Below are 72,089 nucleotides of genomic sequence, written 5' to 3'. Positions count from 1 at the left end.
GCAGTCATTATTATCTTACATTTCATGCCTCGGTACACGAAAATATGAATAATAATCAATCGAGATTTATCTTGAACCATTACAATTTTACTATTGTAGCAACGCAGTAGCCGACGTTTTTTCCCCATTGTTATTCTTGTTTTCTATTTAAACATCGATCTTTTTCTGCTACAGAAATACCAGGATGTGCATGCAGTGTAGAATTCCACACGCTGTTTATTCTTTTAAGGTTAAGACAGCTGTATTAAGAGTTTCTTTGATGCTGTAATTTAATATTTTTGCTGGGATTTTAAGATAATTTGGTACATAGCATCGATCCAGTATTTCTTTAGATTACTAATGCAGAACTAGTCCTCAGACTCGGGATACTATTTACTCTGTTTATTGATATTCATCAGTTCCTGCTTGCACAAAATGAGTACCAATATTTCAATGCAATACCACGTTTAGATGTATTAAAAGCGCTACTTTTATATTTACTTTTTCATTATATCTTAACGTCATTGAACACTAATAAGGTGTAGTTCTAAATATTTGTAGTTTAACTGTTTTTTTCCTTAGTTTGCTGTCTTAAAGGATATTGAAAATAGCGTGGTATTCGAATAAATGCTCCTAAACTATTATTTAACAACATTCGGTTGAAGACTGTGCATGTATTTTGTTCTGGTTAGCTACATTAATTTATCATTGTTTGTGGTTTACCAACAATAAAACTCTATATAATTTGCTTTTTGTCACCAAGATCCTCACGTATATATCTATAAATAGAACTTTCTAAATTCAACCACGTGATCTACCATAGGGCAAGAAATCACCCATCTTTGTAATTGGATCGCTAAAGAACACATTTTATAAACTAAAGGAACGTTTTAGGTATTCAAGATTGACTGTTGCATCTTTCAGAATTTTGAATTCCCATCTCCTTTTCATCACCATCAGAATGCAACACTGTACATTTTATATGTGTTTATTAAACATTGGAAAAGATGTACTGTGTATTTCATAAAGCGTTTGGGGAAGCCTTTGATAATTGATTGGCATCATTTCAATATATATTTTACATTCTTGATTTATTGGACCCAGATACTTCCTGTAATGTAAATTATTCCCACCACATTGTAATTTTAGAGCCAGGAAAAAAGATTCAAAGATTTTTGTGGCTTTCGGCTAATTGCATCGCACTTGTCTTAATTTTTTTTTTCTTAAGATATTAATTTATACCGTACACAGGTTGTAGATATCCAATGTAGTTTATATATTTCCCTCTAAAATACGCCTCTAATAAAACATTTTTTAAAGTAAATGTTGAAATAATTTTATTTTCTCACATCCATTCCAAGTCAACATAAGAGAAAGAATTGGAAATCGTGATCTCTCTATGCGTGTTATGTATATTCAATTGAGTTATCAGACTTTTTTTTCGTCATTTGTTGCTTTTAAAAAAAAAAAAAGGTTTTGTTGAGGTTTTAAGTTGCTATGGATACAAGATCAGGTGTTTGTTGATTGAATATTTGAATCCTCCACAGCATAGATCAAGGCAGCGAAAGAGGGGATGATGTTATATGTACGATCGCACCCTGTTAAAAAAAATGAAAATGTGTTATTTTTCAAACAAAAAATAAATTCATTATTCATCTTTTTTAAAGTAATGCTGTCAGATTTTGTATAATTTTACAAAATAGTTGAGAAAATGAATTCCAGAATGCACCAGAACCTATCAAAAAGGTACCGGTACTCATTTATAAGAATATTTTTAGTCTAGAGGGCTACTCCTCTGTCATATAGTTCCATGTATTATTTTGACTGAAACAACAGGAAACTCCTAAAAAAGGCTTAATCCTCTGTAATATCAAAAACAATACACAATTATACGCGTTATTGTGAAAAACTGCTATTCTTAATGACAAATAATTTTCCCACATAGAATGCTTCCATTTGTAATATGCTTGTGGTTTTCTTTATTTATTGCCACCGCTCATAAATGTTCACCAACAAGAACATTTAATTTCCTCCTTATTTTTGGCAAGATATAAAGAATAATTCTTCACGCATGAGTGAGTAAAAGTGCCCAAAGTAATTGCCCCTTGACCTAGTGATACTTAAGGCGACACTTTTGAATTCACACAAAACAATCCGAATGCTTCAACTGTCTTCTCAGATTCAGAATAAAGAAACCCGATATTGGCAACAATTATTCATGCAAGAGTGATTGTCCCATACCATTCGGGAGGATAGAGGGCGTTGTATGACTTCGTTTGAATGACACCTCATTCGAACCAATCAAACCTCAAAGAATCCTTCGGTATCATTTTTGAAAAAGTAACATTTTTTAAACAAAATTATTGTGATAAATAACGCATCATTTTGGCTTTGACTTCTATACATGTGCTTTGAGAACAAGTAATGAGCATAAGTTATGCTCTACGTAGGTAAAGTGTTCCGATTAATTTAAGGACAGAAACGTTAATACTTCGTGTGATACATTATTATTTCCATGCTGGTGATTCGACATGCATGGCTACACACTCGGAACAAATTAACGTTGTGTCTTATTGCGCCTGTCATTTAAGAAGTAATAAAACCCTTACGAATAACAGATAGTTCTAACTAACATCTGACATTTCATCGGTTCACAGCACATGAATAATTGTATTGTAGGAGCCCTCAACACACTGCAAATTAAAAGATTTTAGGAAACAACCGCTTGACGCCTGCAAGAAATCGATTGAACTTGTGCCATAATTAAACGCCATTGTTGATGATGTTGTATTTGCAAGGCCAAAATAATAATAAAAAAAGAATTTTTTTTTTTTAAAAATCCAACATGACCATCCAGATTGAGGAAAGCGGGTATGGATAGGATGTTTTATAATAACATGAACAGTGATGGATTCACATCGATGCAGTCTTTCCTTTGACGAAAATTGTCTTACTGAAATGTACAGTTTCAAAACAGATTGATATGGGTTGATTTGCATGACAATCTCTACAGTGTTCATCGAAATACATATTAATACAAGAATCGACAACTTTGAAAATAATATTCCCATTTTCATCCTTCTTATAAGCTAAACCAGATTCGTTCTCTTTCTGTGGTTACTTTGATCAGGGAAATGAAACCTAGATTAATTGTCCACGCCAGCGAAAAGCAAATGGACAAACGACACAGAAATACCTAGGGAAATCAGGTTAGCCATGCATTTATAATGCTATTTTATTAGTTGATGATATCTGTAGAAGTGCGTGTATTGTCGGGGATTCCAGATCTCTGCTGGTTGAAGCAAAATGAATATTTAATCATCAAGAATTCTAATCGATCACGTTCGGGACGGGTCAAGTCTTTGTTCTCAGTTGCACGAACTTCTCGAGAAACCAGTGTCTGAGTTAACAAGATTTCAGATCCTTATGTTATCCTCTCCTATCCAATCCAACCCCAGGGCGTTCTGGTTTATTTTTAGACAGTATACGAAATCCATTTGATTTCAACTTGAATACTTTTGCTACAACCGGCATTAATATGTTTGGGCGTGTAATTCTATGAAAGAAATCGACAAATTTAGTTGCTTCGGGCTTTCTCAATCTTAAAAATAGTTTTCACCTCTATTTGGAGTGTGAATAATTGAGGAGAGAAGAAACAAGATACATTTATTGACGGGGTTCCACGGCACTTTTTTTTTTTTTGTCAGTGGACCCGTGAAGCAAACTGTCTGCCTGAGGTCAAAGCACTTTGATTCGAGAATACAGGTAATAAATGTTTTGTTTTTACCACCTTTTACGTAAATATCGAATACCAGCGAATGTAAATTAGATATAGCTCGTCGACTCATGTCTGATGATCTCGCCGAAGCCGAAGATTAACGAACGCAAAGTAAATGTGATCAGGGACCTATATACTAACGGGATAGGCAACTCCTTCAGCGCCATGTTTATTTACCCAAAACCCTGATGTGATGACATAGCGGTCGAACATCTAACCCGAACGGCCAATTTTTTTAGACCACTCAGTAAATACAATGGAAATGTTAAACATTTCATAAAAGGGTTCCAAAGCATCTATGGTTTTTAGCTCACCTGAGCTGAAAGCTCAAGTGAGCTTTTCTGATCACCCGTTGTCCGTCGTCCGTCCGTCTGTCCGTCCGTCTGTAAACTTTTCACATTTTCAACTTCTTCTCAAGAACCACTGGGCCAATTTTAACCAAACTTGGTACAAAGTATCCTTGGGGGAAGGGGAGTTTAAATTGTTAAAATAAAGGGCCAAGTCCCCTTAGAAGGGGAGATAATCAAGAAAAGACAAAAATAGGGTGGGGTCATAAAAAAATCTTCTTCTCAAGAACCACTGGGCCAGAAAAGCTGAAACTTATATGGAAGCATCCTGGGATAGTGTAGATTCTAAATTGTTAAAATCATGACCCCCGGGGGTAGGGCGGGGCCACAATAGGGAATCCAAATTTTACATTGAAATATATAGGAAAAATCTTGAAAAATCTTCTTCTCAAGAACCACTGGGCCAGAAAAGCTGAAACTTATATGGAAGCATCCTGGGATAGTGTAGATTCTAAATTGTTAAAATCATGACCCCCGGGGGTAGGGCGGGGCCACAATAGGGAATCCAAGTTTTACATTGAAATATATAGGAAAAATCTTGAAAAATCTTCTTCTCAAGAACCACTGAGCCAGAAAAGCTTAAACTTATGTGGAAGCATCCTGGGGTAGTGTAGATTCTAATTTGTTAAAATCATGACCCCCGGGGGTAGGGCGGGGCCACAATAGGAAATACAAGTTTTACATTGAAATATATAGGAGAAATCTTTAAAAATCTTCTTCTCAAGAACCATTGAGCCAGAAAAGCTGAAACTTATGTGGAAGCATCCTGGGGTAGTGTAGATTCTAAATTGTTAAAATCATGACCCCCGGGGGTAGGGTGGGGCCACAATAGGGAATCCAAGTTTTACATTGAAATATATAGGAAAAATCTTGAAAAATCTTCTTCTTAAGAACCACTGAGCCAGAAAAGCTGAAACTTATGTGGAAGCATCCTGGGATAGTGTAGATTCTAAATTGTTCAAATCATGACCCCCGGGGGTAGGGCGGGGCCACAATAGGGAATCCAAGTTTTACATTGAAATATATAGGAAAAATCTTGAAAAATCTTCTTCTTAAGAACCACTGAGCCAGAAAAGCTGAAACTTATGTGGAAGCATCCTGGGATAGTGTAGATTCTAAATTGTTAAAATCATGACCCCCGGGGGTAGGGCGGGGCCACAATAGGGAATACAAGTTTTACATTGAAATATATAGGCAAGAGCTACTGAGCCAGAAAAGCTGAAACTTATGTGGAAGCATCCTCAAGTAATGTACACTCTAAATTGTTCAAATCATGACCCCGGGGATGGGGGGGCACAATAGGGAATCCCAAGTTTCACATTGAAATATACAGGAAAAATCTTTAAAAATCTTCTCAAGAACCACTGGACCAGAAAAACTGAAACTTATGTGGAAGCATCCTGGGGTAGTGTAGATTCTAAATTGTTCAAATCATGGCCCCTGGGGGTAGGGCGGGGCCACAATAGGTATTACAATGGGGGAAGTCTGGTAATGAACAGCATGGCCAAAGTTACTCAGGTGAGCGATGTGGCCCATGGGCCTCTTGTTTAATTTTTTCTAATCTCCTGCTGTTCACCATCGGAATAAAGTTGTGCTCATGAGTAATGTATTCAGCAAGATCGTCAAAAACTGACTACAAAGTATGAAACCATCGGGAGAATGTGGTCACGGTATTGGAGCAAATTTAAAGTAAACATATACATCATAAACTGTTCTATCAATAACAGATTTGAAGACGATTGTAATAGTGTGAATAGAACCAGGCACCGTGACAAGATAAGATTAAAACATCTTATAACAACATTAAAATACTAGACAACCGCGAACACCACAGGCTGATAACATGACAGACTAAAGAGGGGACGCTTCAATAAACCAAACAAAGCCCCTAGTTGTAAAATATACATGGCTAATGCGTGAAACGAAGCGGCAAAAGTGGACCGCCTTGTCAAATGCATAATTATCGGAGGCGGATCTTGAGTTCTGAAGAGGCCAGTACATGTATGCTACAACTGCATGTTTAATCATGGCGTGCGTCATAATCGGTTTTTTGACTTGCATATTTTGTAAATACATATGGTATTAAAAAAAATAATAAACCCCAAAACACTTCCTCCTTTTTAGGGTCAATAAACACTACATAGCTTTTCTATGACAAATGTGGGAAACAATTTTAAAAGCATTTTGGATTAGATCAAGGACCCTTGCCTACACGTGGTTTACCAAGCAAGTCATTAAACTGTTAAACGACAGGTTGGTCCCCAGTCTTACAAACTCACCGTCAGAAAAAATGTTATTGGACGGTGAAGCTATTGATGGTGACATTTGTTGAGGTGACTCTCTGCCCAGTATCAATAACGGGTCAATTATTCTCTTTTATAGCAAGGCAATTTTTTTCCCCTTAAGTCTCAAACTTGAACTGTGGAAAAAAATTGACATTTAAATCGGGTGGAATGGTCATTTGAAGGAATGAAAATTGTGTACCGTATTCCTAATAAATGTGTAAAACTCTCTCTCTCTCTCTTTAAGACACATGACACAAATTAGCCCAATTTAGAGAGACCGATAAAGATTGTTGTCAAAAGCACGGCCCTGAAAAAGAATATGAATTCTCTAGTTCTTAACATACGCTGAACATGGGGCAGGTGACAAAGCGCTGCAATCCAATGATCATTAATCAAGCCATTTAGATTTTATATTGTCAACGTGCGTGGGATTAAACCCGTCCTTCCAACATTAACATCATAAGGATGCTGCACTGAGCCAGATCCGGTCTGCAGGAAATCAATGACGACCAGTACTTTTACACAATGCCTTTCGGTGGGAGGAGAAACAAGCAAGTAATTTGATTGGTCAATTCAAATACGACAAAAGATCCACAAACAATACGACAAAGATTGGCCTCAGTGAATCGATTTCAACATTAGAACAATTTTATGATGGTTGGTAGAACATTTATGTTTATTCATTTGCGCCTGACTAGGTGATCACAGTGGAATCCATCTATTATTAAAAGCCAGAAGTTAGCGGCAATCTTGGCTTCAAGGGAAACCCCTTTCGAGATGGATGAGCATTTCCAAAAGAACACAGTGGCCTGATGGGGCTGTCTTTACAATGGCTCTTCAATAAAATGAAGCATTATTGCAACCCAAGATTCAAATGAATAGTTCTGATTAGAAACTCTGGTTAAAAAAAGTAAACTTTGTTGCAAAGTAAACATGTCTTCAAATGATGGTCAGTTGTTGGTTTACATTATTTATACTACATGTATAGTTTGAGGAAAACAGAGTTTTAATATATTTACATTAAATGTAATGAAATACAGGTGTAATATATCAAGAAAGTTTTTATACGTTTGCGAGTCTAAATGTGGTTTCTTATCGTCAAACCCATATTTGGAGAGTAGTTGAGATAAATGTTGCCTCTGCGTGACTTCCCTCCATCAGAACATTGGAGAGTTATAGCAGTTGCAGTGTACACCTCGCATGACATCAGTCCTCCATTACCACCGGAAGCTCTTACCGACTCCTGATCAATATGGATCGGTCAGGGATCATTTCTGCCGGGTGTAACATATTTGACTGTAATGGTGATTATGAAGCATACACTGTCATCAGGTCATCAACAGGGTGGCTAGTCGCCATTGCTAGAAAAATCAATATGTAGAAAAATTAATTTTACGCACATGTTAATTTGTCAGCGGGTTTCATATTAATTTTATTAATTTGTCAGTTGGTAACGTTTCACTATAAGTAATACATATACAAATCATCGAACTTACTATTTAAAAAAATCACTAGGTGTACAATGAAAAACAGAGATATAATCATTAATACATTTTTTTTCTTGAAGGCAAATCGTATGATATATACATAATTATCATGCATTTAAAAGCAGATTCTTGTTCAATCACATCCTGGAAATCTGATCCGAAAAAATAATTTCACGCATGGATGCATCGGCACGTGGACAAAGTTTGAATGATGTTCTATGCATAAACCAGTGGCACGGAAAATGGCAATTACGGTGTGATAAGAAAAAAAAAATCAATCGGACGAAATTCTGATGGTCGTCTGCTCAACCCTTTCTAGTGTAAGGGATTTAGCAAATAGCGGAAACATGGACCTACAATTCTGCTCAATGCAATATTGGCTTTTGGTTTTAGCTTGAGTACTCGGTACATTTGATGTCTCGTAGTAATGGTTCATCAATCTGAAGGTTTAATGAACGGTTGAGGCACTCTCCGAGGATGCAGCTATTGATTTCAGAGCAGAATGCATACAAAATGCATATTTATTTGGAGAAAATGACATGGAAGATTGTATTTTATGCATTTATTTAACCTCAGCTGCCAAGAACAAGGACTTTTTAACCGTTTGCTGAACGTTCCGGAAGACAATGTCTAATATTGAAAACAGCTTAATCACTTCCGTCGATGAAACACCGGGTATTTTCCCTTAAATCTCAGCCATGAATTGTGCATTGGATAAAGTGATTTACAGACTTCTTTGGACACCCTTTTAAAATTTTTCGACACCTTAAATTCAATCTCTCTCAGGTTGGAGGTCAGATCGATGGAAGTAGCCTAGTTTAAGTTACTTGGATTCCCATATAAACTTGTAAATATACTAGTTTCCCTATACATTTCACATATGGTCTGGCATATTAAAAACTTTCTGTAACACTTGAGTTTTAGCTTGCTAAAAATTGTTTTAGTAGCAAAAGTCTGTTTGTTAATAGTATTTTCATTTCGTTTTTGATTTATATATTTAGATTCATTTGTACATACTACATCAAATCAATTTTGTACATGAATGTCATGCATAACCTATGTAAGATAATTATATTGACCTTTGGTTCCAGTGTAGTTTAATTTTTTAACATTATTTTGTGTAATTAATTGTTATAAAGGAGAGGACGTTCTAAGTTTTAAGAACTTGTGTCCGATCCTTTTGTTGTAATATCTAAACAATATGTTCAAATCATTTTCATTTCTTTTCTTTTTACCTTGTATCTCTATTTTCACAAGGTCCGCTACAGCTCTTACCATGACGTCATTAACACTTTTGATAAGATTTTTACTGATAATCCGTTATCTCCCAGATCGTATATCGTCTGATACAGAGTCTCTACCTCTCAAAAACCGCCTGGACCGTTGTTCACAAATGCACGGCTCACTTTTGACATATATCCTGCTTCCCCCAGTATTTTCAGGGTTTATTATAGCTGCAATAATGTAGCCCTTTCTGATTTTTTTTTTCTAGGAGAGGGCTACAACTCCTTAGGATCTCCATAATGGTGCAAGTGCGGGAGTGATTCACTACCGCACAGATTTCGGCTCAAATTATCAGTAAGTGGGTATTTTATTAACATATCTTACCTGAACTCATAAAATGTAGTTATGCAAGACATGAATTGATCCAAAAATATCCAGAACAATCCGTATATCGGTTATTTTTCGTGTATGTCAACATCACAACTTGAATTTATCCGCCATGTTTACTGACCTTGATCAATTTTATTTTGGGACAACCAATGAGAATTCGGGATCTAGGGGAGTGGATCTTTTAGGATTTCCCTTATTTTAAGCATAAATATTACTGTTTATGAAAAAAATATCACATGGAATGCTTTCATTTATCGAAGTTTAGCGATATCATACAACACAATCATTTATCAACACCAACATTTGCTTTATCAAATGAATATAAAATTCAAGCGCAAGTCTCAGTACATCACGCGAGAACTGTCATGGCTGCTGAGGAGAGCGACTGGTAAACACGCAGATTTATTTTACTTGGTTTTTGCGTATAAAGGGCTATGATGTTGATAGTGAATAAAAATTCCATCTTATTGGAAGTAAGTTGTATGTAAAAACAATTTATTTTGCCTGCAGTCGCCCGTATCTAAAAAATATATTTGCACCATTACGGAGATGCAGTGGAATTGTAGCCCTCTCCTGAAAATTTCAGATTTAAAAAAAAATCAGAGAGGGCTACATTATTGCAGCTAGGTTTATTATAGATCAACAAATTATTGCGACACCTTATTTTCGCGAAATGGGTATTTGGTATTTATAACTATAAGTAAGACAACATTTTCACAAATTTTGGGTATTGTTTTATATAATTTATACTACTAAAAATATACGAGATTGAGATTTTCGCGAGCAGACCGTCTCGCTAAATAACCGAAAATAAAGTTCTCGCAAATAAAAAATTATTTACAGTATTTTGGAGATTTCTTGAGTGCAACACAAAATTGTATTGCTAGTCGCTGCTCCGTGACGTTTTATGATGTTATCTTTTTTTTCTTCCCAATTTGGCTTTCTCAGTGAGACTACCTATCTTCTGAAATTGATTTCTTTCCAACGAAACAAATATTAAGTCACAATTTGGAATATGAAATGATATAACAATTCTTACTAAGAACGGTTTAATTTTTTTTTCCTTTTGTGCCATTTTACAGGTACTATCAGGTTCATTTATTGTAAATTACTTCAGTAATTTTGACCTGCTCCGTGGTCTTGTTTTGCCATTTTTAAATTTTTGAATACATTTGAAAAATATCGTAAAATATTTGAGATTTTAAATTCAAACCATTCGAATTTATTGTTTAAATGATAATTATGTCTTCCAAATTTGAATCTAATATGACGTTAAATAAAAAAGTTATGACAGAAGTCCGCGAACTCGTTGGAAATTCCATTGCAAGACGATTGTTCCCCTTGCAGCCAGGTTTAAATATTTTAAAATCCAGTGATGGACATATTTCCTTTCAAAATAGGTCGTAATAATGGAACTTTTACAAAATTCAGCTCAATTTCTGTAGACATATAGAAAAACCATGATCTTAACAAAGGCAATAATTCTGTTTATGGGCCACAACTAAAATTCGATCTGTAACTCATCATTACACTACATTCAATCTAATATCAGCTGGCATCCCAGAAAAAAAAAAATCGCAAAGTCGTGGTACTCCGGCATCGCAAAGGGTCAAACTTTGTCCAGACTATTCAGTATTCGGGAGTATGTATACCGGCTACCCGTAAAGCCTGTAAATTATTGATTTGTGCATTTTTTATGTGTTGTTTCATTTTGTGTTTATGAGCCCAAGGGAAAGAAACCCTGAAGTATACGGCACAGAATGATGTGACAGAACATATCCCTTGTGTGTGTCTGTGTGTGTGTGTGTGGGGGGGGGGGGGGTATGGTTACACGTTCACTATATTTCTATAAACATGTTTTAAAAGATTTTATATTTTATCCGTGAAAATATTTATCCCTGCTATATTTCAAAGGATGTTCAAACAGTGTGATTATGATAAAATAAAATTTGCGGATCTTGCAGACCTTGGAGTCATATAATGGATGAAAGATGTTGTCCTGGTAATGAACTTCTCCAGCCCTGCAGCAAGTGACTGAAAAGCTCTTCGGTCTTCTCACGAGATTGATTGCTTTCCCACTTCTAAACTCTTACAAACACAAACCACGTCACCCCTACTTCTGCCTTGTTACTTTGCTGTGATTATCGCTTCAAGTACTCTTTTAGATGCGCAAGTCAACAATGTAGGCTCTTTAGTCGCGGAGGTAAAAATGGTCCTAATTGCCTCCAGTCATCCGCCATCACGGTTTAATTCGAAATGGCGGCCGATTATTAATACTTGAACTATTTCAAGAATAATCGTGACATTGGAACTCATTTAATTGGTTTTAAGGATAAAGTGTAAATGACCAACAGAGACATTGAGGATCCATTTGACAAATGTACATCTAAACTATTCACTTGCCGTACAAATTTTAATCAGTCATTGAAAAAAGAAATCATCCGATCATTTCTTCATTTGCGAATTCTATGTTCGCCGATATCAGCCACAAAGACATGCATGCAACTATTTAACATAAAAGTTGTGATATTGTACATTTGAATTTTAAAACAACAGCTCATTACAGACTTATTCCACTTGGCCAGCATCAGACAACGGCCATTTGTATACAATTGTTTTACTCTGGTACCATTACAAAGGATGACTGCACTTAACGCCTGTTTAGGGGTCTTTTTCGGTTGCTTCTGTTGCTTTTATATCTAAACCTCATTTCACTTTTCTATGTTTATGAAAGAATCCTGTCAATTTGGAACCAAATTTAAATCTTAAAATGATTTTAGACTGATACAATAAAATGATTCAATGATTTTTTTGTCCTTACTGCTTTCCAAATATAGTGAATTTACATTTGCCTGCCCTTGATTGAACATTAGGTATGCATGAAAGGTGGAGCTAACATTGTAAGAATGGGTCTAAAATTAGACTAGATTTATAACAATGAAATTGTTCGGAAAAAAGAACGTGACCACTCTTTCCAATCTCCCTCTCCACTCTGTATGGCACAAATACACTTCTGACAAAGGTTTCAAAACGAAATTAACAATTTGAGCACGTCAATGTCATTAAAGCAGATTTTATATCAATGCCAGATGACTTAACGTGTTCGAACACAATGTCCTTGTTAGCACAAAACATGCTACCTTACAAGTCACGTGACGGAATTTAGTATTCACAAAGTTATCTGAGGTAAGAAATCACGTGGTGAATTATAATATTCAACATGTCACAATCCTTGGTTACACAGAGAGCGAATGTAAGAAGAAGCAGTTTTTTTCTCTTTTTAACCATGAGCGCATGTTTGTCTATTAATCTTTTTTTGACACATTATTATTTATGCAAATATACAACTACTCTTAAACGTAGAACAATAGACAAATATGCGCTGACTATGTATAAAGTCAGTAAAAAAGTGGGCGTCCTTATTATCGAACGGAGATTCAAGAAATTGTGATTACCCCTGCCTTTGAAAACAGATTCGAACTTCGTAAATACACACTTTTATTAAACGTAATTGCATAAAGTTGTAGATTGGATGTTGACCATTCTTGCAATGAAAAGAAAAATGCTTGTTTTGAAAGTTTATTTCGTCCCAAATTTCGCATGTCCTTAAGTGCAGTCATCCTTCAAAAAAATTCAAAATGTGTGTTCTGCTGTGAATAGAGTTATAATTCCATTGCTCAGTTATGTTTCTTGTTTTGTGGGTGGATGTTTGTTTTGACAGATTAATCAAAATTAACACATCATTCGATGTACGTTAGAAAATGACAACAAGAAAATCTCGTCTTTTCCATTTTTTATTACCTACATTCAACATTCACTCAGGTGTTTAGCTAACATGACTCATTGTGCAAAAACATTACAGAATTAGTGTATCGTCTAATAGGACATCAGATGGTTCGTGTAAAACAGCCGTTTTAGGTCTAGACTTAATGTAGTTCACATAGAAGAATACCGAACAAGGATTTTACATAGCGTCGGGGTTAGAACACACATTTTACATAAGTTTGTTTCCGGAAATGGCAATTTGCATGCCAAAGTCGGTGTATCGTTGCAACTCGGGGGTTAACGCGAAATGGCGATTTTAGACCTTCAGTTTTGTATTCAAAAAGAAAAATCTTTGTTCTCAGTTGTGTTTCCTCGCTTATTTTGTTAGCAAAAATGTTAGATCAAAAGAATCAATGTGGTGTTAACATACCTTAATTGTACCACGTCAGACAGAAAGTGCATAATTGTATGCCTAAACGGGATTGCATGACATCATCAAAAGGTTGGAGTGTTATGGATTTCAAATCTGTCTGAATTATAGACCAAAATATATTTTCATATCAATAAATCACTTAAAAATTTCATTAATACAGTACTCTAAACAGCACCCACCCTGTAAGTAGTGTTTACTCTTTGTCTTGATTTAAAAAGCATTCTGTTAAGTTTTGGTTGAATTTTACAATTTAAAAATGTACGATTATAATATCACGTGGACCAAAATAATTTTAAAAAATGAGCACTTCATCGACAAATCCTCTATTTCTTTAAGGATGTATTCTTACTGTCAACTGCTCACAATTACCTATATAAATTTGAAAAAAAACATTAAAGTATGTTAACTTTTGAAAATTGACTTGGAGGTAGTTAGCAGAACAAAACTATCATTCACCGTTCATTTCTTGCTGTCATAGGATTTACAGGATTTATTCAGGCATGCGTATTAAAGATATTGAGATAAAAAAGGCAATATCATTCATAAGCAGTGGCAGTTGGCAGTGAGCAGTAAGCATTTGGCTTTCGTATATAGAATTTCACAAGTTAGTGAACATATTTTTGAATTACAATACATTGAAAATATAGCGGTAAACCAAACTTCTTCAGATTTTTTCTAGAGAATGAATGAAAAATTTCTTTCTCTGAAAACTTATGATCTGGAATTAAACTTTTCCTCATATTGTTTTGTAAAGAAAATGTGAAAAGATAACAAGGGATAGTGGGCAAAAAATATTATGCATATTTTAAAGGTTAAAACCAGAGAAGTTCCGAGAAAATGACTCAGCATAATCAGCTGAATACATCCTTAAATTTCTCTGAAATGAATCTCCAATAGCAACGTATGTCCTTTCGCTCATTGCCATTTGATACAGCAAACCTTATATTAAGCGTGTTATTCTTGTTGTTTGCGTGTATGTGGAGGGAAGGGCCTCATGTTGAATTCAATCCTACGTAATATTTTATTATTAAAATCATTTTATATATCACATTCACTTTGTACTTATTTAAAACTTAACATGTCAACGTTGTGGTAGTTAATGGTGGAAAACACGGTGTTCTGAGACCTCGATATAACGTACCGTTCTGAAAGCTTTAAGTGGTAGCAAATGATTGATTGATTATATGTTGTTTTACGTCCCATTCGAGAATTTTTCACTCGTATAGAGACGTCACCATATACCGGTGAAGGGCTTCAAATCTAGATCTTTACTTGGCACTCAGGGCCATTAAGCAGTGAGAGATCTTTCTCGTGCCAACGCCTGCCGTGACACGGGGTTTCGGTTTTTAAGGTCTCATCCGAATGACCCGCAACTTTCACAGCAACTTTCACATCAAAGTGCCGAGCGCTTGGCGAAGGAACAGTTGCTACCTATTTTTTTTTTTTATCGATTTAGGTCAGTCGCGGCCGAGATTCGAACTCACGACCTCCCGATCACGGAGCGAGCGCTATTCCGACTGAGCTACCGTGACGGTTGGTGGCAAATGAAGGGAGGACTGTATTTCCATTTTATCTCAAAACACCTTAATTTGGTAGAAAACTTGTCGAATAAGGAAAGCACATTATCAAACTTTTTTGTTGGTTTAGCCCCCTTTCAATTTTCTTCCGACGCCTATGGAATAAGGAAAGTGTATTTTCAATTGTTCAAACGTTTTGATACAGATAGGCGGGGTTATCTTATCATCATCATCATCTAAAAAAAGATACCTTGCCCAAATATAAGTTTAAATTTCCAATTTAATATTATTTTTCACCATTTGTACGCAAAATATTTCTCTGAAATTTAATGTTCTTATTCAAGGTATATAAAATCGACCCCTTTAACATTTTTTTCAAACATCCAAAAGAAAAGTACGAAAGCCCATCGAGCTCATTTTCGTAGGTAAAAAAATCGCGTTATTACGCGTAACTTTAGCGAATAAACGCGTAACTTTTGCGTTATAATGCTTAATTTTTGCGAGTAAATGACCATGTTCCATTCGAAAAAGGCCGTCACGGTAGCTTAGTAAGAAGAGCGCTCGCTTGGTGATCGGAAGGTCGTGTCTAAGTCGATAAAAAAATAGGTAGCAACTGTTCCTTCGCCAAGCGCTCGGCACTTTGAAGTGAAAGTTGCGGGTCCTTCGGATGAAACCTTAAAACCGAGGCCCCGTGTCACGGTAGGCGTTGGTACGATAAAGAACCCTCGCTGCTCAATGGCCTTGAGTGCCGAGTAAAGGTCTAAATTTGAAGCCCTTCACCAGTATATGGTGACGTCTCTAATATGAGTGAAAAATTCTCGAACGGGACGTAAAACAACACACAATCAATCAATAAATCTATTTGAAAAAAAAGAAAACGTTCATCGACTCGATAAAATAAAAAATATATGTATATAAATGTGACCATTATTTAAATACAATTCAAATTAAAGTGTGTATGAAAAATGTTGCAATTGAGAACGAAGGGACTTCCGGGGGCTTCGAGGGCTGGATCTTCTGAGTCTATAGGTTTCGGCATAGTTCTTTATCTATTAAGGAATATTAATTGTATATACAGTGTTTGGTTTTTAGATTTTATCAATCGCTTTCTTCTTGTTGTTACTTGCATAAACGTTTCCGGCGTTCATGTGTGAATTACATGAAATGTACTGATTTATTACATCATAACCCCCCCCCCCAAAAAAAACAACAAAAAACAGACCATTATTCCTCATTTTTAGCTCTACTGGTCAGAGACCAGAAGAGATTATGCGGTAGTAAGGTGTCCGTCGTCCGTACGTCCGTCTAGCTGTCCGTCCGTCTGTAACAATTTTTCTTCCCCTACAGTTTTGGTCTGATTTCAATATAACAGCACATAAGTAGACTACGCTAAGATACATAATTCTGTGTATCATTTTTTGATTTCAATGAACGGTGTTGACATGGTTACTAAAAATAGAGATTTCTGGGAAATAATTTCAAAACGCTACTCCTCCTACAATTTTGGTCTGATTTCAGTATAACTTGGCATACAAGTAGACTACACTAAGATACATAATTCTGTGTATCGGTTTTTGATTTCAATGATCGGTGTTGCCATGGTTACTAAAAATATAAATTTCTGTGAAAAACTTTCAAAACGCTACTCCTCCTACAGTTTTAACTTGGCACACAAGTAGACTACACTAAGATACATAATTCTGTGTATCGGTTTTTGATTTCGATGAACGGTTTTGCCAGGGTTACTAAAAATAGAAATTTCCTTTAAATACTTAAGTTTCAAAATGCTGCTCCTCCTACAGTTTTGGTCTGATTTCAGTATAACTTGGCACACAAGTAGACTACACTAAGATACATAATTATCTTTGCCAGTTTTGGATTTTGATGAACATTGTTGCCATGGTTACTAAAAAAACAGAAATTTTCTTGAAATACTTTCAAGACGCTACTCCTCCTACACTTTTTGTCTGATTTCAGTATAATTTGGCATACAAGTAGACTACACTAAGATACATAATTGTTGTTGTTGTTTTTTTATTTTATTTTGTTGATTGATATTGCCATGGTTACTTAAATCCAAATTTCTGTAAAATTGTTTTAAAAGGCTACTCCTCCTATAGTTTTAGTCTGATTGCAATATCTCTTGCCACAGAAAGAGACTAAACCAAGGATCATTATTCTATTTATTGCTGTTGCAAAGATTCAAGTGCAAGTGCTACTTTTATCTTCCTTTATAAGTACAATCAGTAGCGCTACAGTCTCGTCAGAGACTTCTGATTACCTTGTTATGTATTCTCTGAGTATGCAAAAATCTGTAGAATTAATTTGCTTGGAAATTCTAAGCGATATTACGTATTGATAAAATTAATCACTTGGCACATTTTCCGTTTACCAAACCAAACACTTCTAAGACTATTGTCATTTTGTAATTTTTGAATTTACCGGGTGGTAGTAAATACAAAAATTACAATATGATAATTTTTGTATTTACTACCACCCGGTAAATTCAAAAATTACAATATAACACTATTCATAGTCTGTGCAACTCAGTTCTATATGCTCAATTTTTCTCGTAATATTAACGAGATAATTTTCTTGTAATTACGAGATAATTTTCTCGTAATTATGAGATCTTTCATCATAATTATGGAATTATGGATCTTTTTCTTCTAGCTACCAGATCTGTTCTCGCTATTACGAGATATTTCTCGTTATAAGGAGATCTTTTCTTTTTTATAATAAGATACATTTCTCGTAATTACGAGATAATTTTTTCGAATAACGAGATAATTTTATCGTAATTATGTGATAGTGGGACGTATTTCTTTCAACTTGATACTAATAGGCTTTTTTTTCAAAAGAGGATAAAATATATGCAAGATTTTATTAGCCATGAAAGGAATTTGTACTTTAAAAAACTTTAAAATAGTTAATACCAATAATGTTTCTTGTCAAAAAATTAAGTCTATCATCAATAATGCCGAGCGTTGCAAGGACTGTGCCGGAAAATTCGGTTATTGTTTAATTTACGTGTAGGTGTAATATGTTTAAAAAATAAAAATTTAAAAAAAAAAGCAATTCACAAATTTTGAATAATTGTTGGTAGTTTGTTGAAATGTTGGAAAAAAAAGATACATGCAAGCACTTTTAATATTTTGAGCAGAGTCTACGAACTTTCTGACTCTTAGAAGTAAGAAGTTTAAAAAAAATCTACACATAATTGGGCATATATGCAGTACAGTACTTTTTCTACAAAAAAAGGAGAATTCTCCAAACACCAATGAGATGTCTTGGGGGAAGGGGGATGTCAGGGTAGATTGATGGAGGGGGGGGGGGAAACCAGCCTTTCAATAAACATTTTCATGCTAATTAAAAGTTAACCAGAAGTCTCTGACGAGACTGTAGCTCTACTGGTTGTACTTATAAAGGAAGATAAAAGTAGCACTTGCACTTGAATCTTTGCAACAGCAATAAATAGAATAATGATCCTTGGTTTAGTCTCTTTTTGTGGCAAAATTTATAGCAATCAGACTAAAACTGTAGGAAGAGTAGCCTTTTAAAACAATTTTACAGAAATTTGGATTTAAGTAACCATGGCGACATCATTCAACAAAATCAAAATACAATAACGACAATTATTTATCTCAGTGTAGTCTACTTGTATGCCAAGTTATACTGAAATCAGACAAAAAATGTAGGAGGAGTAGAGTTTTGAAAGTATTTCACAGAAATTACTATTTTTAGTAACCATGGCAACACTGTTCATCGAAATCCAAAACTGGTAGAGAGAATTATGTATCTAAGTGTAGTCTACTTGTGTGCCAAGTTATACTGAAATCGGACCAAAACTGTAGGAGGAGTAGCATTTTGAAAGTATTTCAAAGATTTTTTTATTTTTAGTAACCATGGCGACATCATTCAACAAAATCAAAATCTGATATACAGAATTATGTTTCTTATTATAGTCTACTTGTGTGCCAAGTTATATTGAAATCAGATCAAAACTGTAGGAGGAGTAGCGTTTTGAAAGTTTTTCAAAGAAATTTCTATTTTTAGTAACCATGACAAAGCCTTGCATTGAAATCAAAATCTGATACACAGAATTATGTATCTTAGTGTAGTTTACTTATGTGCCTAGTTATATTGAAATCAGAGCAAAACTGTAGGAGGAGTAGCGTTTTGATAAATTGTTTACAGACGGACAGACAGATAGACGGACGGACGACGGACACCTTACTATCGCATAAGCTCTGGTCTCTGACCAGTAGAGCTAAAAATTAACATTCAGGGAAAAATTGTGGGCAGGGAGACAGCCCCTCCCCCTCCCAATTCTATGTGCCTGAATGTTATGTTCACCTGAGTGGAAGTCGGGTGCAAGTGACATAACTTTCCAGAACTATTTTTGTCAAATTGAAATTTCTCGATCTATTTTAAGTCCAAATCCTCATGTTCACATGGAAGGTCATGTGCAGGTGAACATAACATAGTATTTTTTACACAATGTTGTATCTCAGCCAATCAGAGAGTAATTAAATTATTCAATCATATAATAAATGGTTTTGTAGATAAATTATCGTAGAAGAGAGTGAAATAAATAGGTTGGTTGTGCATTTTATCACATGTTTACCCCTTAATCCCGTAGATATCACTCATTTGATGTTTTTTTTTTCATATACCACTGCTGTGACGTCACAGTTTTTGCGTGAAAGTGATGAAGTAAATTGATGTGGATTCATAAATAAAAAACAGTGTAAAACATTGATGGTGGCTTATCAAACATGTGATAAAAAGAATCTCCCATGATTTGTGCTTGGATATCATTTTTATCCAACGCGTTGTGTTCATGTTTTTTTTATCCCTCGCCAAGGCTCGGGGATAAAAACACACAACTCGTTGGATAAAAATCGTATCCATCCACAAATCATGGGAGATCCTATATTTATCTGAAAGTGTAATTCTAGGCAGAAGGGTGCTCCATGTAATTAGGAGTTAGGTATACCTTGTGTTATTATCGTACTGTGGGTTAAAAAATTATTACAGGAACAAGTGCCTGTGCCATTTTTGGTCTGCAGACAAATGTGTTGTTGTTGGCAATAATATATGGCTGGCGACAATATGTGCCGTAAACCTCGACATGTACTGTCGGTGGCGACAAAATATGCAAGACAACAATATATATACCGTAGCAACTCAATCACAAAATAACTTCCTCACGATATTGTCACTATTAAGTCGAATTACTGTATAGTTAGCTGCAATAATATATCCCTCTCTATATCTTTTTTTTCAGTTCTAAAAACATCAGATTAAAAATATCGGAAAGGGCTACATTACTGCAGCCAATGTATGATAGTATCCTGTTGAAAATTTGGAATTTACTCAATGGAGTTCAGCAAAATGTCAATCCAGTAAAAATTCAAAATTTACAACATGATAGTAGCAATCCCGCCATGATTTTTTTTTTCAATTAAAATTTGTATATGAACGATTTTAAATTGAAAAAATTCTAGTTGTCATATACAAATTTAAATTGAGAAACTCTAAATTTTTGTAGAGGACACATGTATATTGTTGCAAAATGGTAGGTGAACGACAAAATGTGTAGGGAACGTCGGTATACACATGCAGGACGAGAACAGGTGTTCATATTTGCACCTTGGATTGGTCTGAGTTTATAGTTGGGATAGTTGTATAGATAAAATATTCACCTTCAAAATAAGAAGAAGACAACTTACAATAATGTTGCATACAATGTGAGTACTCGCGTCCAGAGGACAAATCTAGTTATTCCATCCAACCCCGCCTCCACCCCCCAAAAATCGCCAAACCCTATAGCTGTAAAATCCAGACTTTTGTTGGGAGATTAGGGTGTTTTCTACCAAAACTGAAACTATATTTAAAAACTTAATTTTATAGGGAGCATGATCCTATATAAGAGTTATTCTTTATTTCGGGTGAAGGGAGCGGGAATTACAAAATCGTTGTAAGGTATTCAAAGATATATCTGTATGTTCTATAATCTAAGAGAGCGCACCTAATGTGTCCCCTCCCTTCTTGTGGCCGAATTCGCCGAAACGCACAGAACTTCAAATGCCCCAGTATTATTATTTTTCACTCTTGTGACAGTGTTCTTACGTTGTTGTTGTTGTTGGGGGGGGGGGTCTCAAATAGAACCACGGAGACTTTTTTGGATTATAGTGGGAAATTTGATAAATGCAGAATAATTAATAAAATCTGAATCTTCTTTACTGTCTTCGCTAGCCACGAGTTCCGATCTGTTCTTGAAAAAAGAGGGGAGAGGATCGGAGCCAGCAAATATCATTTTGAAAATGACCATAGGCAGGCCTGAAGGAAGTATTTTCATGGGGGGGGGACACAATCTAACAGATTATTCACACGCAAATAAAATTAATTAAATATATATTTAAAAAAATAAATAAATAAATAGAAAGAATAAAAAAGGTCGCCAGGCATTTTTGATGGGAAATAAACAGTAAATTAGCTGTGTGTATTATAGTATGTATTATAATTTAGGGGCACAGCTGTAAATTAGCTTTGTTTTCTATGATAAAGCATATACTGGCGAAATTATTAAGGGGAGGGGGTCGTTCCTACGGGCCTGATTGGTGCACAGTGGTGGCACATTTCTGCCTCCTATATGTGTTTTAGATAAAACTTGTAAAACTTGATTATGTCATGCAACATGCAACTTATATTTATGTTAATGTGTAGGATGCATAAAGAAATAATATACATGTACTTGACAATTTAAGGGGAAAATGAAAGAAACATGCCTCCAAAGTGCACCCAAATTGGGCAGTATAATGGCCTGATCTGTTGAAGTAAAGGCTAGAGAGAGAGAGAGAGAGAGAGAGAGAGAGAGCTCTAACGGGCGCTGTGTCTTTTGATTTTTGACCCGTGTACAATATACCAGTAAGAAATAAAAGTTTAGGAAGTGATGTACCATCATACTGATTATCATTTATAATTTTGGAATGTTAACCAGTATGAGATGCTTGTTAAATGTCAGAACTCGGAGTTTGATACGCTGCACCACAAACAAGCTTGCTTCATTCATTTGAACATTAAACCAAATCATTTGAATGCTTATTCCATTTTATCTCAAAAATCAAATGTCATATTTCTTTCTAGCGAATTCTTGCGAACCTTTTCGTCAGCATGTGTTTAGAAAATTAAAATGTAATGTCTCATTCTTATTAAATAAAAAAAGATAACCGATTGAGAAAATTTAGAGAAACTACCACACTAATGTTAAGAAATAACATAAAATTGTTTATTTGTAAACTGAGTCAACATCTGCTCTAAATTTCCTCGGCTTCACAAGTTTTTATTTTCCTTTTTTTATGATTATAATTTGGATAAAAAAAATTTAATAATATCATTCTCTCGGAATTTATATGAGTGACACCACGTCGCCCCGCCTATACTATCACTATTCACAGATTTCAAATTACTATTCACACAAGCCTTAATGTATGCACACTGTATCATTAGGTATTCACACTTCTTGAATATTTATTAGATTATTTAGTTGATACTTCAATCCTATTGGCCAAAAGTCAAAGAGAGTGTGCATAAATATTAAACCCACGTGGGTTTTGAGCCGATAAACAGCTGTTGATCTGACCAATCAGTTTGCTCCAAATATGGCTAGCTCTACTACAGTCTGCTTTGTTAACCGGCAGTCGAAACGTGTGTATATGTGTGTGGTATTTTACAAGGCGTTCACACGAATCTAAGACGTTCGTTTGTGGATAGTTAACTTTTAATTGCAAGTATTTGTTTATTTGGACATTACTAGAGCATTGTTTATGTCCATTGCACGTGTGTTATGATACATATTGAGTACGGATACTTTTAATTGGCCAAAACATTTCTATTGTGCTATTTTAGGGGATGTAAAAATTGTATAAGGAGTTATTTTCATAGAAAGATCGATGAGTTGATGTAAGGAATATTCGTCCACCGTATCGGGGATGTGACCGTTTATTTTCTCAGGAATTTAAGTTCTTTTATGGTGTGTGAATGTTCTATGGTTTGTCTATTTATACCTGAAGTTTCAAGGAATTTTAAGGTGACTTAAAACCTCGCACACAACTCAAGATGTATCCCAACAGGCACCCGGTAAGTTTCACGTTCTCACGCGCGCCAAAAACATCAACAAAGCTCTCTGTATGTACTAGCTGCCGTGAAACCAAAAATAATTTAACAAACCTTTGTACCGTTAAAGCACGCTTCAGTGCACATTGGTATCTTTTTACGAAACGGGGTCATGTGTGAATTTCTCATGTTAACACACTTGCAGACAACAACACGTGGAGTTTGTTTCTATAAATTCTATGTTGCAGGCTCCACATCAGCCAAGCCAGCCTTTTAAGTTCACGGTGGCAGAGTCATGCGATCGAATCAAAGAAGAATTCAGTTTTCTACAAGCACAATATCACACGTAAGCTGTGCTCTACAAATGTTTTTTTTTCAGTTTCTGATAAAGTCAAATAATTTTCTCGGTTCAAATTTCATTGAATAAATGAATGTAATTATCATATATTGATGAATATTTATTGAATCAAAAAAGAAATAGTGAACAGTGTTTTGAATAATGAGATTGATTTTCTCCCTTTTTTCCTCTTTCACAGTTTAAAAATGGAGTGTGAAAAATTAGCCCAAGAGAAAACAGAAATGCAAAGACACTATGTCATGGTGAGTGAAGATCATTTCAAGCGTGACCAAATGTAATGAACGTATTTACCTGTGATCAACAAGCATGTAATTTACACACACAGGTAACGTGTAGTACGCAAAAGTGGTATGCCATTTACAAGTTTTGTTATCACTTACTTTGAAATTAGAGAATATGGACGAACATGAATACACGTGTTATCCTCATGGCACAAAAACCAAATTTTCAGTTACTTGAAGAAGGGGAATTTCCAATTGTTTACTTGAGCAGAACATTTTGTATTAAAAGCATTTCAATTTTTTGTTATAAAACCACTAAAGTTGACGATCCATGCACCCATCTGAACACAATGGCATAATTACCATACATGTGAAGAGCCCTCATTTTAACTGTAATTCTAGAACTTGTCGCGTTATTTAAAAGTCTACGAGTTCTTATAGATGTTGTAAGCCGAAGTATTTTGTTAATTGATTTTAAAACCTTGCTATTTGATACACCTAATACTTATTTTTCAGCAGTGGCTAGGGCATAAAATAATTGACAAAAATGTTTTTGGAAGACTATAAAGAATTCTTCCTTTGTAAATGATATCATTTATCCATATTTATTGTGTCCAAAGTCCCCTCTTTGCACCCCTACTGAATGGTCACTATATTCCCTCTAAATTTTTATTTAGTCTAGTTTATGCATGGTATGGTTAGTAATCTCTTCTGGACATGAGATTGATCTTTATCACTAATATCAACCCAGTCTCTAATTAACATAATGGACAGACAGGTTATTAATCACCTGTTATGTAACTGGGTGTCAAAATAACCACAGGATTCCATAGGGGATGTACTTTTTCAGTCAGGCATGACTGCCTTGAAATATCCTTTCCTCTCCAGAGGAAAGCAAGCATGTAATGTAATTGTAAGTAATAGTGGGACTAGATAGAAATTTCACCTGCCTGCCACCTTCAGATGTTTATTTATACCTTTGATAAACCCAAGAGCAGTGGGCGTCTAAGAACCCAATATGTGGAGATTAGATATGCTAATTGTGTTCAAAGCTGCCAAATTAATGTGCACATTTTTACTGCAATGAACTAGCAAAAAATATAGATGCAGATTTTGTTTATAGAAATTTTTCTTAATTAAGCACATTTTCACTTTGTTAGCAGGCTAAGTAACAATATGCTTTTTTTCTTTGTTTTCAGTACTATGAAATGTCCTATGGTCTCAATGTTGAAATGCACAAACAGGTAAGTTATATATATCTTATTCACCCCTAACCTTAAATTTCTCCAGCTAGGGTGTGAAGTCTTCTTCAAGGGGAGACAATTTTGTTAATCAATCATGTGTCATGCCTAGCTACTGTGTCACGTAAATTATTGCTGTTTATCAAACTCACCACAAGAATTACCCCCATGTACAGGTGTTACATCAAACATATACGTAGAAAACTTGTTGGAAAGATAAACATAAAATACAAAATTTTAAAGCAAAGGAGCCTTTTTTAGGAGAAGATAGACTTATTTTTAAGCATGGGATGCATCATTGTCGCATTATCATATGACCACAAACCAAGGTATAAATTGACTCATAAGGGGAAGCTTACAACTTGTATTTAAGTGACACACTGAAGTGATAAATATTATCCTGCCAAATTTTTTAAAACATCTTTATTACAACCATTACTGATGGATGGAGAAGATGGAGGTCAATTACTGATGCATCTCTGGCCAGACTTTTAAAGAAAAAAGTATAACCCCACCTTCCATCTCTATCAAGCAAAAATTCAGATGCTGTTATAGGTCTGTCATATACACTTATACACTGAAACATCAACAAAAACATAACATCCTATTTGCTTTTCTAGAACTAATGCTATAGGACATTACTAGCTATAAGAAGTGCCCCCTGTTTGTGGTAATGATTGACAACAGGTGCCCTGTCTTATAAGCCTGTTTGACTTGGCTAGCTTGGTAGACACTACATGTTCATTCAGAAGAGTAAATGCTAACCCAGTCTGATTGGTATGATGGGAGATGTTTAGTAAACAATTCACTGTTGAACTCTGTAATGAGTGGGTTTGGCCATGGTTGTGGCCAGGTGCCAGTTGTGAGGGGGATCAGCTCATGTAGTTTATGTGTCTTACTGATACAGTGTTTGCAGTTTTTACACTTTTTTGGATTTTCACTTTCAAATTCTAACCATGCTAGATGCTTTGTATGTATAGAGACTGAGATTTTTAAATACAGTCAAACCTCTTTATCTTGAACTCAGAACTTTAACTTGAACTCTTTATCTTGGATCGAGAAAAAACTCTGAAATATCAGAGGATTTGAAATATTGAGGTTAAAATACATTGAAAAAAAGAGAAGTGGGAACTTCCAACTCACTTGGACATATCCATGGTATTCGAGATATTGGTGTTTGAGATACTGAAGTTCAACTGTATTAGTTTTGGTGTTAATGGTTGGGTGAGAATCATTGAAAAATACTTGTTGACAGGGGGGAAAAATTGAGATCTGCTTCTGAAGGGTACCAACCAAGAAGACATTTCACATTGTCCCTGTGTAAAGGGTTTCATTGCTGCTCTGTGTTGCTTGTTCTGGAGATGTGTGATCTTTGACAGTCTCTGTCTTCCCAGGCAATTAGTTGACAAACTCAGAAAAAACCCTCTCCTTGGTCTTCAAGACACTGCATAAAAATCAATTTTTTGTTAATTTCACTGTTAATAGCCTTGAGATTGGTGTTTCTCTTCTGTATCTATGGAAACAGTCTATTTTTCATGAGTTTTTTGTTGTTGTAATTTTCAACATGTATTTTTGCACTGGCACGTTAACCTACAAATGATAAATGTCAAAGTCTCTAAAGTCCCACAATTATCAACTAAACATAGACGCTGTTGTGTTAATTGAAAAGTTTTTGTTGTAAATGAACTTTTGGATGCACAGTATTAGTACATAAATTGATAATTTTCAATTATTTGAGCTATTAAGTTGTAACGAAGAATTTCCACAAAGTTTGAATTTATCTTTGACCAAGCTTAAATCATACAAATGGTTTTCATAAAGTGTGTGTTGAGGAGGTAGTTTTTGTCAGTTTCAAAGGGCATGCAGTTAGCACTTTTTGGCAAGTCCTTCGGAACAGCTTGGAAATGGATCGCTGATATATATCTGAATGAAAATCTGTGAATCGGAACGAGACAGATATTGAATTATCAAAGGAATGCAAAACAAGGTTTACTTTTTTGTTTTGTTTTGGTCAATAGCTTTATTTAATGAAACCATAATGGGGAATCGATAATAGTTTATTGCTAATATCTGATGAAGCCTTTTTCTAATATCAACTTGGTATTGTTGACTTGTTTCATATGCAAACACTTGAGATGTTGGAACATGTGAGGGGACCCGATCAATAGGGAATGGAAAACAATCCTAAAGCTTCATGACGGCCCATAAAGTTTGAGGCTGTGACTGTTTACTCGGTCAATATTTACCTAAGGTCTAAAAACCTATTCAAAAATTGTAACCAGCCTTGTGTGATATTGTCCCATTCAAAATATTCATTCCTTCAAAGTGCATGGAATAAAAGCGTTATAAAAAGAGGGGAAACCTTTAGCTGAGAAATGATTTATTGAAATAGCTCAAACTCATTAGACGGAGCAAATTTGCTGATCAGGATGAAAAAAAATCCTAATGGAAACCTCTCTTGTTCAGCACACCTTGAGAGAAATTATCATGTGTATCGATGTGCATCACCAACCATTTGTGAAATACCCAGGTGATTTGACACATAGCATTTAATAATATTATCACATACAGCAGACTCAGATGAATGGCCATGATAAGAATTCATAAAACATTCAGAGAGGTGAACACAAGGCTCATAAAACAGGATTAAAATGACTTCAATTTGACTAAAATTGATTTTTTCCCAACATTAGAATAGCGGTTTATTTTAGCATTTTCTGTATATTGAATCAAAGCCAGGCTGTGATTATCTGAATTTTAAAAATGAAATATTGAATGTGAGATTTTGTTGCACAGGCGTGCACTTCATTTTGTATTGCATAATGCCCATGTGTGACTTAGAGCTTGAGATATAACAGCTGAAATTCCATCCTCAACATCCTTCCCACTACCCCGAACATAAAAAAACCCTCCACACCAGTAAAGAGAGCCAGATCAATCTACCAGTCACCTCTGTCAGTCTATACAAAAGAAAGATTGCATATAGTGTGTATATATAATTTCTACATAATGGAGGATCTTATTGGTTCTTGGTTACCTTTGATTGACACAGAGGGTGGAGCTTGACTGAAATAGATAAACAGCATTACAGTACAATTTCATCATTGTAATTTTTTTCGGAACATTCTTCCAATAAAAAAAAGAAAAACTTTAAAAGGTTCAATGATCTGCTTTATTGCATTGAAAACCAATAGACCTTAGCTTGTGCGTATGAAAGCCAATGCTGCAGGAATGCACAGGAGCACTTTTTTTAGAAGGAGGTTTCATTTGAAATAATGCTGTTCTGTAAAACATCTGTTATTTGGTGTGGTTGATTGGCTTCCAGCACAAGATTTTCTTTGTCAATCCAAAGATTGTAGAGCATGTGTTTTAAAATATAATCAGGGAGAAAATATCCCAACCCTTTCATCATAAATGATTAGCAACCAAATACAACTGAACATGAGGAGTAAGTGGAGCATTTTCACAGCACCATACACAACCATCAAAAAACACAAATTTTAAACAAATTGTTTTGCAACAGATGGTAGATATTTGAACAAATTGGTGTATATCCCTTTACACTGGGAATTCAAGTCCATTGGAGTGTCCTTTTCTACATTGAGAATTTCTAGGTCCGGAAATGAGAAACGGTATGATGAATATTGACAGATTTTGGGCTTGACAGAAAGCCTGATCATTGCTGTGATTTAGTTACGGAGAATATTGAACACTATCTGCATAACAAAAACATATGTTTAATGCATCAAACATATGAAAGGCTTGTATAGAGCAGGATATTGGGAATAATTGTGTTTCAATCTCCTAATTGTAGCTCATCAGAATGCATCTAAGCTCCTCCAAAGCCATATTTTGAATAATGATTATGTATTGTATGAAAGAAATTAAAAAAAAAAATATCCTCCATCCAAAAAAGAGTCTTCACACCTGAACGAGCAGACATTAAGCAAGAGACATCAAAAGGTGTCAACATGCTTGTAAAAATTTGATAACAGCAAGACATGCGATCACATGACTTTGTTTCATGTGACATGAACATCTACTATAGTAACACATTCCAAATTTCATGTTGACATTTGTGATATGGAGGACTTTTTAGTTGTAATCTGTAATAAGTCAAGATTCATTAGAAACAGCTGCCAGTCATTAAGATGACAGGGAAGATACTATCCACAATTTTTAAACATATATTTATCAAATCATTTATTGATTGCTTAAACAACTTTGAAAAGACTGATGTAAAGAGCTGATAAGTCATGAAATGCTACAATATTGAATAAACTCCAATACCTTTATTTTTTAAAACGTATGTTTTAAATTTCTTTTGCATGTTATAATATCAATATTTTCCCTTTTTTTTTCCAGACTGAAATTGCCAAACGATTGAATGCAATATGTGCTCAAGTCATTCCATTTCTCTCTCAGGAGGCAAGTTTTATTAGCAATTCAGTTTCATTAAGCTAATTGCTTCAGCATATTTCATACTAAATGCCACATAAGAAGATATACTGATTACATTGATGTGGTGTTTATTTTTTTTTGTTCTAGCATCAACAGCAGGTTGCAGCTGCAGTCGAGCGTGCGAAACAAGTCACCATGACAGAACTCAACCAGATAATTGGGGTGGGTCAAACTTGAACAGCATCAAATTTTACTATGTGAAAGCATTATATATGTTTTACTTTATTAGATTTAAATGCCATAATGAATATAATTGATATCCTCTAATATATGAGAAATGATAATCAGATGATTAATATTGTCTTGCCTTTTACTACAAGTGTTGGAGTTTGATATCAATTAACACAGCATTGTCTGATGAATCTGTGCAGAGTTCAGTAGTGTACAGTGAAAAGCAATCTGTGTACTGTGGAACTCTCTACATGTTTCATAGTATGATTTAGAAAACCAGAAATATCCATTCTATACTGAATAAGTGTCAAGAACATCAACAATCCTTTATCTGTGTACATTGTGTTGAATTTTTGCCCCAAATCAATGTTTTTTTTATTTAAAAGTTAGATACCGGTAATTTGATAAAAGAAAATTGAAAATATCAATGTTAATTAATCAGAGATTTGTCACATACTAATGACAAAGCCCACTTCCTTCTAGCAACAGATGCAGGCAGGCCAACATCTAGCAGGTCATGGCCATGGAGCACCTCCTTTCCCAATGCCACCTCACCCCCCAGGGCTACAACCCCCACTCCCAGTCTCCAGTGCTGCTAGTCTTTTGGCCCTACAGGGCAGTGGTCTTGGACCCTCACATCTCCTCCAAAAAGAGGACAAAGGTAAATTGAAATGTGATGCATAGAAATGGTACACATGGTGCTTGATATGTAAATGGCAGAAGTATAAAGTATATCCTTGTTGCAGGAGATAATTAGTGTCACGGATCCCTGTCATATCATAGATTACCAGTTATCTGTTATTTCAAACCAGAAGAGGACATTAAAAAAGTATAAATCATTATCAAAGTTAAATTTGTGTGCATTGTTTGTTTTTTTCTTTTTTAAGGAAGAAAGATTTAATGAAAAATTTCTTGACTGAAATTAAAAAAGTTATCTAATACACAAAATAAGATAATGGACTTCAGGGATCTTGTAGGAGAAAAAAAAGCAAGCCCTTGAATTTTTTTTTTTTTTTGTATGGGTATTCAAGTGATGATGCAGGCAGTATTTATGATTGGCAAGTTGAACCATGGTACTTAAAAGAAGGGGAAAAAAATCATTGGAAAATGCAAGTCATAAATTGTATTATTTGGCTCTTGAGATCAGTGAAAGAGATGTATATGTCCTGTAGAGCTTGCAAGATGGAACTAAAGTCCCCTCATTCATATGACTCAAAACCATGTTATTTTCCACAGATCGGGCTTTAGATTAAGGAATATTGTATTGCATGCAATTTTGTTTGATGATCGCTTCTTGGGGTTGGGAGAAAATACTTCAAGATAAGAGGATTTGGTGTCAAAACCCTGGGAGAAATTTGAATTTATAAAGTGAGAAAAGGCCATTATTTGATTTATGTTGCCATCTTCCGGACTCCATGCATTTTCAAAGAAAATTGACAGCTTTCGTTCAGTAAATATGCATTAAAATACCCTGGGGTCAAAGTAATTGTTGTGTTTTTTGTTATAATTAAAGAATTTCTATGGCTTTCAGGCAGAATTAAATATTTATCTGGTATTGATTTTGTTTCCCTATCATTACGACTCAAATTAACTAAATCATTCACGTTGACTCTTTTTGATCGCAGTAGGGGGAAATCGGCAGTGATTGTTCAATGAACCTGTGTCATGGTCCACCAAGTTGCACTGCACGTATTTAGGATCCAAAATGTTTCCCCACAGCAGATTGCTGACGCCATTATATGCACAAAGGCTATTTTCAGAACATTTTCCTTCATTTTCAGTCCTGATATTATTAAATTACTTGCAAAGAAAGAAATTGACATTAAAGTTACATGAGCATTTTTTTTTTGGGGAGGGGGGGGGGGGGTCTTTTTTGCTATGAAAAAAGAAATGTTTAAAATCTGTAAAGCTCTTTTTGTCATGAATTTATCATTAGAATGAAATGGTGTGATCAAGATGATCGGCTTTAATGACATTGTCAGAGTCAATATTGTTTTAGCCCAGACCATGCAGAGTTTGGTATTGATTATGTTTAGGCGATCAATGAGGGTATTTGTGATGATTAATTTGAGTAAATAGGTGAGATATTTATCTAATTCATTCTTTTTTTTTCCTAATTGTAGAGGACAAACACAACGTAAGTATTCTGTTTTTTTGTCACTTTCTCTGTTTACTTTGTTCAATAACTGCATAATGTCATCAAAGGGAGATGGAGTAAAACCATATTTTTCATTTTCTATCTATTGTGGATATAGCAGGGTCTTAATAATGAAAACGTTGATTGATTAATTAATAACTTTATGGTTTCTGGAGTTGACCCAAAGAACTGACACTGAATTGACTTCTCTTAGATGGAGATGTGTTATAAGAGATTTAATTTACTGTGGTAATCAGATCGGAGAAAAGCTGTTACTAATTCCTTAATCAGATGTGTTACACGATTTTGGAATAGGATTAGTTTTAATATTAATCTTTTGATATCTCTGATAAGAGGTTAGGAATTATAATTTTTAATTACTAGAATTTAGAATTAATGGGTAAGTTTTTGCATATTGCAAGTACAAACAGGGTAGATTTCTAGAGTCTATTTTTGACAAAACTTTACTATCCTATAACAATGAAAGGTTTCTCACTGATGTAATACCAATTTTTCTTTTAAATGATATTTTTAGTAAAAGTCAATCATAAATGCAGAACATAGACTAGAATTCATGGGGCGAATTCATATAAACCCTCTGAATATTGGCCATCAGGTTTCATATTTGGCATCACCTTATTTTTTCATCACACTATGAAATGAGATCACTAGGGACCGCCGGATGATCCGTATTGGAAAATTAGTTTCACAGCTACTTAGAAAATATTGCTTTCTCAGCCGCTTAAGGGATTTGAGAGCTGAATTGAAGTGTGATTATAGATTTTATTCCCATTGTCACACAGGGAGGGAATTTCTCTCTGTTATAAGTAATTTGTAGTAGCAAGAGGATGCATGTAGTCTTTGTTCACTTGTCTGAAATCTGAAAATGAAACCATATTTCTCAAATCAGTAATATTGATCATGGTAATTTTATGCTCTTCATTGTTTCCATATAGTAAAATAAAACAATACTTGTACAAGCTGGATTAGGGAAGGAATACATTTAATGATAAATATTAAAATCAGTTTTTTTATTCTGTGAGATTGAACCCCAGCAGAAATCTGAGATAAAATGCTGATCCCTTCCCCAGAGAAATTTTCTCCATATTTGGTCAAGGGATTAGGCCTCCTTTCTTAAATAGGTTTTTATTTGACTAAGCACTTCTGCTAACAGATTTTACAACTTATCATGTGGCTAAGTACACCTCTAAAAAGTGGTACAATATTTACTTGTTTTTGGTCTTGTGTCAGCAGGGTTAAAGCATATTAAGGGTAAGCTGATCACATACCATGCTTCAATGATCTTCAATACCTTAATGCAGGCAGTCAACCATGATCTATCCAAAGCCAATGAAATCGAAAACGCTCAAATGTCCAGTCAGTAATCAACATTTTTACATTCAAGAAAAAAAGGTACAATTTCCTGGATGGAATTTATTTGACTGACTTAATTTTTTGCCAAAAATGGAAGTATTATTTTCTGTGAAGTATAAGTTTATTAAGAGTCATACTTCAGCACAAGTATGATTAATGTAAATAAAGGCAAAGGGTCCCATTTCAGGACTGCCATCAAATCAGACAGTACACAGCTTAATAAATAAATATCAGAAAAAATTCAAAAGAAAGTTTATGATGTGAGAAATGTAAATTTGCTTAGTTCTGTATGCCTTGATAGAATATTAGCTACTTGTTGAAGTTACGCACAGGCCATATTTACTCAAGATGATATTTAGTGTTTGCTTTGGTCTTATGACTGATTATTGGCACACAGTGCCATGTTTCAGTGGGGGCACTGAGTAAATATTCAGCACCCCAAATTATATATTTGTTATTTTCCCTTCTTTCTGTTGACTGACTGAAATGATAAAACATTCCTAACTAGTGGTGTATAGAAATAAAGCCAGATCTCCATAAATTGACTGAATCAATCCAAACTTCTTGTGTACCTTTACTCTGTGTACATTGCGCAAATGGATTGCTTTAGGTTTCAAACAAAACCATGTTGACACAGGCAGTGTTTATCTGGCCAAGCTATTTTGAAATTATTGAAGTCTTGTGGAAATAGGGATATACAAAGGTTACAGTAGCTTAATGAGTTTTGACATCCAAGTTTTTTTTTCAACTAAATTGATCTTTAGTCAGCCACCCCCTCTGTTAGATTTATAAAGAAACATTGTATACTAGTAGCTGTTCAAAAGGTTTCAATTTGTACAAACTTTGGTGAAAAGAAAAGATGATTGAAGTTTGTTGTTATTTGGCCACGACTGCAGGATGTTTTCTCATTGGGTGTTTACTATCAAGTATTCCTGCTGTATTTGGTCGTCTTAGTCTTGTTTACACTTCTTTTACAAGCCTAATATCAAACAATTAACGATTCAATGGGTTCCAGTCTTACAAGCTCCATTTTAACAGTTAAACATTAATGTCAATGTTTCGTTGAGATCTCAAATTTATCAACTTCAGTAAATTCCTGTGTCAACAAGGTTGTCTACGTATTTGCACAGGAAAATTGATATTCCTTGCAGGGAAACTTATATATGTTACCAAAATACACCTTGTCTGTACATGAAGATTGGTAAACTGTGCAAAAATACAAGACTGGAATGAGATTCATCAAATTAAGATCAGTTTAATCCCATTTAAATTTATTTTTGTCATGGTTCTGATACACAGTTTGCATTGGTAACCTTTTATCTTTGCTGAGTAGAGCCCCATGTAAATATATATACCCGTGGGGGGAATAAAAGAGAAAGGACTTTTCTAACAGATTATAGACATTGATTCAAAAGGTTGCAAGCTTTCATTTTTCAAATATTTGCTGAAATAAGACCTGCAAGGTGCAATTAAATATCTTATAAACCGTGGTGTAATCTTAATCAGATGTAAATCGGTACATTTTTTTTATTACTCAGTTAACATTGTAGTGTCATGGAGGTATAAGACATGTCTACTGGACCATGAAATGGGGGAGGCCAATTTTGGAAGATGATTGGAAAGATCTGGTCACTTGTCAGAAAAAATACTTCTTTCTCCAGACGTAGATTAGATTTACACTGCATGAACGAGTTAGTTGTGGTCTGATTACAGTGATAGGCTTTAAGCCAGATTTTATGATCTGCTGTAATTCGTAATTTTATTAAGGATCTCAATTTTTTGGCAAGCCAGTATAAAAATACCCAGTGAAGAATTTGATCCAATGTAACTGGACATTAACTGCAGGTAATCCATAATCTGAACAAAAGATACTAAATCCTCATGGGATCAAAAAGAGATTGGTCTATTTTCTATTGAAACCACTCCCCCCTGAGGTAGATTGATTGGTCTTAAGTGTATGATAAAGGTAAGTAATATATACCCCCTTCAAGGTTCATATTATGAAGAAATAATTCATCAAATACTACATGGGTGACTTGGAGTGTAGGTGATCGGTGTTTAAATGTGAGAAAATTAGTAAAGAGGCTTTGGGACTCCCTATCCATTTTTCTTTCCACATTTCATTGTGTTCTGTGTAGGGGTTCGGGGGAAGGTGGCAGGGATTAAATTCTGTCTGGGAAATCCTATTTAAGCTGTTTTAATTTAATCTACTGAATTAATCTTTCTGATGCAAGTGACTGTAAATGCATCTAATGCTGATAATTTTCTGTGGGGAGAAAAATTTATACATTGGTGACAAAACTGAGTCAATATCATTAATGATTTTGGGATAATATTTTCAATTTTAACTGTCAGATTTTGAGTTGGAAAAATAAGCTGGTAAATCTATAGTAAACATATCAGGAGACATTACATAACTTATGTTTGAATCTCAAAGCTGAAAAGTTCCTATAGATGACTTTAAGATCTAACTCATTATACCCTCTAAGGCATGCCTCCAGTCATTGAACTAAATACATCTGAAAACTAAATGTGTTAACGATTGATGGATATTGTCAGGTTTTACACTGATTTGCCAATATATTGGTGTATCTGGATTGTAAATGCAACCTTGCACAGAGATATCTTTTCAATGATAAAAATAATGATAAAGGAGTGTTCAAAAGCTGCAATTTTTCAATATGATTAAAATATCTGATTTATTGCAGTATGTTTTGATAATTAAATGAACAGAAATGGCTTTTGTCATGGAAACTATGTAAAATCTTGAAGGAATTTTGAAAGATTTTGGTCTGTAAATTCCTGTTTGCCATAGCAACAAAACTCTTTCCAAAAAATATACACCCATAAAGTTAGACACCTGCAACAAATTTTTCAATTATTCACAAAAATTACTGCCATATTTTAGAAGAGTAAATAGTCTGTCTATATCTTATCAATTTGTACTTGACTTATAGTAGACTGTACATATTTGTCAAATCCAAAAGGGGGGCATATTGACCTTGGAATAGAATTGTGTGTAAACACCATTTCATAGCAAAGGACAAGGGCCCTGCTGGACAAATACATATGGAGTATTTGAACACTGGAGTCATAAAAAGGCTTGACAAGCACTTCAGAGTAGTTCAGTTTATAATATTTGTTATTGTATTACAAGAGTCTTGGTGATAAAGAAGTACCTGTCATTGTCTCCCACATAGGGTTTGGGAAAGCTGATAAATTTAAGCTTCCATAGTTATATTTTAGAGCCAGGAAATTATCTTTGTGTCAATTAAAAAAAGCATTATTGTCATTTATAAAACAGAGTAAACAAGTAAAAGGAAGTTTTCAGTGTCTCTGTTGTTTACACTATATGCAATCATTGGGCTTCTGCACCCTGATGCATTGTTGTCTAACACTTCAGTGAAATAAACATTTCTTTATTTGAGGATAAAGTGTTTCAATACAAGTATTGCTAATCAAAATAGACCTAAATTTTGGCATAGGTGGTGACATGCCCTTGCATCTTAAACATTATTACAGGAATTAGAAACACTGGAAGTTCGGAAGTGATATCTTTTTTTGTTTGAACACATTTATGTAAAATACCTTTTCTAAGCCAGTGGGCATCAGGTATATAAGCTTCTCCATCTTGTGTCTGTCTTCATAGACATACACAGTATAAATAACCAATTCTGAGAGCAAATACTGAAAGTAGAGAAAGTAGGGATGTATTATTAATAGGGCACCATGTGATATACAGTTTATCTACATTTAATAAAAATGTTTGTTGAATGTTATGCATTACACAATAATTTTATTTAATTTTAGAGATCTTCTGCCTCTCCCAGTGAAAGGGAAAGAGAAAGGGAGAAGTTTGAACATAAATTTAGTGAAAAGTATAGCAGTCGAAGTAGGACCCCAGAGGTGAACGAATCCAAAAAGAGGAGAGTCGAGGAGAAGGAAAGGGTATGTATTAAAATAGCAACATATAATGATAAAATATAAAGGTACGATGTATGCATCATTAGCAAGATAATTCACGACTCCTATCTTCTAACTGATGTGGATAAAGGTTTTGTCTTAACAACTTAAGCTTTTAGAATATGTTCTGGCTAAAACACTTTTGATTGTTAATGCATGTAATCTAGTGTTCCAAAGAATAAAAAAAAATTAAAGTGAAAATAAATGTGATGGACGTGTGGAATTCTTCAAATATAGAGGTAGTGTGCATAAAGTGCTCTGAATAACGGATGTGGGGCTATATGTAACAAGAAAAAGATAACCACCAAATGCTAAATGGGTTTTAAGTATAATTTCCTGTTGAACATGAGGACCTATTTCCCTGGTACATATGCACGGCTCATTGATAATGAGAGGGTTTGCAACTATCACTTCATGGGCAGAACCTGTCCCTATTCAAGGGGAGCCTTCCTTGCTAACTTTGGAAATTCCTGATCCATTAAAATTTTAGCATGAGACAGTAAGGAAACAAAAAATGTCGAGAGCTTTTCCTTGAATTTGAAACCACTTGACACAAATTGCAAATTTCAGGAATATGATTTTGAAAAAAAAAATTGAAATAGAAATTATTATAAGTTTGATGTAAATTTGGTAATTTTTTGGCCCTAGACAATGTACAAATGTGTCAGAAGAAAATTTCACAGGAAATTAAAAATTTTTATTTTTCATTTTGAAGGACAGTGAAGGTGAAAAGTCTGATCAGGAGCTGGTGGTTGATGTGGGAGAGGTAAGGATAGCCAATAGAATTGATAAAAGTTATCCTGATTCCAGCAAATTATAATATAATGAAAGTGTCCCTCAAAGAAACTCTACATTAATTATCTAAAAGCAAAAAAGATCGTAATTTAAAAAAAAAAGATGGTATGTCTCATTGAATCCTCTGTAAACGAAAGCTCTTTAGATCCACCACTTGTTATTTCTTGATGAAAGAATGTCAAGATTACAGCAACAAATTACAAGGAAGAAAATGTGCACTATCATGTTTAGGAGGAACACAGATTAGACCTAGTATGCAGCTGTTCTTTGTCGAATGTCGATAACTTCCGATCATTCAAGTAGCCTCTTCATTCTTGGATTGGTTTGAACCCCCTCTCTTGTTGCCAGTTCAGGGATATCCGCACTGTTTGTAAAATTGGACAAGATGATTACTCTCTCTGACATCTTATCATAGGTTTTCAGGCTTCGCAGCCCTTTTTTGCTGTGGTTCAAGCTTTGATCAATTATAGATAATGCATCCGCTGGAGGCAATTAGAATAAAAAAAGTATAAAGCAATGAAGTTAAAAAAAAAAGAAGCATGTCATTATATAAAAAAAATTATCTTGATTTTTTGCATAAGTATACATATAGAAAAGTGAGAGTATCTGCTTTGAACTGCACATGCGCTTGACACAAAAGTTTGAATTTGTAACTGTAGATTCCCAAGTAATAAATGACACCAGACATTGTAAATCTTAGGTCTGCTTAGGTTTCACAAGCTCTCTCCTTTTTAGGACAGTGCACCTATGAATGGGGATCTTTCTCCCAGGGAAAAGGCAAAAGATTTAGCCAGCAAGAAGTCGTCAGATGATCGGATCAGTCCCAGGAGTGATGCTTCATCACATGGCAGTTCAACATCTACAAAACATAGAGATGTAAGACTTTGTTTCTCCTCTAATTACTTGCAGTGCCGTGGGCCATAATTATAGGACTGAAAGTGATCTAGCTTGGGAAATCTTACGGTCATTTTCTGTGTTTAATTTATTGCACTAAGGGATAAAATATACTGATTGATTCTTTCTCATATTCTAACACAGTTGATTGCAGCTGAACATGACATTGCTCTTTAATTATTAATTTGGTTCCATCTGATAGATGGATTTATGTAAAATGAGTATATTTCTGTTTTTTTTATTCAGTCAATTCCTAATGAAAAGGCTTCTACCCCTGTGTCAAAGCCAGCAACCCCCACAAGTTCAGGGAACACCACCCCGGGGCCATCAAGTGGAAGTGGTGGGGCCATCAAGCCAGGTGTGAAGTACCCCCTGGCAGGTGAGTGGGAGAGCGCCCCCTGGAGACGAGTTTGTTGATTGATACTAACGCCACCTGTCACTTCCTGTTATGTTTGGTGATGGTGCACTTTGATAAACATGACATCTTGAACTAAAGGGGAAATCCCATGAAACATTGAACTTGCAGAGATAAATTCCTTCAGTTTATTGCCTGTCAGATGCATAATTTGCTTATTTATGAAATAATCTCTGTAAGAGATACTTGAAAAAGTCACTCTGCTTTCGATATTGTTAAACAGTTTAGGTCCACCTAAATACAATACTCTTACATCACAAAATAGGAAACCTTGAGAAAATTTCAAATATTTCTGGTGACAAGTTTCCCTTTTTACACACACACATTGGGTTTTGAGTGTATAATTATCTAATAGTACGAGAGCATACTTAGATGAATGCAAACTAGGGCATTTAATTAGAAAATAAGTAGGGACTCTTAAGTTTACAGTGATTCTCTCTTTAGCAGAAGTGCCTTGTATGTATGGATAAAAATAAAACCACAGTGAAAATTTTCTTCATGATGTCTTGCTCATGTATAACAAAATACCATGTTTGATAGGGAAGTACACAGATACAGGACTGTTATAAATGGCCTAAGCAGTACTTCCTCCGCAGTGAATTGTTTTATTCATCATCTCAAGGGTCTTTTGAATGACTGAAATTTGTTCACAAGTGGGCAAGCCATTGAAGATATAAGTGAGAGAATGAAGTTGTTACATCCCCCCCCAATCTAAAGCAGGCATCAACAAAGTCTAGCTCAGCTCTCTCACTCCAGTCTTGATTTTATCTTTTTACACAAAATGTTTAAATGTTGAAGAATTCTAACCATAAATCATCAGGCAGCATAATTTTCATGTAATCTCATCAGATATTGTAATTGTTAAAAATGTTATGTAATTTAAAATAATGATTTCAACAGACAAGTAATTGATTAAAGATTTATGTTTTAGAAAAAAGATACAAAAGTATGAATCAATGTAACGAAGTGAACATTATTTTCAGGAACATATCCTCCTTTTCTGCCCCCAAATCATGGCATGCCTGCTGATATTTCAACAAATTACAGCAATGGAATTGGGGCCCTTCACAACAATATATCACCTAACAACATTACCTTTAACCACCGAAATCTATTCCAAGGTGATCCCCATGGCAACCCCGCCCATGCAGCTCATATACGACCAGCCCTGGGAAACTCGGCAGGAGGAAAGCCGTAAGTTGACCTCAGTCTTGGCATAAGTTGACCTTAGTCTTGGCATAAGTTGACCTTAGTCTTGGCCTAAGTTGACCTTAGTTTTGGCATTAGTTTACCTTAATCTTGGCCTAAGTTGACATCAGTCTTGGCATAAGTTGACTTTAGTCTTGACATAAGTTGACTTTAATCGTGGCTTTTTTTTTTATGTTTTCTGTGGATCATAATTCGTTGTGGCTGAAACCCAAAGGCTGTGTAATTAAATCTCATAAGGTTACAGAGATTCAAGTTCAAACACTTCATGTTTTATTTAATGAGAACAACTGTTACACATTTTGATTACAGTTCTTAAACGAAGGAAAAAAAGAATTTAAGTGCATTTGAAAATGTGATTAGCAATTAACGTTTTAACTGAAAATGAAGTTTAAAATTTTGCACCTGTACCAAATTAATTAAGTGGATTACAGGAATAAATTCTGAGGGTCAGAGAGCATAAATTTCTATGATGTAATGATGTATAATTTTAGTGCCTACTCGTTCCATGTGAGTGCTGATGGACAGATGCAGCCCGTGCCATTTCCACCGGATGCTCTGATTGGACCTGGAATTCCTCGCCATGCCCGACAAATAAACACACTAAACCATGGGGAAGTTGTATGTGCTGTTACCATAAGTAATCCAACAAGACATGTCTATACTGGGGGAAAGGTAAATATTCCTGATATAGGGATGATAAATCATGATATTACATTATATCACAGCACACAAGAGTAAATGCAGCCTCTTCTTTGCTTTTTCCTGAATTTTGTTTCCTGGGAAATGTGTTCTGATGAAAACGGTGACAACAATAATCATCTCTGTTGTAATAGAGGTCAAGTAGTAATTGACCTTTAGGAGATGAAACTTAAGCTAAAATATTGTGCCCTCTTTTTCTGCACTATCTAAGCATGATTCGAAAAAAAAAATCTCCAAAATTAACCCTAAAATTTTGAATTTAGAATGATGAAATATGAATAAATGTAATACATGTATGTCAAATTAATATGCTTTATTAAAAGATGAATTGAAAGAGATACTTTTTAAATTTTTATTGAATGTAGCAAAACAAAATTTGAACACAATATCTGTTGGAAACTAATTTATTATATAATCACTCGGTGATATGTGATTTATGTATAGGTGATACATGATATATGTATAAGTGGTACATGATATATGTATAGGTGATACATGATATATGTATAGGTGATACATGATATATGTATAAGTGATACATGATATATGTATAGGGATTTCTTATCAGATGTTAAAATTTGTTACAGGGTTGTGTAAAAGTTTGGGACATCAGTCAGCCTGGAAACAAGAGCCCTATTTCTCAGTTGGACTGTCTGGTATGTGAGAGTTAATTATCCCAAAATTAACTACAGATATTAACAATAACAATGAGAAAATTAACACACAGCTTCCTCCCTGAATTTCTTGTTTGTTTGTCTCTCCATAATATGCCAACATACAATACCAATTAGTGAAATCATAGAGAGTGTTAAAGTCAATTAGATTTTCCCTGGTGGTTAATCTAGGTGTTCCTTGGGGATATTAAAGTTTCAGTGTCAGTATCTTTGGCATTCAGTGAGATGACTAGGCAGTGGAATGTTTAGAAGTTCAGGGAAATGTGGAGTATTGACACTCCTTGACATTGTTTCATATGCCTATTTTCTTTCTGCATTTAGGTAAAGGTAAAAGATAGGCAAATAAATGCAGATATCTGCAAAAAGTAATATTTTATCTCACAAGACATGGTAATGAAAAAAAATTGATTTTATTCTCATTGGTAAACAAGAGTTTATTAGCACTTATGTCAGTTAAATTGTGTTTGGTATTTATGATTCATGTGATATTATTTTTATTTTTGTGCTGGTTGTGGTATTTGTTAATAATTGGATTCCATTTTTCTCATTTCTAACATGGTGTGGGATGTACAGAAAATTTGCAATTTCCGTTGTTTTATGAACAGACTCCATTTGTCTGCATGCAAAAATAGAAAAATATTCTGCGACTATAACATTGACGATAGGTTTTTGTGACATATCCCTTTGGTGATTTACATCTTTAAAAGCTGATTGCAGATTACATTTTTTCTATACTTTTAGTGATGTTTGATAACAGGCAGGATCTAAAAAAAGTACCTAGTATTTTATAAAGGCTGAAAATAAATCCTTAAGGAAAAAAATAATTCTCTGCAATACGTCACTGTAGTAAATAGTATACCAAAGACACAGCACTAACTGCCCTCTCTCTAGTCCTATTTACAGGAACATGATTTAATCATTGGCATGATCATGTCTATTACAAAACTCTGTAGAATTTGTCATAATGGTCTGATTCCAATGGAATTTGTCTTACCTCACAAGTATCTAATTTGTACAAGTCAATGTCCTACTGCAGTCAGTCATGATTAAGTTGGAAAAATGAGTTCCTTGGAGTTAACAGGAAAAAACGGGGAATTATTAATAAGAATGTACATTATTTGGGAAATCAGAAGTATACTTTAATAACCATGAATTTTATAAGGTTAAATTTAACCTACCATGAAATCTATGTGAATGCTTCAGCATTATTTTTGTTTAAAGAAGTCTAACAACATAGACATTTTCTAGCTGTCTTGTTGTTAATACAGTGGAACTTGTCTAATCTGAATGTTGTGCATTCCAAAATGTTGTCTACTGTGATGTAGACTTTAAGTCCCCTTTAGTGAATTCAGTTGTTTGAAATGTAGTCTAATCCAAAATGTTGTCTAATCCAGCCAGTTTCTATGGAACCAGTGGTGTCCAGAGTAGACAAGTTTAAATGTACTTAATTAAAAGGATTATTTGAGATATTGATATGTATTTTTTTGTCCTCTTTACAGCAAAGAGATAACTACATCAGATCAATCAAGTTACTCCAGGATGGGAGGACCCTAATTGTGGGAGGAGAAGCAAGCACCCTGTCTATATGGGATTTAGCTGCTGTAAGTATTTAGATGCATTTACTCAAACATTAAATTGAAGAGTAATATATATGCTCTGAAGTTCTGAACCAACTTGGTCCATCATTTCTATGCTTTTTAAATAATAAAAATAGCTTTTAAGCTCTTTCCATAATGTGTCGATATTGTTATGTGCACTTAAAAAAATAGAACACCATTCAATAATAATGTAGTTCATTGCACTAATTTTGTTCCTTGTGCAGAGTATATAAATTTACTAGTGCAGCTTTGTGTATATGACTTTGTCAGTACATGGTACTTGTATTTAGTGTACTATCAGTATGTGTTACTTGTATATGGTGTACTATTCATCAGTATTTGATACTTGTATTTATTGTACAATTCATCAGTATGTGGTACTTGTATGTGGATACTATTCGTCAGTATATGGTACTTGTGTGTAGTATACTATTCATCAATATGTGATACTTGTATTTGATGTACCATTTGAATGTAAATGGTACTTGAATTTAGTGTACTATTCATCAGTATATGGTACTTGTAGATAGTGTACTATTCATCACTCTGTGGTACTTGTATTTAGTGTACAATTTGTCAGTATATAGTACATGTACTTGCAGATAAAGTACTATTCATCACTCTGTGGTATTTGTATTTAGTGTACAATTTGTCAGTACATGGTACACAATGTACTCGTATATAGTGTACTATTCATCACTTTGTGGTAGTTGTATTTAGTGTACTATTCATCAGTATGTGATACTTGTATTTAGTGTACCGGTGTACTATACTTTGGCTGCTGCTGATACTTCATTGTTTGTCCTCGAATGACTCCACTTACTGGGAGAGTCAGCGTTGATGTAGAACCTAATGGTTGTAGACAAATGACTGCTAGGAAACCATTATAGCTTGGAATCAATCCATTGGCTTCAGGCATTTTCTGTCTGACTTTTCCTGTCTTTTCGTCAGTACAAGTGTTTGGACAATCATACTTATTCATTAGACATCATTTAGGATGCAGATTTAGCTTAATGGATGTCAAACATAGAGGCTTTCCAGTTTATGACTGAAAGGCATAAAAGTTGATTTTTACCTCTGAAATAAAAGTAGATTAGGTATGAGGGAGAGTATGAAACATGTAGATTGGTTCAGGGTGACAGTGATTATTTCAAAAGACTATAATGATGGGCTTTGATCTGGATTACATGGTTGTCTGTGTTATTTTATAAAATAAATGACAAAATGGACTGGAGGGGATGGGAAGGGAATTCTTTTTGATCAGAAAGATCTGCTACGAGGGCTTTTTGTATGTCATGATCTCTTTCACTTCCTCCTTGAAGCACTTAAATGCAAGTTATTATATAATACTGTTTTGATGATTGCTACCTTAGACAAAAAATGTGGTTAATGAAGCTATTTTCATTATATAGCCCACTCCACGCATAAAGGCAGAGCTTACTTCAAGTGCTCCAGCATGCTATGCTCTAGCGATCAGCCCCGATTCCAAAGTTTGCTTCAGCTGTTGTAGTGATGGTAATATTGCGGTTTGGGACCTTCACAACCAGACATTGGTGCGACAGTTCCAAGGACATACAGACGGTGCCAGTTGTATCGACATCTCTCCTGATGGCACTAAATTATGGACTGGTGGGCTGGACAATACAGTCCGTTCATGGGATCTCAGAGAGGTAGAAACATCTAAAATGATTATGTAAAATTAAAGTATAAAGTGACTGCATTTCAAAAACAGAAAAATGTTTTGTGAAAGAGAAGAAGAATCTCATTCTACTTTGCTACACTGATAGACAATAATAGCATAATTTAGAAAGGAAAAAAAATCTTTTGTCATTTTTTGAAAAGCAACCTTTTTGGATGAGCAGATCTTCTAAAAACAACAAATCTAATGGGATGTATATCATCTCTCAGGAAGTTTCTCTCTTCAGTTTACCAACTATAATCAAAATGTCAGCCATATTTTTTTTTCCACAACTTACACCAAGGTTCTGAAATTACAATTCCCTAGAAGATCATTGCTGATACTGTTGAGTATTTACGATTGAGTGAGGGCTGTCTGTTGTCTGCAGTAGCAGAGAGTATATGATGAGTGACTAGGTCTTCTATATCAGTGTTTGGATGATGCCTTATTGATTTCTCTTTATCTCAAACCCACAGGGAAGACAGTTAAAGCAACATGACTTCAGTTCTCAGATCTTCTCCCTTGGCTACTGTCCAACTGGCGAATGGCTAGCTGTAGGGTAAGTGTGAGCATTGCCATGTCCCCTAAATCCCAGGAAACCTGTATTAATTCATTGTATAGGTCTTTGTGGATGAATGTCTAGTTGTTATGGGAAAGCACATTTATGGATTAGCTTATTGTACCCAGTAGTGAATAGTAAATCCTATTGTCTGCTAACAGAACATGGACAGGGCTGTTGTAATTATGTTCACTTGGCTTTGAACACACCCTCAATTCAATTAAATAAGACTGGGTAATTTTTGTAGGTGTTGTAGACACTATAATTCTATATATTACAAAAATAGCCAAATTTAAAAGCTAAAAAACCACATAACTGACAGATCTGTATACAGTAGATATCTGTTGAGGAGACATCTTTTTTTTTTGAAGACAAGAGTCAGATTTGAATTGATATATCTCTGTACTGAATTTGTATTTTACAGAATGGAGAGCAGCAATGTGGAGGTCCTCCACTGCAGTAAGCCAGACAAGTATCAGCTCCACCTCCATGAAAGCTGTGTGCTGTCCCTCAAGTTTGCCTACTGTGGCAAGTGGTTTGTCAGCACAGGCAAGGACAACCTCCTCAATGCCTGGAGGACTCCTTATGGGGCCAGCATATTCCAGGTCAGGCTTCTTTCTTCTAAGTTGGTTGTGAGATGATTGTCAAAGTTTTCAGATTTATTTTATGACATGGTTTGATCAATTATAAGGTCAAGTAAAAACTCTCAAGTGGAATTTCACTTTGTAAATTATTTTTATATCAATAATAGATTAAAAAATAACAAAAAAGGACACACTACAAGCCTGTCCTCATTATTTGATAAACTAGGTGCCAGTTATTTAAATTTGTCAGATTTATTTATAATCACTGGATGAGATATTGTACTGTATTTTTTTTGATTATGATTTATGAATGCAGAATTCTTTGATTTTTTTTCTTCTTTCATTTTAACAAGAGATTTATTGCACTAAATTTTCCTGCTTCATTTTTCAGTCCAAAGAGTCCTCTTCAGTGTTAAGCTGTGACATTTCCACTGATGATAAATACATAGTCACTGGCTCCGGCGACAAGAAGGCCACATTGTACGAAGTCATCTTTTAATCCAGAAGTCTAGCGGGGTAAAAAACTGTTTACGTTCTTTGTTTTCCCTTGAAGAACTAATCCATTGTCTACTACAGACCTATTAGAATGGCAGAACAATGTGAAAAATGGCAAAATCATGTAGGGATCTTAAGAAATCCAGAAAAAATATGCAGAGCAATCATACTATATGATGTGTATTTATCTTCCGAATGATTTGGAAATGACTGCTGCAAAAATAAGCTGCCATCTTGGTTTATGCTTGAGTAGGATAGATTACCATGTCAAATGAAATGGATATTTGGTGCATAATTATAATTATCAAAGAGTTGGATGAGAGAAGAAGAGCATAATGAGTTCCTGCTGGTAGGGATAGGAGAGCTTGTTTAATTAAGCCAACCTGGGGTTGTGTGTACCAGACATTTGCAGATAGTGAAAAAAAAACTTGGGAATTGTTGTTAAGACAAAAGCTATAGAGTTTTCTCCATGAGAATTTCTGGCATTTATTGCGTAGCGACCAAAGTGTGGTTTGAAATGTGCAGGAGGAAAATTGCTTGTGACACGAAGTCAAGAGAAAGGATTTACTGTTAGCTTATTCGTTGGATGTGTCGGACAGATGCTTGTAATTATCTGAATTGCACAGATAAAATATACAAGTAAAACAAACATTTATCTGATGCAGATCTCAGAAGGTAGTGCTATTATACAGTGAAGAGAGAGATTTCTTGTGTATACAGTAGCAAGGAGTGAAGAAAATACAATGGCTTGTACAAATGTGATTAGTTTTTTTTTTTTAATTCTTGCCCCCCATTCGTAGTAGTCCCTGTGATTTTCTCTAAATAAAAAAAGAAAATGTGTGACAAATTTAGTATTTTTTGAAAAGTTTATGTTAATGCATTTTTTCTTTTGATTATGAAATACTCGTGAATGTGTTGTTGTGAACATGAACTAATTCTAGTTGTAAAATTGTCTGGTATTATGAATATTGGACAGACTGTGGCAGTTTATGTCAGTGACAGCTTTTTCCATTCTAGTGTATGGCAAGTGTAATGATGTTTCCTTGTTGAAAAGGGAGATATGTCAAAACTAGTTGATGTAAGCATTTAACATTTAATAAATCCATGATTGTGAAAGTGTCTTGATGATTTTTGGGGAAAAAAATGCTGATTGTTGTGTTGTGGATGTAGATAGACATTCAGGAGAATGCATGTTACATTTAGTGCTTTAGAATATTTTTCTTTGATCAGTGAGAATGAGAGAGAGAGTACATTTTGTATGTGTAAAGTACCATTTTCAAACTCCCATGTTTTCATAGTTCATTAAAGGAAATAAGACCAAACACTTTTTTTCTTCAATTTTAAAGAATTGGGAAAATTCAGTAATTATAAAATTTACTACAAAAATCCCACAAAGAACTGTTGTTTCTTGTCAGGGTGATATACTTTTACCAAAGCAAAGAATAGCCAGCATAAAATGGAGTGCAAGATACTTGGACTAAAAATCAGGCATTACATGTCTTAATGTCTAGTCACTGCTTTAACAACATGAAAGAATTGATGTCAAATACTATCTTGAAGGTGTATGCATGCTTCAATTTATATCCAATAGATCGGGGAAAGAAAAACTTTCAAGCATCCCAAGAAAGAAAATCTCCATTTATATTAAATAAATATTTTGGATCTCCATTTGATTGTATACCGTGAAATCTATGTTGCAATTTTCCTGAGGGAGCGTTTTGTAAACTGAAGATGTTAGTGTGTTTAAACATTGTAGACCAACTGGATTTGAAGACTTCACGAAAACTTGCACAAAAATAAGCTGTTATAAAAAAGAAATTGAAAGTGATTTCAGACTATTATTTGTTCATTCTGCTAAATATGTTTGCAATTTTATTGCAATTTTCTCAGATTACAAAAAATCACTATATTTGAACAGATAGCAATATATAACTCATTTTTTTAAATTGATAATAGATCAAATCACACTACTTGGTGAAGTTTAACTGAAAGTGATAATTCAGATACAGATAATCATTAGCTCTCTATGGTGAAATGTTCCTTAGGCCCTGTCTTGGGGTGGTATTTCAGTTGCCTGTCATCTCAGTTATGTATTACACTAGACATGTTATTGTTACTATTCTCTATTTTTGTAATTAAAAAAGTTCAAATATTTGGACGGTGTCTTGTTCTGGTGGTCATCTGGCATTTGTCAATTGTAACAACTTCATTTCTTGAAGATTTTCTTTTTCTTTTTCTGACCTCGTTATCTGAAAATGACTAACATAAGGGATCAGTGACCACACAAACTTCAAATTTAGCTTGTATTTTTCTGAAATATTTCTTTTTTTAAATTTTGGAAATAAGAGAAGTTGCATGCATTTTCTACGTGAGGTGATGTATTTAAAAGCACGTCCAAGTTCTTGCAATTTTGGCAAGGAATCCTGAGTGCAATATGAAACTCTTTTAAAACAAATATTAGAATTCATCACTACAAAGCTTTTAGAGTTTACTATAGTGTACTGAGTAGTTTGAATAAACAAATATTTTGAAGACAAAATTGTTAATACCATCTATTAGAGCATTGGAAAAAAATGTTTAATTGAAATTTCTGCTTATATACGTTACAATCTAGACTGTAGTCAAATCGGTATCTAAAGAAACAAACACTGCACTTCGTTCTTTACCCGTTGATGTTACCTGTACAAGTTGCTTGAACGCTGATATTAATTTTCAGAGATTTACACATTATGGTGAGACAACTTTATCAAATCTAGAGTGTAAACAAACATGATTACTGTGTAAAATGTCTTCCTTTGGACTTTGACCGATGACTCATAGAAAGTATGTTATTTATTTACATAATCCTGCATAAAGCTGTGCAATATATTCATTGCTGTTTATCTCTTCCCGGAGATAATGGAAAATTTACTTTTCGTCCATTGCGGTAAAATTTATAGAAAGGGGAGATAACACTCCTGGATATGAATTTTGACAATCATTTATTTTATTTACAAAAAAGATGGCATTTTAGATCCGACCTTTGTCCCTAGGTAATCTTATTTTCAAAGTGCACTTGCATTTCCCATGTTATATTTATGGCACGCCAAATGCACAACCAGAAGTCTCTGCCGAGACTGTAGCTTTACTGGTATGTACTTATAACAAAGGAAGAGAAAAGTAGCACTTGAACTATGCAACAGTGATGAATAGAAAAATGATCTTTAGTCTCGAAATCGAAAACTGATATACCGAATTATGTATCTTAGTGTAGTCTAGTTGTGTTATATTGAAATCAGACCAAAACTGTAGGAGGAGTAGCATTTTGAAAGTATTTCACAGATTTTTTTCTTCTGTTTTTAGTAACCATGGCAATGTCGTTCATCTATATATAGAATTATGTATCTTAGTATAGTTTACTTGTATGCCAAGTTATACTGAAATCGGACCAAATCTGTAAGATGAGTAGCATTTTGAAATAATTTCACAAAAAATATTTTTTTAGTGACCATGGCAACACTGTTCATCGAAATCCAAAACTGATAAACAAAATTATGTATCTTAGTGTAGTCTACTTGTATGCCAACTTATATTGAAATTACACATGGAGTAGCATTTGGAAAAATTATTTACGGACAGACCGACAGACGGACACCTTACTATCACAAAAGCTCTTAATTCTAGTCTTTTACCAGTAGAGCTAAAAACGGGGTAACCATAGTTTATCTGTATTGTAGTTTATCTGTATTGTTAATACATTAGGCTTATCAATCGTAAACTGTAATTTACGAAACGTATATTATAGTTAACAATCGTAAACTATAATAGTTTTCATCTGTAAAACTACAGGTAACGATTGTAAACTATAGTTTACGAATATAAACCGAGTTTGTTCTCAGCCTGTAAATAAATGTTAATAACATTTATTGTTGATGAACAAATATTCTCCTTTGTAAACGATCATTAGCATTCGTTAACAATAGTTGAGAGCTGATAATCATAGATTCAAATCGTGAAGCTATATTTATCAAATAAACTGTTGTTGTTAACTATAGTTAAGCGTTGCTAACCTTAGATTACTAATTGTGAAACTTTATTCGTATAATATTTTCACTGAAACATAGGTTGAGGTTTAGAGATGTTAAACGTAGATTATCGTCGTTAACTATAAACGTACAGTGCTGTAGCTTACTCTTCGTGAACTATAGTTTACAATTGACAAACTAAGTTAATCACCACACTAGTTCTAGCTCATTTTTGTGAATTTTGGGGTGCCAAATTGTTATACATTTAAAAATTTCCTATATAAATCTGGGGTCCGTTTCACAAAGCTAACTTAAGACTAAGTTGTATCTTAGGAAAGAACTTTTTCCTAAGTTCATTACTTATCCGTTTCACTAACCTCGTCTTATCTTAGGATATTCCTAAGTTGTGTCGTAACTTTAAGACAAGTAAATCAATAACTTAGAAGAAACTAAATATGACGGCTGTAGATACATCTACACGGATTCTTACAGAGAGATACTGTGTGTGTTCAGGGAGAGAAAAAATCCAAAGGACTACTTGTATATGAATAATTGTGATCCCTTCAGGTTATAACTGCTTTACTTTGTATGTAATAGCTAAGAAAAGGATTTTAGAATTGTCAGAGATGGTCTGTATCACTGGTCAAAATTAATCCAAGGTATATAAAAATGTCCATTGATGAAACTGGAACTACAAATTCATTGTTCTTATAGAATGTTTGATTTCTCACGAATTCGTGGATTTTCCAATGTTACTATACGAAATAGATGGTACACATGTTGGATTAATTTCCCATCATATAAAGAGCACGATAAAACTGATTGTATCTTTTCGAATTCTCCCCTGGGAGGGAGGAGGCGTTGGAGAGCAAGACTTTGACTATTTTTCCTCTGTTTCCGTTACAGAATATTAGGTCCCATTGTCCCTTTTTGGGCTGATTTGTCACGGTATAATTATGCATTAAGAATATAATATATTTCCTTCTTTCAACTTTTTTCCTATTACTGTAAATCACTTTTTATTCGCTAGAACTTCGTTTTCGTGAATATATTTTATTCATGTGTATATTTTTAATGTAGAGTATTATATAACCTAATAACCTCAGCTAGCGAAAATTTTGTCTCGCTTATTAATGGCAGATAGCTATCTCGCGTAAAAAAAGGTGTCATGAAAATATAGTGATCTACAGTAGTATTGTTATTTCCACAGTCGTGAATTTGGAATTTCTTTTCCATGCATCGAAAAATTCGTATTTTAAATATGCGAGATAGTCTTGCACAGTAAATATGCACAACTGGCATGGAGCACTCATTCGAAAAGAAATGAAAAAAGGCCTCTGTTCGATTGCTAGCCCTTCGAAGCAATCGTTTTAAATTTATTCCATTTACTAATTAAAACGGTACTAGTAGAAAAGTATAAAGTAGGGGAAAAATTAAAAAAAATTAAACAATTGCAAAACCTCAAATACCTTATACAGAACATAATAAAAGGTAAACATATAATAACACAAAGAATAGTTTAAAAAAAATACATGTCTTGTGACCGGGGGGGGGGGGGGGGTTGTGAGTGTGTGAGGACGTGTGTGCGTGCTAATTTCAAGCAGGAAACTTGTCAAGGTTAAACCATTGTCCTGTCCAAGTCTTTTAAAGATGGTGGGTAACCCCCAATCTCCCGCCCCTCCCCTTTTCAAGCTTAAGTTTTTTTTATTACTTCAAATAACCCGACTCAAACTAAAGAGATTTTTCTCATACTGACATCCTCCAAACAGTATGCTGAGAATTGTAGAGTGGAGAAGTTATTTCATTAGTCCGTAACACAACTTAAGAAATGTCTTAGGATAAATTTAAGTTAAGAATGTTTTGTGAAACAGCTGTGAATATCTTAAGTTATGTCTTATGAAATATCCTAGGAAACCTTTGTGAAACAGGCCCCTGTACTAAAAAATTAACATTTCCAATGTTTTACTAAGCGGTCCAATTAATTGATGTTGGAACCGCTAAGTGAGATTTTGGACCTGTCGATGAGATATTGGACCGCTATGAGGTTTGTTACGTCACACTGTAGACGGGATCAGCTACATGTACATCTTAGGTGCTCGACAGTTAATGAATTAACCGAGTTAAATCCCCAGTGCGGGTAAACGAAATTGACATCAATTATTGCAAACATGGAAGCCAGCGCAAGATACATGTATGTCAAAATAAAAAGTAAACTATATAACAAAAATTCTGTTCTAAATTCACCAGTTCAACCGAACATAAATTATTTATAAAATAAAACTCAAAACACTTTTATATTGGATGAGCTCGCATGCGCGAGTGCAACGGACTTTAACGAAGTGTATACAGTATACAAAGCAGTCTTTAGTTTGACTTCTTATCCATACCATTCTACAAAAGAAAAAGACTCAAATAAAGCAACAACATCAAAACGAACAAAAACATGTACAAAATATCGATACTGGAAGGGGTGGGGTGAGAGATTAGCCTGTTGCAATGTAGCAGCGAACTTCGAATGACTTAAAACACCCGAAAATCTACCTTATACGTGACTGAATCATGCATACGTAGCACGGATTCAACCTATTCACCCGTAAACAAAATGAACAACCTTTACCGATGGACCTATTCTGCATACTTAACAAACACACGTGTTTTACCGTAACTTTTATAAATATATATTTATTGTGTCCTCGAGCTAAATGCGTGTTGACTCCTCGAACCAAACTGTTTGCCTTCGGCCTAATGGCTCTTGGGTCCGACAAAAAGCATGTTGCCCTCGAACCCAGTCAGTAAATCTGTAAAGTTAAATATGTTTTTAAGAACCAGTGTCTGGTAAGGCAGTATACGTGAATAATACAGGATACGGGGTTCTAAGACAGCATGCTTGCATGATATTTACACCATGCAAAGACAGTATGCGTACGCGTGGATAATACGGATGACTGTCCCGTGTCCTAAAACAATATAAACAGTGTACACAACTGTGAAAAAAGTACAGAAAAATCTTAATTAACTTGGTGTATTTTTTTAGTTGATTTTACAGGAATATTTAGGTCTTACGACATGATGCGTGGATAATAAATGTACATTGTACACTGTATGTCCTCAAGATGTTTAGTATGGATAAAACAACAGTACTAGACACTATCCAAGTTCTTAAGAAAGTATGAATGATTAAAACAGAAGGCTGTCCAAGTCCTTGGGACAGTGCCCTTGAATAATACAGGACTGTTGTAGTCCTCGGCACATAATGCAGGAAAAAATTAAGGACATAAAAATGTACCAGACAATGTACAGTGCATAGTAATTTACAATACATGCACTAACACAGTACAATTGTTTTATAATACAGAGTGTAAAAAGCTTATGCTAACATTGCATAACATCATATTTAGGCTAGATAAAAGGAACTTCAATTTCTATTAAAGATACGTTTATTTTTTGTACTTTTATGGGGTACAAATGTTAACTTTTTACAAGACCATTTCAAAAACTTCAAAGAATCTTGAATCATATTGAGATGCATGAAATGAAAATTGATGCACGAAAAGATTTAAATTTCAAGCTTCATTTTGAGACTTTTTACATAAATAATGATTTTAAGAGTTATTGTTCCTAGCTGAGTAGCGGATATCCTTAAGACAGAATTTGTGAATAAAACAGGACTATCCGTGTCCTTATGTCAATATGCTTGAATAATATGTACATGGAGACATCACACAGGACATCATCGAACATGGACAGGACACTGTCGTTTCTTAAAAGGACAGTATACAGGTATATATGTGAGTAGCACATACCGCCGTGTCCTCAAAACAGTTTCGAAATCAAGGACATACTAAGTAAATAGCACGCCCTCTTACAGAGGATACTGACCACGGTCTATAAGACAGGACACGTGGATAATATTACACAATTATTGCTGTTTCTGATGTCAATACAATGATTTAGTCACCTGAGGAGTACAATATTCACCGAACCCAAAGTGTGAGGTAAATATTGCACTTCGAAGGTAGCTAAATCATCTTATTGACTAAAAAAGCAATAAATGTTTTATTATATGATTCAATGATTAAAAGATGCATTGACTGCTTTGAAGGAGGTTTTGGAGTTTGCAGATCTGTTAAATTTCGCTTTATCTGATTGGTCAAAGATTTAAACTGTATCACTGTTAACCAATCAGATAAAACGAAACAGATCTGCGAACTCCAGAAACCTCCTTCAAAGCAGTCAATCGAGAAAATTTTATGTATCCGATTATTAAAATCGCCTGATTACAGCATATAAAACACTAATGATGTGATTTAGGTTAAAGAGACTAGTAGAAGAATCTCCCTGACAGAGTGCTTGCAAAATTATGATAGGCTACACTGTTATTACCGTGGAAATATGTCTCGAAGCAGGGAACCCCTTTTGTTTACAAATTTTGTTTCTTACCTTGTGTATTTTTATTATTCCGTACAAGGCCATTGTCTAAACGTAAGAAAAAGTGCAATCTGCTTGCAGAGAAAGACATATAGATGTGATTGACGGGGAATTTTTATATTTTTGAGAAATTACAAGCTCTTACAATTTTTTAAATTTAAGTGGGGGTGGGGGTACCGATCCACACTTCAGGCGCCTGTGCACCCACCCACCCTAGATTCTATGTGCCTGAATGTTTTGTTCATCTTAATGGAAGTCGGGTGCAAGTGAAATAACTTTCCAAAACTATTTGTATCAATTTGGAATTTCCCGATCTATTTTTAGTCCAATGTGAAAACAAGATGTGTTTGTGAATCACTGATGCCCCGTATGGCAACTCATAACAAAGGTTAAACTTTCTCAAATGCAAATTAAATATGTTGGTACCCAAAGTAAGGTCTTGTCTTCACAAGAATATACCCGTGAAATATGAAATCCCTAGCAGCAACCATTGAATAGATATGGAAAAATTAAAGTTTTTCAAAAGTAAGTCAAACATCAAGGTCAAGTTCAAATGGTCAAAATTAATGGTGCCCAAGGAAAGGCCTTCTCACAAGAAATATGAAAGCCCTAGGACCAATAGTTCAAAAGTTATATCCAAGGCTAAAAACTTTCAAAAGTAGGTCAAATTCAAAGGTCAAAGGGTCAAAGTTGTTGGTATCCAAAGTAAGGTCTTGGCACAAGGATTACATATGTGAAGTATGAAAGCCCTAGCACCAATTATTCAAAAGTAATGGCCAAGGTTAAAGTTTTCCAAAAGTAGGTCGAAATTCAAGTTCAAGGTCAAAGAGTCCAAGATGTTGGTATCCAAAGGAAGGTCTTGTTACAAGAATTACATATGTGAAGTATGAAAGTCCTAGCACCACCGTTCAAAGTTATGACCAAGGTTAAATTTTTCAAAAGTAGGTCAAACTCCAAGGTCAAAGGGTCAAAGTTGTTGGTATCAAAAGGAAGGTCTTGTCACAACAATTACATAAGTGAAGTATGAAAGCCCTAGCACCAACTATTCAAAAGTAATGGCCAAGGTTTAAGTTTTGCAAAAGTAGGTCAAACTCCAAGGTCAAGGTCAAAAGATCAAAGTTGTTGGTATCCAAAGGAAGGTCTTGTCAAAAGGATTACATTGTGAAGTATAAAAGTCCTAGCACTAACCGTTCAAAAGTTATAACCAAGCTTTAAGTTTTTCAAAAGTAGGTCAAACTCCAAGGTCAAGGTCAAAGTGTCAAAGTTTTTTGGTATTCAAAGAAAGGTCTTGTCACAAAGATTACACATGTGAAATATGAAATCCCTAGCACCAATTGTTCAAAAGTTATGGCCAAGGTTAACTTTTTTTCAAAAGTAGGTCAAACTCCAAAGTCAAGATCATAGGGTCAAAGTTGTTGGTATCCGAAAAAAGGTCTTGTCACAAGGTATGCCCATGTGAAGTTTGAAAGAACTAGCACCAAATACTCAAAAGTTATGGCCAAGGTTAAAGTCTGAAATTTTATTTTACAAAAGTGGGTCAAACTCCAAGGTCAAATTTTATGGTACCCAAAGAAAGGTCTTGTCACAAGGAATACACATATGAAATATGCAAGACATAGCTTCAACCAATCAAAAGTTATGGGCAAGGTTAAAGTTTTTGCGGACAAACAGACAAATAGACAGACGGACGGACAGGGCAAAAACTATATGCTCCCGAATCTTCGATTACGGGTGCATAAAAATAAATCCCTATGTTCATCTGGAAGGTCGCATGCAGATAGAAGATATATATTGTAGATTTAGTCCTAGCTGTTTAGCCAGTTTGTAGACTCTCAAAGTCTTTGAGACAGTATGCGTGAATACAATTCAAGACACTGTCCAGTATTAAACAGTACAATAATGTATTACGAATATAGGATACTGTGTGGGTGTTTCAGGAGTAAAGAATATTATGTTGATAAATAGGGCAATGTGAATAAAAACGCTTAATATTTCATGAGTAGCTCTATCTTCCATTATAAACTGGAGTCTCGGTGCTATATGGGTTAAGCATATATACATGTGTAGTGTCTTATTAATGGGACACAATTTCCACTGTTTACTTGATCATGCACCAGAGCACATGAACTCGTTATAACATATTAGATTTGACTTTCACACCCGGAAAATATCTCCTTATTTGATAAGCATGTCAATAGACCGCTTGGGTGAGGGAATTTTACAGTATCACCTTTAATAGGTTTATCCCAAAAAATCCAACCTATTGCTTCCACTGTATTTGCTGTTTTTTCATCCGTGTATACTTTTCCAATTCTATTTCCCGTCAAGTAAGACAGGTAACACACACTTAACCGAATTTACCAAAAGCTTCCTTTGTCTCCGAGCAACCTTAAATTTCATTCAGCTAGGCCTATTGGTTTTAACGGTACGAATGCTGACAAGGCACTCAAAATTCGAATCAGCTTCCATCAAAATGTTCTGATAGAGGCATATTCCAACATTTATTTATCGCTGTTAAACACATAAACTAAGTAGTTAGAGAAAACTGTCGAATCTGTTATAGGTTAGGTAATAACATAGCCTCTTGAATCGGTCTCTTTTTTTGTTGTCAGTTTTCCCTCTTAATCTTATGGTGATTTTCTCTGCAAGAAAAACGAACCAAAATATAAACTTGAAAGTACTCTCACTTTTTCGAAACGGTAGTCCCAAAACCTCATAATATGTTGCTGTGAGGTCATTGCTTGGATCTTGCAGTCCACCCATAGATACAAGTATAGTGTTTCTTGTTGCACAAGATACTGAGATATTGTAATTTGTGCTATATGTCAAATGTTAGGCTTCAACAGCAACAGCACAGCTATATAAGAACCACTGAAAATGCGCAAGTCACAGTAAGTTATTGACAGAAATTTAACACCAACTTGTAATAGCTGTAAACCGGACAAGATCACCAGACCATTCAAGATCGCGCCAATCAGATAGCCGGTAACTCTAGCTCAAGTTACACCGAACTTATTAAACGGTAACAGTTGCTATAGGTAACAAGGGAGTGATACCAGCTGATGCCACCAGATTAACGAGGTGATGGAGATAATTCACTATCAGGGGACTGTTTCTCTTACTACACACTTACGTTATGCCATAAATAATAAAATGCAAGCGTTATAAATGCATGTGAACTCATGTGAAATTGCATTTGTTCTAAAGGAGCTCTTGGGAAAAAAAACAACCATTGTACATACATTCTACTTGAAACCATCTGACATAATTCTTTTCGTAAGTGGAGTTATTTGTATAGGCTTTGTAAAGTGAAGGCGTTGTTCAGACTACTTAGAGTTTTCCCGACCTCGTCTAGTTTGGTGAGCTTTTTCTCTGTAAGCTCCTTATGTCCCTCTGTGGTATATGGGGGACCACTTGAGCGGGCGATCCGATGTAGATTTCATCGGGTCGTTATCATTTTTCAAACGATTAATTACGAAGTTTATAATCAGAGGATTAGAAATATTTCAAATATTTCGTATTCTTGTCATAGTCCTTAGGTAAATCAAAAACACAAATATTTCTGCAAATAATTGCTAGATATTCATTAGACATGTGTAGAATGCAAATCACGTAATACTTTCACCTGCATACATAAACGTATTCCTGATTAACGGTCCGTATACAGGTGGATAATGATTCCGTATTCTGATGGGAATTCAACCAGGGCTCATTTAAAATGCAGATCTGAGGTCAGATGTTCCTCAATTTCTCGAAATGATTTTTTATCCCCGGAAGCAGACGTGAGGCCGTCTGTTACGTTTGAAGTGTGTTATTTAGAAAGCTTTCGATAGGGATCATTAGATAACGAAGGCAGTGATCACATTTCCTATCCTCCATTTTATTCTGGCGATCAATTGGACACAACACAAAGACGCGCCAAACGTAAATCTAATTTTCCTCCCTGGGGATTCCCTCCCTAATTAGAGTCAGACATTGGAGTTTGAATAATTTATAATTTGGCCTGGACTGAAATGGGACGGGGCGAAAAAATTATAACCACATCGCTATTCTGCCGCACCGAAAAGTCCTCAACAAACAGAAAAAGCTCTCGAAGTGGGTATTTTGTTAAAGGTTTTGCCGGGGAAATCTCGACGTCAAGTAGCTAGCACATTCTTTCCTTGCCTTGTATACACAATAAATACCTTGGTTCTTTTCGCAGATGTTTTTATTGACATTATCCTACTATAGAGGGAGGCACTTATCACACAAATGAGCGCTGCTGCTGGTTTGATAGACAAATAACTAACCCCTCCCCTAAAATCAATTCCCAAAGAACAGAAAAAAAAATCTTGAGAACAACTGAAACAACAGAGGCGTAATGTCTGCCGACTTTTTTTTATATTCGAGAAATTGTACGAACTTACATCCCCAAATATTTCCTAACATATCGTTTAATTAATGTTCATCTCTCTTTATCTTTCTTACAGTCTATTATTTCTGACGGCCACATAATTACAAATACTGTTTAGAAAAATGTTTCTCGTATGCAGCACGAAAATAAACTGTTGTATCAGATACTGTTCTGGTCCACTGTCGCCAAATTTACATATGCAAATGAGAAACCATATCTGCAACCGAGGAACATTATCAAAACACATGCATCAAAAGTCCGTTGTTCGTTCAAGCATATTCACTGACAAACCACAATGTGCAGCGTGCCCGTTTACTTTTACCAGCTATACAGATATTGACGTTTTTTCGCTCCAAAAAGCATCTGGCTACCAAACATTGTATGTAATCTGATTTGAATACAAAAATTACGCATTGATAAGATATACACGTTTTAAAGCGAACTGAAATCGATCGAATGGCGTTAATAATCGTAACGTTGTAAGAAGAAGAGAAAAAAACTGAAGAACACGACAAAAAAAGTGAAGACAATATTCCCTACTGTATTGAAACTGTTCAGCGTTGGATTCGAACGTTAGTAAGTGACTAAAGTCTCTTCCAGATAAACCGTTTCTAAAGACAAATATCAGTCTGATATCTCAAGGGTATTGGTCAAACTAACATTCAGAATTATTCCTCGTCCTTCTGGAACAAAATGATAAAATTGAAATCAACAAAATTTTGAGTCTAATTACAAGAGACCCGCAAGTATTACTCTGAGCAATCTGTATTGATCTCATGCTCAAATTTCCGGGAGAAATCTCGTGCCAGGGGAACTTTTTACATGCTAAAAAGGACTACAACAATTCCCACACTACACCGATACATTTGATTACTAATAAAGTAGCCAATCTTATCAAATGATTTTATGCCAAATCCCTTAATAAATTCCGATCCCGATCTGTCTCTTCCGTCCATAAAAAAAGCAGAGAAAATGAAATTAAGACTCATGTTTTCAGACTAATGCTGTGGATTGCACTTCCCAGTCAAAAGAAGCGGCAGAATCGATAGCTGTAAGACCTAACATTTCTGTCTCTTGTTTCTTAGTTGATAAAAAAAAATGCGGGTAATGACAACTTTGTCAGCAATGAGCTTAAAGGAAAAAAGAGCAGCTTTGATTCCTTACGTGTACATCTATAGTTACGAAGTTATACCATCTAGTTACGAAGTTACACCATCTAGTTACACCATCATAAAACTTTTATAATTTTCCACTTCAAAACAAACAAAAGGAAAAAAAGGAATGAACCTAAAATGAAAAACATGTTTAGAATAATGATAAACAAACAATGTATTTAGGAGTAAGGAAAATACAAGGAACAATTTAAGACTATTATAAACATCCTGAGTCCCGCATGGTACTGATAACGGGTGCCTCCGTGCCTTGTCACGAAGAAAGAACAAAAGCACCCAAAGTGATACCGATCAATGACAGCTTCAGAGAAGAGAATTTTGTCACACCATTCCATCTACAAGTCAACTGTTATAAATACGTTAATCACATTTACTGGCTGCCTTGACTAGTTACAATAATCTAAGAGAGAAGATGCCATTGTTCTGAAGATTAACCTCCCCTGAGCACCTGCTTCCGGTGTCTCTGATGTTAGCGGGAATGAACGCCTATAGCGCCTATGTTTTACACTTTCAAGAGATGACACGACCTTTGAGTAGGTATGCCCGCGATAAGTTGTGTCGGCTCATTTCAACCACACAATCAATATTGATTCGCAGTATTTGAACAATTTGATCGTCCCTAATCTCACACAAAGAAAATTAATAAACACACGGCTACAATGTTCTCGGGCAAATATTGACCCTCTTACCGAAATATGGCCGACGCTATGTACATTATCTAAAATCAAAATAAGCAAATCTGTCCAATTCCGTAGGTAAATAAAATTACATTAAAACGACGATACACATCATTTGTTAGAAAATTTCTAACCCTGAGGGCAGCTGGGGCTTTTTCAACCATAGTACATGTACATGCCAACATTGCTGTAGATGAAGCTTTATTCATCCTTCGTTATCTTAAGATTTTATCAAAAGCAGAATCCTTAATTCCGATTTTCATGGAGTAAACCCTAGGGAGCGTCTTGGAAGAGGTGAACAGCAAATTTCCTGGATTTCCAACCAATACCACAAGCTGAAAGCCTTATGGAGAAGATGGGGAGGGATGTTATACAGTATTTGTTAATTGACTTTAAAAATAAAGAAGAAGAAAAAAACAAAACAAAACAAAACATGAATTTGCGAAATATAATATAGTTTACCAACTAAGCACAGAACCATTTTCTGCGATGATAGATTTAAGCATTTTGCACAGTGTTCATAAATCGAATCTTCTTGTGCATACTAACAAGGAGATTGTGCATAAATTAGCGTCAATCATATCATAGGACGGAATGCTCCTCCTCTTATTTACACCACCGTCATAGTGCTCGTTCTTGCGGAAGTGAAACAGACGTGCGAACCGCCTAAATGTCAGTCAATACTACGTGCTACAGTTTATAATGGTACAACCTATCTGTAGGGGAAAAAATCTCGATCAATATCGTCTCTTCTCTTCACTACAAAGCTTTCTGCAAGGAGGTAGTTGTTATAAGACTACAATACAATTATATTCATGTAAGACCAGATGCATGGTTTTCACATTATGGTTCGATTGCTAAATCATGCCCCTTTCTGAAACATTGAAAAACGTTTTACGAAAAGAATTTGACGTTCAGTTATTGATTGGAACCTACGTTTCTTCCCGATGGCATTTTTACATTGAGTCTTGTCCATTCTCGTTTAATTTCTCTAAGTCTGTGTCGCCGATTCTTGTTAAAGTTTACCGAACTGTAATAATTATCTAGCCATGGCACAACCTGAGAATCGGTAACCCGATGCAAATCATTAACTGCTATTATCGACATTCCAAATCTAAGGTTTCTGATCTTAGAATATCAAAGTGCGCTTGTTGAACCAGATAATGCAACACCTAATGGTTTCCAGACCGAGCAAGATAATTGGTTAGATGCCAAGGTTTCCATCAGATGGTTTGAAACTGATTGACATGTCTACCACCATTAAATCACACCCACCTGAGAAAGGTATACGCCCCTTTGAAATCTCCGTAATGATACAAAAATTATTATCGCGCACGATCGCCGAGGGTGTTATTAAAGCACAATGCTTCATGCCAGATTGATTTTGAATCTCTCTCTCAGCTCGGATTTATCCTCCCGCGGGAAATGAGAATCTTTCTATTGGCAGAATCATGGAACTTATTTCAATTTAACTGTTCTCTCCTACAGAAATAATATGTCAGAATTCGATCCGTTGATTTTTCCCTATATTTCAGTTTCGTTTCCTAGTATACGGAAGAATTAAAGCCTATTTATGTAGAAATTTATCTCTACTGCCTGGTATTAATCAGGGTCGATACTTTCATAAAGTCAAGTTTGGAATTATATATACATAAATATATTCTACATGTAGACTAAATTACTTTCCTTCATATTGGGAAAATCCATGTCATATAGATATCGTCTATTGGATGGTCAGGAAGAGAAATCCTCACCACTTCTAAAAAAACAGTGGCTTTACAAACATGACGCAGGTTAGGATACCCAGTTTGAAAATAAAGGTAACTTGTTGGACAAATGTGCTGGTCTCTGAACAGTTGTAGCATTGGTCAGACGTGTTCACCAAGATACCAAAAAAGAAAGATTTGACATGTGTTTCTCTAATTTTGACCAGATATTTCACTATAAAGTCTTGTCATTCCACTCGAATAGGCTGTAAACTTGTCAACTAACTCCTCAGGTGCTAGCAATGAATTCCTTGACATTTTCATCACTATGAAAAAAAACAACGAGATAGAAATAGATTAATCTTATTGGAAAATGACCTTTTCTAACCCTAATTTAGGTTTACGTTGAATTTTTTTTAACTTGGTTATGTCTTGATGATGGTATATTTAAAAATGCGGAAGGCAGATTCTCTGTAACACATTTTGACAACCTGTTTCCATGTTCTCTCTACCATTTTTTATGGAATTAATTTCTTCAATATATTCCTCCACGAATGTAAGGCATCAGTCCTCCATTATCTTACCTGAAAATTTGTGGTCACATCTATCGATTGTAGAGGACACGCATCCTAAAATTCTCCAACGAAAACGGCGGCTGACAAACTGCTCTTTAATTGAGTGCTAAACGGAATAAAAACGAGAAACTTTACTGTTACAAGTATATCGCAAACGCTTCTGACCCAAAGGTGCAATATTGGAAAAAATTGAAAGCAAAGCAAGCAACTACATTTTAGAATTTTGCAAAGAGTTCAAATTTTCAAAAAATGTACCCATTTTTTCCCATGTCAACGGGATAAATTTTGGAAATTTTAAACCCCCAAAACTTGGATAGACACTTACACATCAAAAATATGGTGTTTGAAATACTTTTAGATGAAACAATCAAATTAAAAAGAAAATCCCCCTTTGGTCCGACTCCATTATTTATTTATTTATTTTGCAGAAATCAGTTTGACTTGATGCAGGGATTAATCCTTTAATGATTCAAATATTTAAATTTTTCACATTTCTTTGTTTCAATATTGAAAATACCATTTGAAAATTTTAAATATTGCACATCTAGACTTGCTGATTATTAATACTGTTAAATTTTATTAAGATTGTTTGATAAGCCATCTGCGAGAACTTCTGCAGACAAAATTATAGGTGGAACAATAACATGTCCCACAGCTTCGTTCAGGGTGGCATAATAATGGTGAGTGAAAGTAATCTTTTGGAGGCAACGTGTTTGAATAATGTTCCTTCGTTTGAAAATATATATCGATGTGCATGCTAATCATCGTCAACTGAATTAGTGTTTTGTTTTAGAGTTGCAATTTACACATGTTCAGACTTAATCCATTTAGTAATCTTTTATGTATTATAAGGTACATGTACAAGTGCCATGTACCTATGCACCCTTTCCTTTGTTTAACAATATCTCAACTTTGATTGATTGTATGTTGTTTTACGTCCCATTCGAGAATCTTTCACTCATATAGAGACGTCACTACATATACCGATGAAGGGCCTCAAATTTAGACCTTTACTCGGCACTCATGCCAACGCTTAGGAAGACATGGGGTCTCAACCGAAAAATACCCAACTTTCACTTCAAAGTGCCGAGCTACCTATTTTTTATCGACTTAGGTCTGTTGCGGCTGGGGCTTGAACCAATGACCTTCTGATCATGGAGCGAGCGCTCTACCAACTGAGCTACCGTGACGGTCTTAACCTTGAAAGTTTCAGATACTTCTGTTTGAAAAGGGGGTCATGTTACAGCATATATTGTCATCGGTAACAATATATGTCGACTTCCTGACACATATTATCGCCGCTATGTTCCAACCATATTGAAAAAATGCCCACTAAAGAAGTAATTATTTCAATATAGTGGTACAGAATGTATTTCAAACCAAAACCATTGAAATAAGAGGCCCAGGGGCCACATCGCTCACCTGAGCACTGTGGCCAGGAAAAAAGGAAAAATCAGTTTAGTATTGAAAAGCTTAAATGCATAAATGGTCCCAACCTACCCCTAAAAGGGAGTGGGGGGGGGGGGTATGACTTGAACAAAATTAAATCTACACTGCTTACATAATTTTTTGACTAACTGTGACTTTTTTCTCTACAAGTTTGAACTTTCATTGTGGCCCCACCCTACCCCTGGAGGTCATGATTTGAACAAATTTGAATCTACACTATCTGAGGATGCTTCCATATAAATATTACAAACCGTGGCTTTGCTGTTCTTGAGATTTTTAAAGGTTTTCTTATATATTCCTATATAAAACTTTCATTGTGGCCCCACCCTACCCCCGGGGGTCATGATTTGAACAAACTTGAATCTACACTACCTGAGGATGCTTTCAAAAAAATATATCCAATCAAAGCTTTGCTGTTCTTGAGAAGAAGATTTTTAAAGATTTTTCCTATGTACACCTATGTTAAACTTTGATCGTCCATTGTGGCCCCACCCTTACCCTGGGGGTCTTGATTTGAACAAACTTGAATCTACACCACCTGAGGATGCTTCCAATATAAATATGACCAATCATAGCTTTGCTGTTCTTGAGAAGAAGATTTTTCCTATATATTCCTATGTAAAACTTTGATCGTCCATTGTGGCCCCACCCAACCCTTGGGTGTCATGACTTGAATAAACTTGAATCTATACCACCTCAGGATGCTTCCAAATAAATATGACAAATCATAGCTTTGCTATTCTTGAGAAGAAGATTTTTGAAGATTTTTCCTATATACTCCAAGAAAACTTTGATTGTCCATTGTGGCCCCACCCTACCCCCAGGGGTCATAATTGGAGCAAATTTGAATCTACACCACCTGCAGATGCTTCCATAAAAATTTGACCAATCATGGCTTTGCTGTTCTTGAGAAGAAGATTTTTGAAGATTTTTCCTATATTCTCCTACGTTAAACTTTAATTGTCGTCCATTGTGGCCCCACCCTACCCCCCGATGGTCATGATTTGAACAAACTTGAACCCACAACTCCTGAGGATGCTTCCAAATAAATATTACCAATCATTGCTTTGCTATTCTTGAGAAGAAGATTTTTGAAGATTTTTCCTATATATTCCTATGTAAAACTTTGATCGTCCATTGAAGCCCCACCCTACCCCCGGGGGTCATGATTTGAACAAATTTGAATCTACAACACCTGAGGATGCTTCCATATAAATATGACCAATCATAGCTTTGCTGTTCTTGAGAAGAAGATTTTTGAAGATTTTTCCTATATATTCCTATGTAAAACTTTGATCGTCCATTAAGGCCCCACCCTACCCCTGGGAGTCATGTTTTGAACAAACTTGAATCTACACTACCTGACAATAATTCCATATGAGTTTCATCTTTCCTGGCCCATTGGTTCTTGAGAAGAAGATTTTTCAATAATGCCATTAATTTTTTGCTATTTCGTAATTATCTCCCCTTTGAGGAGGGAGTGGCCCTTCATTTGAACAAACTTGAATCCCCTTTACCCAAGGATACTTTGTGCCAAGTTTGATTGAAATTGGCCCAGTAGTTCTGGAGAAGAAGATGAAAATGTGAAAAGTTTACGACAACAACGACGCCGACGACAGACAACGGACAAATTTTGATCAGAAAAGCTCACTTGAGCTTTCGGCTCAGGTGAGCTAATAATGTTTACTATTGAAAACAAGCATTCTGGGAATGTTGCTTAGACTGGCCTTGTATGTCTGTTATGCGCGATATATTTTTCGTACGATGTGGAGCGGAGCGGATCAAAAACCCTTGACTTGGGAAGATGGATATAGACAGGCAATACCAGTCTAAATGTTGCATAAACAATACTAGTTCCCTACTGGCAAATGTAATCTGGTTCTCTAAAAAAAAAAATTTAAAAGGCCATAATTCAAAAATCACCGAAGCGGACGTGAAGATAAACTCTCATCTATAAATTATCTCAGTATCTGCAAGCTTGTAGGACAAAGTGCAGAAAACCAACTAAGACAGACTGACAGACAGACAAAGCAGGAAGAAACCTAAAGGTCCCTCAGGTAGGGGCTATTAAATATTTCAATAGTTGTTGAGAGTGCATTTCAAACCCAGCACCATGTTGGAAGAATTCCCACTATTGAAACCATTAATTCAATGTAACTTGAAAATGCAAGTCAAACCCAACCATTATTGTAATAAATAGTTTTAAAAGTATCAGGCACGAAACCCTGACCAAGTCAGCCACTATTGTACATGTAATTACCTTTTCACCTGTATACATCCTGGTGGAGAAGATGCATGGTTCCGTCTTCTCATCGTCAGCTGTTTCAGTGCTGTGGCCCTCTCCACTACACTGGGATGATCAGATCCCAGTCCGGAACCACTTGGTTCTCCATCACTGCTGCTCTCTTAGTTACTGTCTTTCCACTTGTCTGCCCTTTTTCTCCACAACCACATGGTTTCTTGGAGAAACAATGGGGAATCTTCCTCCTTTGTTCGCACTTGTCTCTGTAAATTCCCTTTTCCTCTACTGAATTCGTCCCCATTTTATGGAGGGTTTGTTTCAAATTAGGCCTGTAGGAGGCAATTCCGATTGGGGGGGGGACCAAACAAATTCAGGCATTATTATCAATGGGGCACAACCGTAAGTTAGCTTCATTTTCTATATTCTTCTTGAATAATATATACTGCCAAATTTCCTGGTAGCAGACCTCCCCCCCCCGGTTCCTACGGGCATGTTTCAATCTGGAGTGGGAGGATCCCGCATCTAAACACCAAGTGTGCCGTCATGGGCGTTCTCATTAGGCAAGGTTGCAGTTCGAATATATTCGAAAGTCACAATTTTTCTCTATTTAGGTAAACACGGTATTTTTTTTTCTTTTTTCTTCAGAAAACTTCAACAATTTGAATTTGCCTTGATATAAATCAGATACGAATGTATTTGTAACTAGATCACAAAATATACATATAATTTCTTTTATTTATGAACACCAAGTTGCAATGTAAATAATCTGAATTTGATTTGCCGAGAAACATTTGTTAAACACATTGGTACCCTCTGAATGATGAAACTACGCCTTCCAGGGAGATAGAACTTCGCATATATATATCAGTCAACATTGCTTGACGACAGATGATATTCCAAAAAATCTATGCGCGCACGCTTAACCTTTATTTGATTAAAAATTCTGTTTAAGATAGTAATTGAGGGTAACATTAAATTTTTTTTTACCCAAGAAAGTCATTGTCAACCTCGGCTAACGGTTTTCTTTGGGTGAAAATTTTCAATGTTACCCTCAACTACATGTAGTATGTATATATTGTTAATATATATTGTTAAAATAGTTTTTGAAAAAAAATCAACTGATTATCTTCATTACGTTTCAGGTATAAATTGATACAGGGCATGAAGATCGTCTTTATGCTAAAAGAAGGACAACTCTCTCAATGTAAAAAACAAAATATATGCAAACATGAACATGTCATGCATGGCACTTCAAACGTTGCAATATTCGATCTCACTTTAAATGTTGCAATATTCGATCTTTTCCATTTGCATAATTTTCCATTTGTATTCTATAATGACATTTTTATTCTATTATCATCCATTTTTATTCTTTAATTGTTCATTTGTATAATTGTTCATTTGTATTGTATCATTTTTATTTCTATTCTTTCATTTTCCATTTTAACATAATTTTTCTTTATCTCACTTTGCGCTAAATAAATAAATGACACATTAAAATGAATACTTAATTTTAAAAGAAATATCTGAAATTTGGCATGTAGCTGAATTTCATTATAGTAAATCTAATCTTACAAAGGACGATGTCACTAAAGTTTAGCGATTATAATTGTGAATGAAAATGTTAAGTGTACTGTAGCTTCTCTTGGGAGGCAATATTCTAGAAGAACTTAATTTTCCCTTCATTTATATTTGTTAACAAAACCTTACATTGATAAATGAATTGTTTTTCATAAAGATTAAAATTAACATACTAGATATATCCAGAAATTTCCAATTAATATATTTTTATAACATGTACATGTACTTTTTTTTTTTTACCTAGGTCACATTTAAGCCGAAGGTCGACGACCAAATTTTTCTCGTATAGTCGGCTGAAAAAAAGATCGACCGACACTCGTTTGTTTGTTTGTTGTTTAATGTCCCTCTCGAGGATTTTTCTAGACGCCACCACTTGCCGGTGGAGAGCTGCAAATTTTGTCTTATACTCGGCACTTACGGCCATTGAGCAGTGAGGGATCTTTTTCGTGCCAGCACCTACTGCGACACGGGACCTCGGTTTATACTGTCTCATCCGCAGGACCGGTCTCCACGTCCCACAGTGGGATTCGAACCCGCGACGTAAGGATCAACTCCTTACTCCGCGACTCTAGAGCAGACGCTCTAACCACCGCGCCACGCGGGCGACACCGACACTCGTATCTGTGGAATCCGGATAGGGCCATGTAGTTCACTATCGCATCATCGCACCATCGAGGTTTGGATCGATCGATATTGCGATGATGTGATAACGCAATGACGATGAAGCGATGGTGCGATGACGTTGAAGCGATAGTGCGATGACGATGATGCAATGGCGCTATAATGCGATGACGATAATACGATGACGCGATTGCGATGACGATGGCGCGATGATACGATGACGATGAAGCGATATTCACTATTGCTTTATCTTGCTATAGCACCATCGTCATCGCATTGTCGCGCAATCGCATCATCGTCATCACAACATCGCTTTATCGTCATCGCACCATCGCTTCATCGTTATAGCGCCATCGCATTTTCGCGCCATTGACCCTCTACTCGATGTTCGATGGTGCAATAGTGAACAGCATGGCCCTATCCTATGGAATCCGGATAGGGCCATGTAGTTCACTATCGCATCATCGCACTATCGAGGTTTGGGTCGATAGTACAATGAAGTGATGGTGCGATGACGATGAAGCAATAACCATGAAGCGATGGTGCGATGACGATGATGCGATGGCGCGACAATACAATGCTCAATGGTGTGATAGTGAACTGCAAGGCCCTATCCGGATTCCGTATCGGGCGACGCCGAGTAGTCACATTAATTCCTAGAAAAACTGATACCTTTGAAAGTTTTCCATTCAGCACCACCTAAGGGTCAAATGCCTAACAATGTGCTTTGCCAAGTTGAAAATTGAATGTAAGTATGATTCACCATTCGGAGACCAATATGATGAATCATTTGAAACATCTATACTCAAATAGGACTCCTCTGACAGATTCCATATGTTCTGGTGACTGTCCTATTTTTCCCGCAACGGACCTCGAATCATAGAAAGTAAGATGAAAACCAGATACAGTGAGGAGACAACTATGAAAAAACATAGTTCTTCTGTCAGCTTGGTACAAAGGTTATAAGATCTCCATCTCCTCAAAAAAAAAAGACTGACATCAGATATCAGTGTCCCTTTAGCAGTGTCCCTATGGAGGAGCCAAGCTAACTTCAGTAAATCAGACGGAGTCAGCTTATGGAAACAACCAGACACCTGGGTCAGATTTAGGTGGTATAGGAAGTACTATTGAAGATGAAGGTAATGATAATGGAGAGGATTGTAATGGTTGTCACTATGGAGATGAAAATGGAAGTGCCAATGGACAGGATGATGAAAAACCATCCATCTCTCTACGAAATCCAGAGAATTTGTAATGTCTGAACAGTCATGACCTGAACCATGCATGAAATAGATGACAACTCTTCAACAGATCATGACACAATTTGAGCAAACCCACAAAACAGAGGAACTCTCTTTTCACATCTCAAAGCATGCCCGAGAGTCTGGATAAATTAGGGAAGACTAAAGTTTCATACCAAAATGATGACAAAAGCAGTGATGAGGACTCAGAATTTGTAGGGGACCAGGTAAGACTCCAGACAAGAGTCTTGCATCCAAACTGTCTGAAGGCTATCAGTCTACATTTCGCTAAAGTTTACATTTGCTGTTAACAAAGCCAATGCCAGACAAATTGGAGCCCACTGTTACCACCTGTGAGCTACAGGAATAGGGAGTCCATGCTGTTGATGCCGTAGAAGTTGTAGATATGTCTGACAAAGACTGGTGGGATGTTGTTGATCTAGAAGACTTGCTCCCTACAAGTTATTGTGTAAACCAAAAGCACAGACACAGTGTTACAACAGAAGATATCTAGATACATATAGGCTCTGCTGGCAACACAAGAGTCACCAAAACATACTATAGCAGCAAGAAAGTGGTCAATGAAGTTGTCAGTGTGGAGAGGCGTATGCCAAGCATCACCAGGATGTACAAAAGGACTACAAAGTGTCTGTGAACTCTGACATGAAGTCTATCTTGAAGATGATTGAGGCCCTTGGAAGGGAAGGAGCACTGAACTATGGATCATTGAATTCCAAATTCCAGAATTCTCAATCAGACTAGATTACTTGATCAATAAAATTGTTCACAAGGGTATAGCAATGAATTTTGGTGATTATAAAAGTACAGCATAGGTGGTTTGAGTCCAATTTAAATTGTCAAATCTAAATTCAATCATTCAGTTTATCATACATTTATTGCATGATCGTGAGGGAAATATGAAGATTTATTCATCCAAGAAAAATCATATTCCCCGAGGGCTTCACCCGAGGAGAATACTAGTATGATTTTTCATGGATGAAAAAATCTTCACATTTTCCGAACATTCATGCAATAAATTGTTTATAAAAATAAACACAAACTTTCAAATCTGGCACCGTTCTCAAATTCACTTTCTATTAAAAAAAAGTTACTGAAACACTTTACTGAAGTCCCTTGGACACTTCACA

General features: G+C 35.2%; 1 protein-coding gene across 3 annotated transcripts; it reads left to right on the top strand.

Moving 5' to 3' along the window:
* The first annotated feature begins 22,878 nt into the window (after positions 1–22,878).
* LOC133181965 (transducin-like enhancer protein 4) lies at positions 22,879–47,984 on the top strand. Of its 3 annotated transcripts, none has more exons than XM_061316633.1 (20): positions 22,879–23,350; positions 23,575–23,672; positions 23,863–23,926; positions 25,105–25,149; positions 29,512–29,574; positions 29,695–29,769; positions 30,268–30,439; positions 31,902–31,915; positions 37,100–37,237; positions 37,968–38,018; positions 38,783–38,923; positions 39,188–39,320; positions 40,340–40,550; positions 41,057–41,237; positions 41,852–41,920; positions 43,438–43,539; positions 44,949–45,206; positions 45,691–45,773; positions 46,198–46,378; positions 46,749–47,984. In XM_061316633.1, the coding sequence occupies exons 1-20, from the start codon at positions 23,330–23,332 to the stop codon at positions 46,854–46,856; spliced, it is 2,208 nt and encodes a 735-aa protein (XP_061172617.1). In that variant the 5' UTR covers positions 22,879–23,329; the 3' UTR covers positions 46,857–47,984. The 3 variants fall into 3 exon arrangements, with proteins under 3 accessions (XP_061172617.1, XP_061172618.1, XP_061172616.1); XM_061316634.1 differs by having other exon boundaries at positions 30,262–30,439; positions 39,188–39,299; XM_061316632.1 differs by having other exon boundaries at positions 30,262–30,439.
* The last annotated feature ends 24,105 nt before the right edge of the window (positions 47,985–72,089 follow it).

This window comes from Saccostrea echinata, unplaced genomic scaffold, assembly GCF_033153115.1.
Source record: "Saccostrea echinata isolate AGI-Se365-2 ecotype Australia unplaced genomic scaffold, CSIRO_AGI_Sech_v1 ptg000009l, whole genome shotgun sequence".
In the NCBI taxonomy this organism is placed as follows: Eukaryota; Metazoa; Mollusca; class Bivalvia; order Ostreida; family Ostreidae; genus Saccostrea; species Saccostrea echinata.
The sequence above is the reverse complement of the archived record's forward strand: the minus strand, read 5'-3'. Positions and strand labels throughout refer to the sequence as shown.

What these genes read in the sequence shown, in the direction of transcription:
- LOC133181965 (XM_061316632.1), top strand. Translation starts at nt 23,330, where the DNA reads ATGTATCCCAACAGGCACCCG. An exon ending in GAGTCGAGGAGAAGGAAAGG is followed by an intron (nt 37,238 to 37,967) that starts GTATGTATTAAA and finishes TTCATTTTGAAG; the next exon opens with GACAGTGAAGGTGAAAAGTC. An exon ending in GTTCATGGGATCTCAGAGAG is followed by an intron (nt 45,207 to 45,690) that starts GTAGAAACATCT and finishes TCAAACCCACAG; the next exon opens with GGAAGACAGTTAAAGCAACA.